The sequence below is a fragment of the Halichoerus grypus genome, chromosome 7 (genome assembly GCF_964656455.1).
Source record: "Halichoerus grypus chromosome 7, mHalGry1.hap1.1, whole genome shotgun sequence".
Lineage (NCBI taxonomy): Eukaryota > Metazoa > Chordata > Mammalia > Carnivora > Phocidae > Halichoerus > Halichoerus grypus.
The window spans coordinates 98,372,823-98,431,409 of NC_135718.1; the positions used below are offsets into that span (position 1 = coordinate 98,372,823).

A 58,587-nucleotide genomic window follows, 5' to 3' on the forward strand; every position below is an offset into this window, starting at 1 on the left:
TAAATAAATCGTAAAATACTTACACAATGGAATACCATGTATGCAGTGATGAGAATGAATGACTTACAATCTCATATGACAGTATAGTACAGGTGAATCTCACAAGCATAGTGAGAAGTTTAAAAAAAGAAAGACCCTATGGATCTATATTATATGATTCCATTTAGAGAAAGTACAAAAGAGGTCAAACTAATCCCTGCTATTAGGAGTCAGGTTGGTGGGTGCAGGGAGGTGGGTAGTGACTGGAGGGAATGTGGCGGGGTGGGGGTGGGTATTGCTGATAACTTCCTGTTTTTTGATCTGGGTATTGGTTGTACAAATATGTTCACTGTGGAAATTTAGTGAGTTGTATATTTGTGGTATATGTGCTTCCTGTATGTATATTATATTCCAATAAATAGTTTTTAGAAATGGCACTAACATACTATTTTTCACCAACCAAATTGACAAAAAAACCAGACTGACACCATGCTTTGTGGGAAGCCTGTAGGAAATACTCCTACACACTGCTGGAGAGGACATGGAAGCTCTGCCCCCCTCGCCCTTACACCTTGCCCTATGCATCTCTGCCATCTGGCTGTTTGTGAGTTTTATCCTCTATAATAAACTGGTAATAGTAAGAATACTCTTTCCTGAGTTGTGTGAGTCATTATAGCAAATTATTGAATGGAGGGAGGCATCCTGGGAACCTGATGGTGGTCATCTGATAGAACTGTGGGTAGACTGGGCATCCCGTTTGTGGTCACCTGATAGAACTGTGGGTAGACTGGGCATCCCATTTGTGACTGGTCTCTGAAGTGGGGGTGGTCTTATGGGACCGAACACTTAACATGTGGGATCTGAGCTGACTCCGGAAGTTAGTGGCAGAGTTGAATTGAATTGTCAGACACCTACTTGGTGTTGGAGAATCAGATAATTGTTGCTGTTGGAAAAGATATCAGCACCATACCATGGTGTTGGGGGAGAAAGACCCCAATTACATACACTTGTACCATTTGATCTATAACAGTAACACTTCCAGGAATCTATCCCAAGTAAAAAAATGTTGCCTTTAAAAGGCAGAATTATTTATAATTACAGAAGATTGAAAATACTAAAATGTCTGTCAATAGGGTATTGATTGAATAACTTATGATTCAGTAGTACACAGGAATGAAGAAAATCTCTGTAAACCATTATGGATTGGACGCCAAGATACATGGTTAAATGAAAAAAGCAAGGTGCAGTAGTATTTATTTACTATATTGTTATCTTTTGCGTGAGAAAGGGAAAGAATATGAATATATAGGTTTTTGCTTATATTTTTTTTAAATTTTGTTCTATGCTTTAATATTTTTAGACAATCAAGCAGTATTTGATTATATTTTTAAAGAATAAAACTTCCAGCTATAAAGTAAATACGTCACAGAGATTAAAAGTACAGCATAGAGTATATGGTCAATAATACTATAATAACATCGTACAGTGACAGATAGTGACCACAATCATCGTGAGGAGCATGGAGGAATGTATAGAACTGCCCAGTCACTATGTTGTAAAACTGAAATGAATATAACATTGTATGTCAACTATACGTCAATAAAAAAAAGTTCTAAAAAATGAAAGAGCAACCCAAAAGATAATAAAAAGGTGATTTCCAATAAGAGAGAGGGAGAAATAGGGGAGAAAACAGAGAAGGAAGCAAGATTTCTGGAAATACTCTTATTGTATGATTTTGACTTTGAAACTAAGTATATACTTTCTAAAACTGAAGAGAATTAACTCAAAAGAAAAAATCAACCCGTAAAAACTGAAGAAAAACAAATATCAACTATCAATATAAATGGGGTTGGCAGGAACCCCTGGGTGGCTCAGTCAGTTAAGGGTCTGCCTTCGGCTTGGGTCATGATCTTGGGGTCCTGGGATCGAGTCCTGCACTGGGCTTCTTGCTCAATGGGGAGCTTGCTTCTTCCTCTCCCACTCCCCCTGCTTGTGCTCTCTCTCTCTCTGACAAATAAATGAATAAAATCTTTTTTAAAAATAAATAAATAAATAAACAAACAAACAAATAAACAAATAAATGGGGTTGGCAGTGGGGTGACTAGGTGACTCATTCAGTTAAGCAACTGTCTCTTAGCTGCTGGGAAGATGGCGGACTAGGAGGACCCCGGTCTCACCTCTTGCCGCATGGCCGCCTAGAGAACACCCACACCAGCAGAGATAACCCAGAAAGCAGCCCGAAAACTGGCAGAACAGACTCTGCAGCCCGACGTAGACAAGAGGCCACAGCGAAGCAGATCCACCCGCTCCGATCACTCTTGGCAAGATCCCATCAAAGCAGTGCCACAAGCCTGACAGTGTGTGCACAGCCCAGTCAAGGGCCAACACCACTCCAAAGTGAAGTCCTGCCCCAGGGAGAGGGGAAGATAACCACACACCAGTCTGACTGTGACCCCAGCAGTGGGCTGGGGGCAGGAAGCTCGTCTGACTTCAGGCCCCACCCCCCAACAAAAGCTTCTCAGGGAACAACACAGGGAGAGTGCCTGCGGTTTGGTGTTATTTCATCTCTGGCAAACACCTGGTCTGACTCAACTCAAGGCCAAGGCGGCCCCGGAGTGGCCCACTAACACCATGGGCACCAGACTCTGCCCACAACAGGCAGAGAGCCATTGCAGGCTGGACTGAAGGCAAACACAGCTCCACCACAATGGAAGTACACCCCTGTAGCGACACACATAGGAGACAGCCCCTGAAGCACCATTTTCTGGTGAAAAGGAGACGTTGCGCTGCAGGACCTCTTCTTCATAAAGCCACTACTTTTAAGTGCAGGAGACATAGCTGACTTTCCTAACACATAGAAACAGACACAGCAACAGACAAAATGAGGAGACAGAGGAATATGTCCCAAATATGACATATTGAAAGAGTAGAACAAAATCATAGCAAGAGATCTAGATGGAGATAAGTAATATGTCTGATAGCAAATTTAAAGTAATGCTCATAAAGATACTCGCTAGAATTGAGAAAAGAGTGCAGGACCTCCACGAGACCCTCCACCAAGAGATAGGAGACCTAAAAAAGAACCAATTAGAGATAATGAACTCACTAAATGAAAATAAAAATAGACCACCTGGAATAAATAGCAAACAAGAGGTAGTAGAACAGATCAGCAACCTGGAGGACAGAGTAATGGAAAGTAATCAAGCAGATGAGAGGGGAAAAAAATACACAAAATGAGAATAGACCAGGGAACTCAGCGACACTGTCAAGCATAACAGTCACATGATAGGGATCCCAGAAGGAGAAGAGCGAGAAAAGGGGGCCCAAGATTTATTTGAAGAAATAATAGCTGAAAACTTCCTGAATCTGGGGAAGGAAAGAGAAATCCAGATCTAGGAGGCACAGAGAGCCCCCAACAAAACCAAACTGAAGAGGTCTGCACCAAGACACAAAGCAAATAAGATGACCAAAAGTAGTGATAGAAAGAATTTTAAAAGCAGCAAGAGAAAGGAAAGCAGTTACACACAAGGGAAACTCCACAAGGCTATCAGTGGATTTTTCAGCAGAAACTTTGCAGGCCAGAAGAGAGTGGCATGATATATTCAAAGTGCTAAAAGGAAAAAAATCTACAGTCAAGAATACTCTATCCAGCAAGGCTTTCATTCAGAATAGAAGGAGAGAGAGAGTTTCCCAGAAAAACAAAAGTTAAAGGAATTCATGACCAGGAGGAAAAACAGCATGTCCCTGTCACACACGATGCCATCGGCCTGTGGGTCCCATCCACAGTCCAGCCGCCCTCCTGCCCGAGTCAGCATGCACGTCCTGCCACTTGCTCAATGCCAAGTCAACACACCTTCACCTCAGATTGCCAAGGGCTCAAACTGACACTCTTCCCCTCAAATTCCAGCCCCTGTGCTCAAGTTTGTGCACAAAAGTGGGCATAATTAGAACAGCAGAATGAAGCAACCCAAACAGTGACACTAATTCTGTGGAATATATAATGGATAAAAAGAGTGTGCAAGGCTGAGAACATCTCCAACAAGCACATCAAAGAACAATACATACAGCATGATTCTGGTTAGTAAAAGAAACAAACCCGGGAAAAATGAAACCAGATGAAAATCAGAGAGGGAGACAAACCGTTAAGAGACTCTTAATCATAGGAAACAAACTGAGGGTTGCTGGAGGGGTTGGGGGTGGGGGGATGGGGTAACTGGGTGATGGACATTAAGGAGGGCATGTGATGTAATGAGCACTGGGTATTATATAAGACTGATGAGTCACTGAACTCTACCTCTGAAACTAATAATACACTATATGTTAATTAACTGAATTTAAATAAAAAAAAGACCCCCCCCCACAAAAGCGGCCGACTCTTAATTTCTGCTCAGGTCATGATCTCAGGGTCATGAGCTTGAGCTCTGCATTGGGCTCTGTGCTCAGCATGGAATCTGCTTGGGATTCTCTCTCTCCCTCTCCCTCCTTCTCTGCCCCTCTCCCCACCCCAACATGCGCATGCAATCTCTCTCTCTCTCAAATAAAACAATAAATAAAATGTTTAAAAAATAAATAAATAAATGGGGTTGGCGGTGTAAGAACTTCATTCATTTTCTAATGCTGCATAACAGGCTACCATGAATTCAGCAACTTAAAATAACACCCATTTATTATCTCACAGTTTAGGGAGAAGTCCAGGTGGGCTCAGCTGGGTTCTCTGTTCATGCGCTCACAAGGCCAAAGTCAAGGTGTCGGCCAGGCTAGGCCCTTACCTGGAAGCTCTGAGGGAGAATCTGCTTCCACGCCAGTCCGGCCATTGGCAGAACTCAGTTCTTTCTGTCTGTAGGACTGAGGTCCCCATTTTCTTGCTGGGTGGCAGCTGGGGGCCACTCTCTGCTCCTAGCGACCGCCTGCATCCTCCTGTGGTGGCCTCTAACACCTCAGAGTCAGCAAGGTGTGTCAAGTCTTTCTCACAGGCTCCATCTCCCTGGCTTCAGGTTTCAGCCAGACAGAGCTCTTTGCTCTTCAGTGCTCCTGTGATTTGGTCAGGCCTACCCAGATAACAGCCCTGTTCTAAAATCAGCTGTGTCCTGGGGCACCTGGGTGGCTCAGATGGCTAAGCGTCTGCCTTCAGCTCAGGTCATGATCCCAGGGTCCTGGGATCGAGCCCCGCATCGGGCTCCCTGCTCAGCGGGGAGTCTGCTTCTCCCCCTCCCTGTGCTTCTCCCCCTGCTCATTCTCTCTCTCTCTCTCTCTCTCTGTCTCTATCTCTGTGTCTCGAATGAATAAATAAAAAAATCTTAAAGAAAAATAAAATCAGCTGTGTCCTATAACATGATCACAGGAGTGACATCTCATCATATTCACAGGTTCAGGGATTAGGACCAGATATCCTTGTGAAGCATCTTCAAATTCTGCCACAACAACGTAGAGAAAAAATTCTCAAGTGAGTTTGGAAGATAGTATTTTAACTGTAGTTCTCCAGTGAGATATTTCTAAAGACAAAAAGAACCTCTGAAAAATCTCATCCAGTCGCTTTATGTCTGTGGTAGTTTGGTATTGTTGTTTGAAACAATTATAGATACTATGTAGGAGAAAGCAAATAAAGAATTGTGTTTATGTTGTGGGACTTGAGATTTTTCGTGATGAAAAAGGGAGATCGAGTATAAAATTGAGGAGGTTAAGCAAAATGCTTGCAAAAAGTAATTTGCATTGGAAACGTCAGTATGATCTCACGATTTTGTTCCTCTTACAAAGTCTGTGTTTCCTAACTCCAGCCACCCAAAAAGCCAGAAAAAAATGAAAAACAACAACCCAGAAGCAATGAGCACCCCTAGCAACCAGATATGGTCTCAAAATACCGCTTCTCTCTTTGCAGAAACGGCTTATGGTGCTGGACTCAAAAATGTATAAAATGGGTCTAGAACATCTTGTATCAGCAAAGAAGAGAGATTTCAAAGATGAATGAAGTCATTTCAAAAAGACACAAGAGCCAAAGTAAAGGGACAATTTGAGCATCAAAAAGAATAATTGCAGGGGCACCTGGGTGGCTCACTTGTTAAGCGTCTGCCTTCGGCTCAGGTCATGATCCCCGGGGTCCTGGGACCGAGCCCCGCGTCGGGCTCCCTGTTCAGCGGGGAGCCTGCTACTCCCTCTCCCACTCCCCCTGCTTGTGTTCCTTCTCTCCCTGTCTCTCTCTGTCAAGTAAATAAAATCTTTAAAAAAAAATAAATTAAAAAAAGAATAATTGCAGTAGATTGGAACAAACCCAATAAATAAAAACCTTTGCTTTTGTAGTTAAGTCCAGTGGTCACCGCTGGTGATTGCTAAGTAACCAACTAATTTCCCTGAAAAATTAATAAATGAAAGGAAGGAATCAGACATTTGTTCCATCTTTTCTATAAGAATTGCATGTCAGTGTAACCTAAAAGTAGGTGAAGAAAACCTTCTTTTTGATAGAAAAATTCCAGAGGCAAATGCAGAAGAAGAAATAGAATTTTAAAATCACTGTTTTGCTACTGTTGATGAAATCATGGTTGTAGGCAACAATCATCAATGGATACTAAAATCATTAGGCGAATGGTTGAAGGACCAATCTTAATATCACACCAAATGGGATGCAATAGGAAATATACAGAGCCACTTAGGAAGTATTCTTGCATAAATCTTATGATGTGGGTGGATGCTAAGCAGGAAAAACAAGTCAAAAAATTGCTGTTAAACTTCAAGCAATAATTACTGATTTAGTTGACTACCAGCTGAGAGAAAGATCCAATGGAATAAGAGACAAAGGCAGAAACACTACCAACACTTACCCTCCTACCTTATGATTTTACACTGAACAGGCTTTCTTTTCACTGTTTATTGTCAGTTTGCTGCCATGCTAATCTCAAGGTGCCTCTTAGCAATTGGCTTTGGCCAGCAATGAAATGCAAATCCAGAGTACATGGAAGGTATCCTGTCAGATTAAAATGGGAGTCCTTGAAAACCAGTACACTGCAGGGTAGAGAAAATCAGTATTGAATTTTCAATGAAATTCTGAACCAAGCAAGAAGATATATATTTTTTCTATACACTTAATTTGTTCAGCTTTACAACTCAAGACCTTTCAGTGTTGCAAACATTTTAAATGCATACCTGTCTATTCTTATTGCCACTGTTACTTTATATATCTATATCTACATCTCCCTTCGAAGGAGGTCTTGTGGTATAAATGGCAGTCCCCAGTTTGGGAATCAAAAGAGCTGGGTTCTGACCCTGACTCAGCCCCAGCCTTGCTGATAGTCCTGACTCCACAGTGAGATGAGGATTAAGAGTCAGATCAGATGCAAGCAAGAGGAGAGGTTGCAGGTAAGACTCCCAAAATCTCAAGTCCCACAGCCATAGAGACCTCTGAGTGGGCCGAAGAAGCACCCACAAGTCCAGTGCAGGATGACCAGGAGATGCTTCCTCCCAGCCAGTGGAGGGGAAGTCAGAATCAGGATGGTTGCAGAGCAAAAACTACCCAGCCAGGAGAGGCAGAAGCTGGGAGAATCCTCCCAAGGTCATGCCAAGAGCAATGATTAAGAACTAAGTGTTGAGAGGCAGTAGGGTTCCTTTCTGCTAACTCTCATATCATGGCCAATTTAATTTATAGTTGCTTTGTGTTCCCTCAGATGGGGAAGAAAAGGAACCAAGGCTGGAGCCAGTTAGCTATATCAATCAAGAGAGCAAAGAGTAGGTTTTGGTCATCTTAAACTCAGAAACTGTCTTTGCTGTTTGGAGCACCTTTTTAAAAAAATTTCTTTTACTTTCCCTTGGTTCGTTTGGGGATATTCTTTTGAAGATACCCATGAGACTTTTTTCTATTAAGAAAGTTGGAAAGGGGCGCCTGGGTAGCTCAGTCGTTAAGCGTCTGCCTTCGGCTTAGGTCCTGATCCCAGGGTCTTGGGATCGAGCCCCCTGTCGGACTCCCAGCTCCCTGCTCTGTGGGAAGCCTGCTTCTCCCTCTCCCACTCCCCCTGCTTGTGTTCCCTCTCTCGCTGTGTCTCTCTCTCTCTGTCAAATAAACAAATAAAAACTTAAAAAAAAAAAAAAAGGAAGTTGGAACAGAGAAAAGACATTTTTCTCTCCCTGCAGGCCAGGGGAGCAAAGGGCCCCTAGTGGCCAATGTTGGAGCTGCAGCAGCCCCAGCGGACCTGGTCTGTGGAGAGGTTGGAGGGGGCAGATAGGGAGGGAGAGACTGGGAGGAAGGGTAGGAGGAAAGAATAGAAAAGAGAAGAAAAGAAAAGAATGAAGAAATGCCAATACAGGATTATAAAACATATGGTATATTCAATAGTTACTTTTAGCAAATACTTACAATAATTTTATTCAATACAATGTCATTTGTTTCTGTACAGAAAAATTAACACATTAGAATATTTTTGATGTAAAGGTTAGGATTTTTATGCAAAATAATATTGCTGAAAGAATTGTTCAATTACTGCTGGAAGGATGGTCCTATGTTATACATAAGCTACAGACTTAATTGAATTTAAAGTGTTCCATCACAGATGGCAATGTTCTACCATATAATTGTCATAACAACAAAAATTTATTAAAAAGTAAATATTACCAGTGGGGTGGACAGATAATGAGACATAAATTTAAGGTTGAATTGTTAATATTTTCTTTTTTCAGTCCCCTGTCAGGGTGTCTCTGTTACTTATAATTTTATTTGGTGATAATATAAAAGTTTTCACTGAAGTCCCTTTGTAAAAGGAAGTCCCCATCAGATGGCTTCCCTGATCTCTGCCCCTTATTCCTCCCTCGTAGTAAATCCTGCAGAGGCAAACCCACGACTCCCAAATCTTCGTACCTATTAAAATTACATGGAGAGCTTTGAAAAAAATTCAGATTCCTGGGCCCCTCCAACGCCTACTAAATGGACATTTCATGAGGTGATCTCAGACTAGCATTTGGAACTATGGCCCTGCACTCTCCCACACTGCTGGTGAAGGGTATTTAGCATAGCCTTTGAAAATCAATCTGGCAATACCTATTAAATTATAATAAATATATGCCATTTGGCCCAGAAATCCTACTCCTGGGAAGCTATCCCACAGAAATAAAAGCACCAGTACAGAAGAATATACATACGCAAGAAAGTTTATTGCAACATTATCTTTTGTGGCAAAGAAAAATATAAGCAAAGTAAATACCCATTCATAGAGGAAAGGTTGAATAAACTAGAATAACCATACTATGGATTATATTATCAACTAATAAAGAGTTAAAGTGACATTGATCTGGAAGGATTTTTACTATTGTTAAGCAAACATAGCAATAAGTGTACACATATATATATATATGAACATAAAAGTGTATGAAACCATAATTGTAAGAGTATATGAAACAAACAATAGCCAACTTCTCAATACCACCAGGGAGAAATGTATGGGAAATACACACCAGGCTGCAATTGTTTCTGTTAGGGGGGGCACAGGGAGAGGGCAAGAGTGGTGTAACAGAAAAAAATAATAAGATTATAGAAATATATGTATGTGTATGTGTAAGATATAAAAATATATAATTTACATAATATATATAGAATATATAAAATATATTAAAACAAAAAAACTGTAGCAGTAGAGTGGCAATTGAGAATGTATACTATAAAATTCTATGTTATTATGGTAAATCCATAAAAGTTAAGTACGCAAATGAAAAGTTCTAGAAGGTGACAAAAACAAATGAAAATTGATAATGAGTTTTTATGAGACCAAGGGTAAGTTTCTTCTTAAATTTGTTACTTAATACAGAATCTGTAATTATGTAGCTTTTTTGGTGTTTTTTTTTTTTTTTTTAAGAGAAAGAGGGGAGGATTGCCTCCCTTATATGGCATAGTGAAGAGAACTTAGCCTTTCTAGCCAGACATTCCTGAACTTGACTTTTGTTTCTATCACTTAGGAGTCTTGTGATCTTAAGTAAGACACTTGACTTCTTTAAGTTCTGGTTTCTTTAATTATAAAGTGGGGATAATAATTGTACCTACCTCATGGGTAAAGGCTTGGTATAGTCCCTGCGACACAGCAAACTGAAAAAAAAAAAAAGATCCTTTGTGGTAGATTAATTTATTGCGATATTAATTGGAATTTTGTTTTTCTTTTTACTGCTGGGGAATTGTCCAAGAGAAAAAGCTATCTACGCTGTGCTCTCAGTATTTCACTCCCCCGTTCCAAAAGGGTTTCTTGTTTCAAGGCAGATTTCCTTGGTTTGGTGGCTTGGGAAGAGGGGAGGGTAGGGGAAGTGGGACATAGGCAAAAACAGAGACACTGAGATTTCTCCAAAGTGAGAAAGATAGAATCAGGGGAACCATGAGTGGCAGAGACCTCCCTCCTCACCCTCCTCCATACATCCTGAGGCCTGGGAGAGGGCAGGATCTCCAAGCAATGGAACTCTCAGGAGGCTGAGCACTGAGAGCAGACCCTCTGCACTTGAGGAAGCCTGCAGGCTGGGGCTGTGGGCATCTCGGGGGTGAGCATGTGGGCCAAGACCAGACAGGCCTCCTCATGCATTTTTCCCTGCATGAGATCTAGAACCCTAAGATCTTTGCATTATCCTAAAGATAGGGGTGGATTCCAGTGGGGTGAGGAGTCCCTATTCTACTTGGCTGAAGAACTGAGTTGAATTTAAAGAAAATACATAGGCTATATCTTGTGTGCTTGCAAATATCTTCCATATTTTTATTCTTTTTCTTATTTGCTTTATTACTATGTGATAGTGGGGAGGTCGGTTATTGAACTCATGCTCAGCTTCCTCATCTGTAGAATGGGCAGTAATAATACATAGCTCACCGAGTTGTGGCATGTGGGGATCCAGTGGGAGTGTGTCTACGACATTGTCTACAACTGTCTGTAACTGACCACTGCTTCTGCCCCTTTGATCCTTCTCTCGGGCATTCTGAGCTCTTGGCCTCTGGATGTGATGCTTTAGCACTTGGAGTCATTTTTCCTCTTCTGCTGTTTGAATCCTACTTCGTCATTAAGTCCTGATGTAAGCACTGTCCAGTTATGCCTTTCCTGACCACTAGGCAACATTCCTTTCTCTGGACTCCTGAGGCATTTATTTATCTCGCTCAATTCTCCTTTCACTCATCTGACACTTTTTAAGCACTCTCTGAGTGGTGGGCACCCGGAGCTGAAGAAGACAAAGTCTTGGCCTGCACCGAGCTCACGTAGGCAGATTGTGTCCATGTCTTTCTTTCCATTCCCAGAGTGGTCAAGATTTTATTTACCACAAAGAAAGTGTGCACATGAGCTATCTATTCACTTCCCACGCCCTGTATCCTGGGATTGAGGGCCAGCTGGGCTGCTCTTTCCACAATGGCTTTGTGGTTCTTGGAGGAAACACTGTGAGCAATCTCAGAACAGTAAGATCTCTTGCAGGACAGGAGGGTTTCCAGCTCCTTGATGTTGTGGACGAGGAACCTCCAGAAGCCTCTGGGCAGCATGTGCTTTGTTTTCCTGTTGCCCCAGAACCATTGTTGGGCATCACCATCTGGCCCTGGAGGGTGGCCATGATGCTGGGTAGGACGGGGCTGGCATGTGTGAGGAAGAGAGCGCATGTCTCTTTTTATGGAGATGTGTCACTTTCCCAAATGCACTGTCTGCTTCCGAAGGTCAGAAGTGATGTCTTTTACCTCAGTATTATCTGGAACAGTGCCTAGAATACAGAAGATACAAAATGGACGCTCTCCTGACCGAGTGTGCCCTTAGTCAAACGATTTCCTCTTCCCCTTAAGTCTTACACACCTAGACTCCCCGCTCTGTCACTCTGTCTGAAGTGCCTCTTTCCGGGCACTGGCCACTTTTCCTGATCCAGCACAAACCAAGCTCATACATGCTGGAATACACAGAATAATACAATCTTTGAAAGACGGCTAACTGAGGATTGGGGTGTGGTCTGTGGCATGGACCTCACAAAGGAGACATGGAGGATTCTGGGAAGAAGCTCCTCCCCAGGCCCCACTCTTTATCTGCTCTGTCACCTGAGTGGCTTCACAATTACTCTTAGATTTCTAGCAGAACAAAGAGCTAAAATCACTGGGATTTCTAGAATTCTGTGTTAGGGTCAAGTACTAGTGCCCTGCAACTTTCCACGTTTGCTTCACAATCAGAGGTGTGTGCTTGAACATTTTAATCATTATAGTAATTGATATTTGCCTAGCAATTAATGGTTTATGGAGGGTCACCACATTTGGGGGGGAAGCTAAGGGAAGTCATTCTATCACCATTATTATTATTACTATTATGTTACAAAAATCCAGATTGAAAACATTATCTAGAGCCATTACGGAACAGCAAGGCAGTAACAGATTTAGGAAACTAGCAGGTCAACTACTCTAAGTCCTGTGTCTCTCTACATCACATCACACAGAGATCTGCAGCACTTTCCCAGAAGTCTACCTCATCTAGCTCTCAAAGATTTTTTTTCATTGTTTAAGGAGGAAAGAGGTTTTTACTTTCGGTCATTTCTTGGCAAACCTAGTTTATAGCCAAGCTGAAGTAACCACCCTTGGTTTCAAACATCCTGTCATTTATTTAGGGAGCAACCACTCTAACTCCCAGGTTTCACATGAGATGTGCTTCACGGGAGAAAAAAAAAGAAAGACATTTCCTGGGGGGGATGTCGGTAATGAGTAAGAGACCGAGAAACAATGTGAAATTGCAATCGAGTTGATCTGTTAATTGTGCCTTTATTAGGAAATATTTGTTAAACTGAATTATGGTTATGAAGAAATCAATTAGCTCTAGCTCTGTTAAGAAAAGATAATTATTCTCTTGTTGAGGTAATAATAAAGCCCAATATGATCTGGGCCTCTTTATTTGCTCTGCATGTTACGTCAGCTAATATATTTCTCTGACAGCCTCTGAGCATTTGCAATGGCTGGCTTTTATTTCTCCTTTATTAATGAGTTAGTGTTATTTCCAAGTCATGGTACAAGTGAGAGTAGGCAACATTTCTTTTTTAAAAATAAATTTGCGGGCGCCTGGGTAGCTCAGGCAGTTAAGTGTCTGCCTTCGGCTCAGGTCATGATCTCAGGGTCCTGGGATCGAGCCCCGCATCTTGCTGCCTGCTCGGCGGGAAGCCTGCTTCTCCCTCTCCCACTCCCCCTACTTGTGTTCCCTCTCTCGCTGTGTCTCTCTCTGTCAAATAAATAAATAAGATCTTTAAAAATAAATAAATAAATAAATAAATAAATAAATAAATAAATAAATAAAATAAAAATAAATTTGGATGCAATCAACTCTGCTCTTCTCTCCGCTCCTCAAATCCTTTGGGTTTTCTACATCCCCTCTCCCTAACCACTTACCTTGCTTTAATATTTATATTCTCATCCTTAGCATGCTACTCCCCTCCTCTTTGAGTTCCTCAAAGTCAGAATTCTCTCATTCTCTCATTCCACTCCCGCCCCTGCACAGAACCTGGCCTCCCTTTCACATTTTATGTGAAAACTTGGGCATGAAGGGCTGTGGATAGGGGGACTCAAGGAGGTGTTGAAAGTAGGTTCTTGTTTCCACTGAGCTCTTTGGTTGTGAGGAATGGAGACTTTTTCAAGTGTTTTCAAGTTCTGAGGGACTTGATCTAATGATACACATGACAAGGAAAGAGTGCTCTCAGCTCAGGGACTACGTTCTTCCCTTGTTTTTCCATGACTGAGCCTCATGATGTGAAGATCCCTCTTTTCTCCCTATGTGTCTCATGCTTTGACACCATTCTTTTTTTGTCACATCACCTTTCTGTGGATGGGGTCCTGCCTTCCTCTCTTACTGCTGTGGAACCTGAGTCCTGCTCTTAGTCCCTCAGATCTGTGACTGGATCTTCAGCCTGGATCGCCCTACCCATGTGTGCTTCCCGGATGAGCAGGAGTTTCTCTCCTTGTCTACTGTTAGATTTCTCCTGAGGGGTTCCCTGTCTCCACGGGCTTCTTCCCACCAACTACCTCTGGAATCCATCCCAATCCCTGCTTTGACCCTGGGAGTCCAGCCAGTCTCCAGCCTTGCCCTTCCTATCAATGCCCAAACCCTGGATCATCTGTCCGTTCCATTGAATGGTTTTTTGAATGACTATTGTGTCATTCACAGTCCCAAACAGGCTCTGAGGACAGAGACATGAGTAAGACAAAAGCCTCTGCCCTTGAAAAGCTCAAAATTGAGGAGTTGTGATAATAGCTTCAACTCAATGGGTAAATCAGTGAGGGATTGGAAGTTATTTTGAATGGGGAGCATGAGGACTAGGAGGGCAATAAATGGACCTGAGGAAGTAGGAAGGAACGTTTGTGACCTGAGGGTGACAAAGACAGCCCAGTAGAGCTATAGTTTGGTTCGGTGTGGCTCATTGGGAAGGTAGAATCACACTGCTAAGATACAAAGCAATTATTTTATTGCTCATTCTTCCTATTGAGACTCACAGGAAATTGAACAAAATGGAATATTTTCAGCGCTGGGTCGTTTTATCTGTGTTTACGTTGACCTAGCCCCAGTCCTCCCATATGTGTGTCACCGGTACTCTTCACCGTGGGGATTCTGAAAGATGAGTTGAGTTTTAAGCGGGCTCTTCCTGACACTTAGGAGATTCCTGGGGCCCATTTCTCCCATCAGAGTTTGCTCAGGGAAAGTGAAACCAAATGTAAAGGACTTCCAAATTATTTTGTTTTATTAGAAATGTGGTTTCACTATTGAGATCTTAGAATAATTGTCAGAAACCTCTCTTTTGAAATATGTTATAAAATTATTTATCCTAATGAGATTAAACTTTTATTGACTGCTAACCTGTAACATGACCAACAAAACAAAAACCCTGATGACTTTCAAATAAGAATAAGATATGTTGATACGGTCTAGCCTCCTCCCAAACTCCCTGTAGTTTACCTAAGATGTCACACTGCTCCTTCTTCCCTTCTCCGTGAGGGATTCATGGCTTCTTTTTTGGTCTGCTTTCACATGAGAATCCTGCAATCATTCCAGTCTGGTCAGTGGCCCCCTTCTCTGCATTTTCATAGTGTTTCACACATGTGTCTATTGGCATTAGGGACACTGCTTATGTGTCTGTCTCCTAGGTATAGAATTAAGTTCTCTAAGGATATGTACCCTGTCTTACTCGTCTTTGATTCCTCAGGAGATAGCAAGAGCCTGCATCATGGTTGACTCTCGATAAATGCTTATGAATCCATGAATAAGTCCAGACACTGGTCTAAACTTAAAAACAAACAAACGAACTACTTTTAAATGCTTTGCACTGTGCTGGATACTTGCATATATTCTCTTGTTTAATTTTCCTGACCATCCCATGCTGTGTGCCATTATTAGGAATAACAATGAGAAAAAACAATGAGCAAAGTGAGGGTTGGCAGAGGCCACACAACTAGCAAGCAAGGAGACAAGGTTGGAGCTCAGGCAGCCTGACTCCAGATCCCTGGTGCTTACCCATTTATGTTCCCCCTCAAAAGCCTGTCTGGACTTTTCCCATTACAAGGTAAATGTTGAAGAGTCCACTTGCCAAAGCTTAATCCTTTTTTCTTCTCTTCTCAGGGTAGTCTGATTGATCACACCCAATGACAGCAATAATCCCTTGAGATTTTTTTTTCTTTTTGTTTTAACATCAACCTTGGAACTCACACTGTAGTGATGGGGCTCTGCTTCTAGGTCCCCGGCCACAACTAGACGTGCAGCCTCCTGTTTGTGCCCACCAAGGGAGATGCCTGATCCGACTGAGAACCCCCTCAGATCTTAGCCCTGTCTTCCCTCATCCCACCTCTACTAGCTCATCCCCTCCTCATACCATCAGAAAGAAAGCCTGTTTTGTCCATTCAAGTTCTCTGCATGTAACTTGCCTCAGTGTCTTTTATCCTTGTTTTGGCCCCAAAATAAGCAGGAAAAAGAAAGAAAAATATTCTGGCCATACAGTATCCCTGAACAAAAAGAGCATGAATTCCTGTAATGATTCCATTTGTTTTGTTTTTAATCCGTGTTTCTTGGGTAGCTGTCTTAAGATCCACGGTTCACTTGCTCATTTCTGTCTCCAGAAATTAGCATGCGGTGGTCCTTTGAGTAAATCTGTGCATCCTCTGGAGTTTTATAGCTTAGCCTTTCTGTGGCCTGAATTAAAGCACACACATACAAAAATCTACCTTTACTAGACTCTACTCTATAAAAACACTTTTGAGAGTATAATATGTCTTCTTGAGGAATTATCCAGTAATTTTTCTCACAATTTTTTAAGATAACATTTGAATCAAGGTCTTTTGTGTGTTTACATTTTCCTGAGTCCCCAAATGAATGCTCATTTATACTAAAGCAACACCAATTCTCAATGAAATGGACCAGTTACTCCAACAGTTAACGTGAGTGATTGTTGCAAAGATATAGTACCACTGATTCCCTTTATAAATGATCCTAAAATAATGTGACTTACTGTTACTCCCTCAGCTTTTTTTGCCATTGTCCCATGCCATACACTTAATCTACACTCACAAAGGATATCATATATATTATACAAAAAGCACTACAATATTTGTGTAATGAAAATTTTAATGCCAGAAATTAACATCAAAGACAAAAAAAAGTAGTACAAACAATGCTACCGATTCCCCACATCACCTCCATTATCAGCCATTAGAGTGCTCTGAGAGAGAGCCTCAACAGAGGTAGGGACCACTATTTGGCAGGCCACACAGTGACTCATGCTTCCTGGGGCTCAGCAGTTCTCCCAGCAGGTGAAAATTCACTTCAGTCCTCCTCATAAATTCAAAGAAATGCCTCAGAAGCCTAAATAGGAGTGTTAATTCTCATAAGTTGGATTTCTCATAAACCAAATGGGTGTATTTTGGGTTATCACGAGCTATGAAAGACCTTGCAGACTGATCTATAAGTAGATATTCCCTTGTTTTGTGTATTTGGTGAGTCTGCATAGTTTTAATTTTGACTTTTGAAATAACCTAATGCTCACCCTTAATCCATCCTTTTGTGGGTCCCCAAACCTTGCCCAGGTGTTGTTTAGACATCTGTGTTTAGTCACAGAAAACTGTAAAGTAGGTAGAGGTTAAATTCTATAACTTCTCTTTCAGGTTCTTTTTTCATATCCCATTCTGCTAATATTTTCTGTCCCCACTGGGTCTTGCCTAAGCTAACAGTACCACACACTTACAAACCCTTCTGTTCCTCCCCTAATCAGCCCAAAGCCCACTGTTACAGACTTTGGGGGCAGGGCATGTGGTATATCTCTATCTCCGAGAACCATGGTCTCCAAAGTCGAAGGCTTGTACCAACATGGCCCCATTTATCATGCTGACTGGGCCATGCCAGACACCTGACTCAAGCTGAGCCACTCAGATTCCCTCTTCTGGAAATTTAAAATGTGAACCCAGAGACAGCTATCAAGAGGTCTACCAGGAAGCTCAGGGGGCCACATACAAAGAGAAGTAGAGTGAGCTGGTCTGCAAAGAGAAGAGAAGGAAGCAGATGCACAGACAGGAGAGCAAAGGGAAAGAGAGAGACTAGGAGCCATAGAGAGAGACTGAGTAGGGCCAACCAGAACCCCAGGCTTTCCGACTCCTCATTCCTCTCTTCCTGAGGCCCGGTTGTTCACGTTCGCAGCACATTCCATGAGGTAACCCCAGATTCTTAAACACATAGAATAGAGTACTTTCCTAAAGCTAGTTTGAAGAGGGTTTCTGTTCTTTTTAACCAAGAGTAACTTGACTAAGATGCTCCTTAGGGAATGTGCGTTTGTGTTCAGTATTTTCTTCATCAATAAGCTGCAGGGTACTGAGGCTTCCTGTAGCCTTTAAGGAGACACTTCTAGGCCTCAGGCTAACCCCCTGTGAACTGTTCTCTCTGCTGCTGGGGCTCCACCAGCCATCTCACACATCTGCGGCTTCTCTCCACCTTTCATAAGAACTTTTCTTCTCCTTGCCTACTTCAGGATGGAACAAAGGGTCCCAACTGCCACCTCCTCTGTTTTGTTTTGATATAAGCACAATTCCTTTTGAGGGTTTTTGAAAAAAAATCAGTTTAGATAGCTAGTGAAAATGGGGAGCCAGAGAATGGATTTTTTTAAAAAGCTCAAGAGGAAAATAACATACGAAATGAGATGGTGGTCGGAATGAAAGCATTCCAAACCCTTATTGTGGGGGAGGGGAGTAGTAATAGAAATGAATAGGCTTTGTTAAGCATGCATGTTGAAAATGTCAGGGAAACCATTGAACAGGAACAGAATATATAACTTAACTCCTTGGCTTAGCTCATTGTAAGTGAGAAAGCTACAGTCGCCTATTATAAGTATCTCTGGCCTCTTATAGCCACTAAGCCAAAAGAGCACAAAATGCGTGGCTGACTTTCAACATAGGTTTAATTTTCAGGCTTGCAGGCCTCTTATGTGACTTTAGAACATTTAGACCAAGAGTGAGGCATTTAGAGTTGAGGCAGTGAGATTTGGGAAAACTTAAGTACCATGATCCCGCAATCTCCAGCCCCCTTCCTCTCTCTAAGATGGTCCTGATTTGCTTCAAGTTTCTAGGATGACCTCATCTGAGGCAGACACTTTGCAAGAGGATGCCAGTTCTCCCTGTGAACCACCTACCACTTCTCATCGCTTCTGGATCCTTAACTACATTCACTGTCAGTGCATCCAGAGGACAAAATGCAAAATCAAATCCAGAACTTGAAAACAGCAAACAAATCGCAGTATTTTGCTAATTTATATTTGCAAATTTTCAGAAAGCAAGTGTGGGAATTTTTTTTAAAGACTTTATTTATTTGAGAGAGAGAGAGCATGAGCCGAGGGGCGGAGTGGGGAGAAAGGAGGGGTAGAGGGGGAGGAAGAAGCAGACTCCCTGCTGGATGCATGGGGCTCGATCCCAGGACCCTGGGATCATGACCTGAGCCAAGGGCAGACAGTTAACTGACTGAGCCACCCAGGCGCCCCAAGTGTGGGGATTTTTATTTCCACACTGAGGATGCTGGCCCAGCAAAAGAGGAATGTAATTTTGGAGAGAGCTGAATGCATTGGTATTTGGATTTGATGTGCTGGTGTGAACAGCTGGGACTTGTTTGTTTAGTAGGCTCACGGAAACCTGATCTCAACCATGACCCTTGATGCCAGAAGTAGAGATACAGATTTTCTTTGGCTTAATGTAGAAGTAATGCAAAGACATAGGGAGATAAGAATGTTGGAATGGATTTCTCTTATGTAACCTGCTCATCCACCCCCTAACTATGTTCCCTGAGAGGACTAGAGTACCTGCCCTTTACCAAGAAATACACTGATGAAAGGGGTACCACCATCCTTGAAAGTTGCTTCATTGGCTGATTTCTGCAATGCAGGGATGGAGATGGGAGACGTTCCATTAGAATCGACTCAGTGATTTCCATGGGGATGTAGTGATGTCCAAGATGCAAAAGCCAAATAGGAGTACTTAACTGACCAGAGGCCATGTGAGTATGATAACTATAATAGGCAGCAAGGACAGAGCGAGCATCAGAATGGGTTGACCCACAGAGATCTTGGGTAGGGGCAACTGATGTTGAGTCCCTAGGCTAGAAATAGATGAACAATACATTAAGGTTCTACTTGATCTGTGCTACCAACACAACCCTGAGTATAACAAAAAAACAAAAATGAAAACAAAACTTGGATTGTATCACCATGAAAGCCATAGCCCCTCCTTAATTCCCAGATCTGAGTCAGTGTACAGATCCTGAACCCCTTGAATGAAGGGAAAGCTGGGTAGCCTTGTGGATGGGCAACTTGGCCAAATTCTTTGCAGTTTTTTTTTTTTAAGTAGTCTCCACGCCCAACATGGAGTCCAACGCAGGGTTTGAACTCGTGACTCAAGATCAAGACCTGAGCTGAGATGGAGAGTCAGACGCTTAACCAGCTAAGCCACCCAGGCACCCCTCTTTGCTGTTCTGTATGCTATTCTGCAGTGCAGAAAGGAATCACTCTGAGATAGAAGAGACAGTTAAACCAAATTACAACTGATGCAGTATACAGATTTGAACAATATTGATTTTCTTTAATGACCACGATCATTCTTTCAGAAATGCCCCCACATTGCATAGATTCTAGCATTCCGTGCCTATGTGCATCATATAGGATTTCACATGTGGAGGAACAAAGGGAGTCAGGCTTTGTTGCCACAGGCTCTTCCTCAGAAAATTATTCTTCTCTCTTTTTATATGACCATGTCTTTTCTCTTGGTGGTCCCTGTCTTTCAACAGGTCAGTTGACAGGTATCCTGATTATGGTGTTGTGATCTCCAGGCCACAGATTGGATGTTTCTCCCCTTACATTCAATCAGTTACCTAGTCCTCTCCCATATCTGTCCTCTTCTCTCTCACCCTCTACTACTGCCTTCAACTAGGCCAATGGTCCACAAAGTCATTTGATCACTTGCCATTAATATCTGTAAAAAATCAAGCATGCATCCCAATATTTGTTTGCAAATAAAGTGCATATGAATATGTGATACACTATGTACATTAGGGAACATGCACAAAAATAGAACTAAAAAAGATGAAATAAATATAAATAGAAGTATTAATATTTTCTTCCTTCCCTCCAGTGCATTTTGCAGTATGGTGATACGGATGTGTATCTCACTTCAAAGACACAAGTTTAGGCCATCATGTTCTCTCACTGAGGCAGTGGCCACTAATTACTCTTTGAAAAAAGTCCCAAGTTCTTTAGCATGACATCATCAAGTTCCTTCTTGATTTGCCCCAAGCCTACATTTCTCGACTGATCTCCTAGACGCTCCCAGTAATGGGCTCTTCTGATCACTCCATCTATACTGGTCTGCTCTCTATCCCCAAACACACACACACACACACACACACACACACACACACACTCACTCACTCAAGCACACATGTAACCCTTTCCACCTAAGTTGCTCAATGTTCTCTGCACAGAATTTATCCCTGTCTAAAGTCATAAATTTTTGTTTTTTACCTGTCTTCATATAGTGTGAGCTCTGAGATGACAGGGATCTTATCTTGCCTGTTTTATTCCCTGTTGTGTCCTTATATCTAAAGCAGATTCTGGCACCACAGTGGGTGCCCCCCAAAACCGGTGTAATGAGAAAATGAGCAAATTTCTTTTTTTAAAAGATTTTATTTATTTATTTGACAGAGAGAGACACAGTGAGAGAGGGAACACAAGCAGGGGGAGTGGGGGAGGGAGAAACAGGCTTTCCCGCAGAGCAGAGAGCCTGATGTGGGGCTCGATCCCAGGACCCTGGGATCATGACCTGAGCCAAAGGCAGACGCTTAACGACTGAGCCACCCAGGTGCCCTGAGCAAACTTCTATAATAACCAGTTGATTGTTCTCAGAATTGAATCTTTTTTAAAAAATTTTTTTAAAAAATATTTATTTATTTATTTGTCAGAGAGAGAGAGAGAGGGTGCATGCACAAGCAGGGGGAGTGGCAGGCAGAGGGAGAAGCAGGCTCCCCGCTGAGCAAGGAGCCCCATGCAAGACTCAGTTCCAGGACCCTGGGATCATGACCTGAGTCCAAGGCAGATGCTTAACCGACTGGGCCACCCAGGCGTCCCTAAAAACTGAATCTTGACAAACTTGTACAGTAGATGGTTTGATTGGGTGGCGCAAACATCCTTTGTCCAATCTGTTGAAAAATCAAGTTCCCACGTATTACTTCTTCTCAAGAACCAGCTTTATAAAGCAGATAGTTGTTGCATGATAGTACTTGAATGGGCACAGACAATACCCAGTTAATGCCTAAATATCTCTCTTTCTAATGTGTGAGTGCTTTAAATTGTACCTTTAAAGATTTATTTCTTTGTACCCTCAAAGAATTTTAGTTTTAAAGTTTCTAATAAGGTGCTGAATTGGAGACCCTAGAGATAAAGGGCTTGTTAGATTTTAAATTTAAGTAAAAATATCCTTCTAATAGGAAGTCTTCATTGTAGCCTGCCTAGGAAAATTTGGGAAGGAGACAAATGTTTTGAAAGGGTAGGTGGGAAAGCACTGACTCAGGTCTGGATAGTGTGGCCTGGTACTTCTCTATCAAGACCAGCTCATAGAAAATGATATAATAAAATCATTTAGACTAAATTGTAAATGATTGATTAAGCAAATCAGTGGCCCATTGCCCTACTTGAAGCAATTGAAATTTTAGATGAAACTGGATAGATAGATAACGTACATTTTGAGCGGAAAGGGGTCTGGCCTTGTATCACTGAAATCATGTCTCAGAACTCCATTGTCAACCTCCATTACAAGATAGGGTGAGAATACTATTTTGTTATAAAACAAATGCTTGGCAAACAGCAGGTGCTCACATTTTGATATTCATTTGGATGAATGAGTGGACACTGAAGTTGACTTAAATCAACGTGTTGGCTCAGAGGAAGAAGTTAAGTAAATCCAGGGTTCAGGAAAAGTCTTTTGAAGATGTATCCGTTCAAGGCATATCGTTCCTTGGCTAGGGTGAGGCAGGGAGGCTGGAGAATCTATATTTTCCAAAAGTGCCAGGTTGGGTCTGAAAAAGGATACGTCTGAATATGCTTATTAGGTTTAAGAGATAGAACAGCAAGGATAAGGGCTTAGAAGTAGGGCTGAGTGCACGTGAATAGGGCTGAGAGGGAGCTTCTGGAAATGAGGCCAGAAAGACAGATTTGGGAGATGTCCTTACCTCAAGCCATCTCATTTTGAGGCAACTGAAGCCAAAATCATTAGTTAAGAGGTTTGCCAAAGGATGCCCAAAACAGCACTGCAAAAGTGGATTTAATACCAGTTTCTCCAGTGTTGCTTCCACTATTCCAGGGGCCTAAATTAGGAAAGTCTTGAACTGTCCGAAGTCTGAAATTTTTGATAGGAGTCTGTCTTAGTCAACAGTAGTTAGATGTCCACTTCTGAATCATGTAACACTCGGTGCTGGACCTCCTAAATTCTAAGGGATTTCTGTTTTTTGGCCTCGACAGAAAAATATAGGACATTTCCTCTCCACACTGATTCGTCAACATGCGACGTAATGACACTGCTTTGCGAGGTCTCTAATGATCCTGCCGAATTCGCCTTCTCCATCACTGGAGTTCTGTAAAACACTCCCAGATGACGTCATCCAAAGAGTCCAGCGGGAGGGGCGGTACGTCCCTGGCCACACCCCCTGCGGCAAAAGCCCCGCCCCTCAGTTGTCTCTCCCCTTTTCTGTTTTCCGGTGCATCGTGACGTAAGACGTAGGTCACGCAACATTAGCAACTGGTCCCGGAAGCAAAAGTCGAAGGGGCGGAGAATGAGGAAAGGAGGGCCCGCGTCCGGGTCGGCCGGCAGGGGGCGGGGCGGGGAGGAGCCGGGCATGGTAACGGCTCGGAAGCCGAGGGGGCTGGGCCGGACGGAGGCGGAGGAACCGGTGTCCGCCGCTGCCGCTGACGCTGCCGCCGCTGCTCCAGCGTGTTCCGTGAGGCCCGCGCCGGTGCCGCCTCGGCCATGATGATCCACGGCTTCCAGAGCAGCCACCAGGACTTCTCCTTCGGGCCCTGGAAGCTGACGGCGTCCAAGACCCACATCATGAAGTCCGCGGATGTGGAGAAGTGAGGCTCCGGGACTCGGGGCGCGGGCCGGGGAGCGGGCCGGGGAGCTGGGCCTGGGCGGGAGGCAGGGCGAGCTGCGCGCAGCCCCAACCCTCGCCAGGGCGGAGGCTCCGTGCGTGAGGACGGGACCCTTGAAATACATCGCCACCTCCTGTCCTTCGGTGGGGGTTCGCCCTGCCCTGCGTCCGTGCAACTGTCACTCCGCCCGGGTTTGAGCAGAGCATGACTGTGCTGGTGGACTTCGCCCTCGCCCTAGGTCTCTACCTGCCCCAGCATGAGACACCTTTAGACCGTTTTTTTTTCCTGGGTGGCTGTGACCTGTTTTCTTGGGGGTTCATGGGGGGATGATACATGGGCTTGGTTTTTAGCATGTCGGGTGCTGTGCCAGGCGCTTGAGATATGGAAGATGAAAGAGCCTCTGTTTCCAGGAATTCAGTCTTATGAGAGAGACAGGCCATGTAATACCGTGTGAATATCTGATAGAGATGTATACGCGGGGTTATCTGAGATCTTTGAGAGGGACAGGGCGTCCGGGAAATTCGGATGCCTGGGTGAATCTTGATAAAGTCGGTTGGATGGAGTGGGGATGGGCGCATGTGTAAAGCCAGGAGGCCAGGCATGGTACGAGCTGTGAGGCGTTTGTGATGCCTGAGCTGAATCTGAACAGAGTTTGGGGGTGTCACGGGACACGTGTAAAGCCGGGAGGCCAGGGAGAGTGCGAGCCTGGATTTGTTTGAAGAACCATTTCTGTGTGATTGCAGCATGATGTACCAAAGGGGGAGTAGTGGGAAATGGGAGGTAGGCCCCAGGGGAATGGAGATAATGAGAGAATTTGTATGACAGGCTAAGGAATTTGTATTTCACGTGACCACCGGTGTAATTTTGTACAAAGGAGTGACATTGTCAGATGTACACTCTGAAAGATTTCTCTGAAGGCGATGTGGAGGATGGATTGGGGGGCTGCAGGACTGGGTAAGGAGACTAGTTAGAAGGGGAGTACCTGGATGTGATGGCCAATTGACAGGAGGAGGGAGGAAGAAGGAGCAGTCTATACTGATGACAAGATTTCTGGCTTGGGCTATTGCATGGGAAGCTTTGTCCCTGAACAAGGTAGAAACAGGAGGAGGAACAGATTGGGGCAGTTGTTGGATAGAGGAACAGCTTAGATTGTTGAAATATGAGTTGTGTGCGGGTCGTAAGTGGAGATGTAATAAGCATTTATCTTGGAACTCAAAAAACATGACTGTCCACGGGTTCAGGTTTGGGAATCATCAGCTTCTGGTTGATACCTGGAGCCTTGGGAGTGAACTAAGATCTTACAGAAGTCATCCAGAAGAAAAGGAAAAGGTTATGGGATAGTACCCTAGGATGCACTGGTATTTTAAGATTTAGGCCGAGGGAAGTGACCAGGGAAGAGAGTCATGAAGGGATGGTTAGCAGTGTAGATTAGTGACTAATTATTTTACATATATAACTGGAATATTTTGTAGGACCACCAGATTTCTCCAGATATATTGGGGTAAATTCGGGGAATCACATCTTATGTGATTTCATATGCATTATTCAGTAAAGTAGTTAAAATTTATTTAATTGGATGGGTTTTTTTACTTATTTGTTTTTTAAAGATTTTATTTATTAATTTGACAGAGAGAGAGAGACACACAGTAAGAGAGGGAACACAAGCCGGGGGAGTGGGAGAGGCAGAAGCAGGACCCCGTGGAGCAGGGAGCCCGATGTGGGGCTCGATCCCAGTACCTGGGATCATGACCTGAGCCAGAGGCAGATGCTTAACGACTGAGCCACCCAGGTGCCCCTAATTGGATGTTTTTTATGGAATATTTATTCCAATACACTTAATCTTCATCTTATTAAATCTTTTAAGTATTTAATATTTTCTTTTTTAAAATTTTGTTTTATTATAGTAGGAACAGTTAACATGAGATCTATGTTCTTAACAATTTGTTTTTTTTATTGGAAGTTTGTACTTTTTTTCTTGGAAGTATGTGTGTATATATATCTATATCTATCTTTATCCATTCATCTTTCAATGGATACCTAGATTGCTTTCATATCTCAGCTATTGTAAATAATGCTGTAGTGAACATAGGGGTATGTATGTTTTTTCAAATTAGTGTTTTTGTTTGGTTCAAATAAATACCCAGAAGTAGAATTGCTGGATTGTATGGTAGTTCTGTTTTTAATTTTGGGGGGAACCTTCTTATTCTTTTCCATAGTGGCTGCACCATTTTGCATTCTCACCAACAGTGTAGGAGGGTACCCTTTTCTCTACATCCTCTCCAACGCTTGTAATTTTTTTGTCTTTTTAGTAATAGCCATTCTCACAGGTGTGAGGTGATATCTCATTGTGGTTTTGATTTGCATTTCCCTGATGATTAGTAATGTTGAGCATCTTTTCATATGTTTCTATGTCTTCTTTGGAGACATGTCTGTTCAGCTGCTCTGCCCATTTCTAATTAGATTGGTTTTTTTATATTGAGTTGTGTGAGTTCTTTATGTATTTTGGACATTAATCCATTATCAGTTATATCATTTGCAAATATCTTCTCCTGTTCAGTAGATTGCCTTTTCACTTTATTGATGGTTTCCTTCACTCTGCAAAAGCTTTTTAGTTTTATATAGTCCCATTTATTTATTTTTGTTTTTGTTACCTTTGCTTGAGGCGACAGATCCACAATATGTTGCCAAGACTGATGTTAGGGAGCTTATTGCCTAATGTTTTCTTCTAGGAGTTTTATAGTTTCTGGTCTTACATTTAGATCTTTAATCTATTTTGAATTTATTTTTGTGTACAGTATAAGAAAATGTTTCAGTTTCCTTTTTTTGCATGTGATTTTCCAGTTTCCCCCAGCACCATTTATTGAAGAGACTTTTTTCCTCATTGTATATTGCCTCCTTTGTTGAAGATTAATGACCATATAAGTGTGGGTTTAAAGATTTCTTTGTGAGAGAGAGAGAGGAAGATCACGCGAGTACACACTTGAGCGGGGGGAGGGGAAGAGGGAGAGAAAGAATCTCAAGCAGATTCCCCGCTGATTGCAGAGCCTCATGTGAGGCTCAGTCTCAAGACCCTGAGATCATGACCTGAGCCAAAATCAAGAGTCGGAAGCTTAACCAACTGAGCCACCCAGGTGCTCCATAAGTGTGGGTTTATTTCTGGACTTTGTATTCTGTTTCATTCATTGATCAATGTGTATGTTTTTGTGTCAGCACCCTACTGTTTGGCTACTATAGCTTTGTAGTATAGATTGAAATCAGGGAGCATGATATTCTAGCTTTGGTCTTCTTTCTCAAGATTGCTTTGGCTATTCAGGATCTTTTATAGTTCCCCTCTTAACAAATTTTTAAGTGTACGATACATTATTATTAACTATAGGTAGAATGTTGTACAGCAGATCTCTAGAGCTTATTCATCTTGCTTGACTGAAAATTTATGTCTGTTGATTAGTAATTTATTTTCCCCTCCCCCCAGCCTCTGGTAACCACCATTCCACTATTTGATTCTATAAATTTGACTATTTTATTTTATTATTATTTTTTAAAAGATTTTATTTATTTACTTATTTATTTATTTTACAGAGAGTGAGTGTGTTTGTGAGAGCATGGGAAGGGGCAGAGGCAGAGGGTGAGAGAGAATCAATCTCAAGCAGACTCTGCGCTGAGTGCAAAGCCCAACTTGGGGCTTGATCTCACAACCCTGAGATCATGACCTGAGTGAAAATCAAGAGTCCGACATTCAACCGACTTAGCCACCCAGATACCCCCAAATTTGACTACTTTAGATGCCTCATATAAGTAGAATCATGTAGTATTTGTCTTTCTGTGACTGGTTTATTTTACTCAGCATAATGCCTGCAAGGTTCATCCATGTTGTTCCATACTGCAGACTTTCTTTCCTTTTTTTTAGGTTGCATTGTATTCCATTGTATATGTAAACCCTATTTTCTTTATCCATGCATCTGTGGATGGACACTTAGGTTGTTTCCACATCTTGGCTATTGTGAGTAGAGTTGCAATGAACATAGGAGTGTTAATTTCTCTAGTACTTGGGGCACCTGGGTGGCTCAGTCGTTAAGCGTCTGCCTTCGGCTCAGGTCATGATCTCAGGGTCCTGGGATCAAGCCCCGCATCGGGCTCCCTGCTTGGCGGGAAGCCTGCTTCTCCCTCTCCCACTCCCCCTGCTTGTGTTCCTGCTCTCGCTGTGTCTCTCCCTGTCAAATAAATAAATAAAATCTTAAAAAAAAAAAAAAAAAAAATTTCTCTAGTACTTAATATTTTCTGTCTCCTAATAACTAAGAATAAATTTTACTTAAAATTGTGATGAAAAAATAACATTATTAGATATCATACTAAAGATGTGCAACTTGGGGCGCCTGGGTGGCCCAGTCATTAAGCGTCTGCCTTCGGCTCAGGTCATGATCACAGGGTCCTGGGATCGAGCCTTCCATCGGGCTCCCCGCTCGGCGGGAAGCCTGCTTCTCCCTCTCTGACTCCCCCTCCTTGTGTTCCCTCTCTTGCTGTCTCTTTCTCTCTCTCTCTCTGTCAAATAAATAAATAAAATCTTAAAAAAAGGGCGCCTGGGTGGCTCAGTTGGTTAAGCGACTGCTGTCGGCTCAGGTCATGATCCTGGAGTCCCTGGATTGAGTCCCGCATCGGGCTCCCTGCTTGGCAGGGAGTCTGCTTCGCCCTCTGACCCTCCCCCCTCTCATGTGGTTTCTCTCTCTCTCAAATAAATAAATAAAATCTTAAAAATAAAATAAAATAAAATCTTTAAAAAAAATAAAGATGTGCAACTTAAAATGTTAGGTCAGTGATATGTGCGTACATATATACACACAGATGTAGTAAGTATATGTGCCCATTTTTTTCTTACTATTGTAATCATAATCATTTTTCCTATATTGTATTTTCTCTAAACATTTTTGATGATTCTATAATATTTCATTGTATGGATAGACTGTAGTATACATGACCATTTATTTCTTTACGATTGGACATTCTGAGTATTTCTTTTTTACTATTATAAATAAGATGGTTATGAGTATTAATATGTATAGCTCTTTTCTGCATTGGAGATTATTTCTTTATTATAGATTTCCCAAAAGTGATATTTTGAGTCAGGATACAAATTTGATTAAATTCCTTGTACTTTTTGCTTAATTGGTGCCCCAGGGGATAGGATGTAAATTAACACAGTCCTTCCAGAAATCCATGTAAGCAAGTGCTGGTTTCCCTCATCAGTGTTGGTGCTTTTGCTTTCTTTATTACCATCTTTTAAAACTTGTGACAAGTTGAGAAATATATTGGAAAGGTTGTTTTCCTACAAGAAACAGACTCTTTAAGTGCTGTCTTTTCTTCATAACTATAATTAATATAATTGTGTAAGAACAAAAAGTCTACCAGAAACATGAAGTTTATGGAAACATGAGACTATGGTACATTAGGTCTTCTCCTAGGATTAGAACCCATATTTATTCTTTTTTTTTTTTTTAAAGATTTAATTTATTTATTTGAGAGCGAGATAGCGAGAGAGAGCATGAGCAGGGGATGGGGGGACAGAGGGAGAGGGAGAAGCAGACTCCCCACCGAGCAGGGAGCCCGACATGGGGCTCGATCCCAGGACCCTGGGACCATGACCTGCGCCGAAGGCAGACGCTCAACGACCGAGCCACCCAGGCGCCCCACCCATATTTATTCTTGATGGTGGTGGGCCTTTTGTGATCCAGGAATGAAATAGATGTTTCTGATAAGAATCAGTATTTTTTCCATTGTTTAGTTTGTTCATGCAGGGTTTTTTCGCTTATTTGCTTTTAATATATATGCAAGATTTGATTGCTATGTCTGATTAGAAATAGATCTAAAGCAATAGGAAGGAAGGTAATTGTGGTCTTAGGATATGCATAGATCCTATGTTGACTTTATGTAACAATATATTTTTTAATATAGTATTATTTTCCCTTACCTAACAATAATAGCTGTGTAGTTGTTCAAAAAATCCAGAAGTCTTAGGAAAGAAAATCGAAAAGAAAGCCTTCTGATCTGCTAAAGTAGCTATCGTAGAGCACTTGCACTAAAGTCCTGTGCTTTCCTTGTGGTCCCTTAGAACTTCACTCAGAGCACATTTAAACTTTTGCCTCTATTGCCCACTTTATAATTATAACCCTATTGGAACTATTACCTGACTTTTGGTTATGCATAGGTTAGCCGATGAATTACATATGCCATCTCTCCCTGAAATGATGTTTGGAGACAACGTTTTAAGAATCCAGCATGGCTCTGGCTTTGGGATTGAGTTCAATGCTACAGATGCATTAAGATGTGTTAACAACTATCAAGGAATGCTTAAAGTAGCCTGTGCTGAAGAGTGGCAGGAAAGCAGGTGAGAATCTGGGCAGTTACAGTTAAATGAAAAAGAAGAGTTGAAAGAAATCTTCAGTCATGATATGTGTATTTTATTTGAGTGAAAGGCAAGTATTATTAAACTTGATAGTTGGATCATTCTCGGATTCATTTTTCTCATCCATAAAATGGAGATTAGTTACTCCACCTCTTGAATTGAATTCAGTTGAATTACAGTTGAGCTGAGCTATGTAAGGTTTACATTTTTGAGCTTTCAGTGTTCTTTAGTGAAGAGGGAGTATACTCTGTACTTTTATTGTTCCTGTTTTTGAAGAAAAATGGTTACTTGTGATTTGCATTGTAAATGTGAGGAGCATTGAAATAGAGAAAAATGTATTTTCTTTGATAATCAAATCAGCAATTATTTACTTTGTGCCTATTATGTACTAGGTACCTTGGAGGAAAGAAAGAAGTACAAGCCTTTAAACCATGTCCTTAGGCGGTATACAGACTAATTGGAAAGACTCTATCAGCATATGACAAGTTTAATAACAATAAATATGCAGAAAAACCAAGAAAGATCTTATATTAGTGAATTATGACGAGTATATGTATTTATTAGGATATTTGTATTATTTGTAGAATGTAATTTGGTGTGATATATGAATACAGATGATCTATATTCTGCATCATTAAATCTGATCCTTCTCATTTTGATATTTGAGGACGGAGGGTGAACACTCCAAAGAAGTTATTAAACCATACGATTGGACCTATACAACAGATTATAAGGGAACATTACTTGGAGAATCACTTAAGTTAAAGGTAAATCTTATTTTTTGCTTTTATGATAAAGTCATTAATGGTCTTGGACAGTCTCAGCATTAGGACTTTCTAATAATGGCTTATTTTTGCTACTACTTTCATCCCACTTACTTTCTATTGAGGGAAGCTTCAGAACCTAATGTGAAGGGATTTTGCTTCTTGATTATAAACAGAAAATAAGAAGGCCATAGGGGAACAATTTTTATTCTCAAAAGTATGTTTAGTAGCAATAGCAAACTGCCTTAATGTTATTATTATCACTCTCAAGAAGCATTAAAATGTGTATCTGCCCTTGGTGTAATGAATTAGGTGATTTAGACAGAACCTGCCAGTTAGTAGCTTACAGTTTTACGGGTGAACAGGCAGGTGGGCAGATAGGACTTTTGGTCAGACAGCTTAGGTTTTTGTCCCGCCTGCTCTGTCTGTGAACCTGGTATGACTCTAGGCAAGTTATTTACTCTGAGTCTCAATTTTATTAGTAAACTGGGGAAACAGAAATAGTGACCTCAGCATCAGAGGTTTGATATGAGCTAATCTGTGGGAAGGCTCTCGATAAATTCTAAAGCTCCATGTTAATAATGCATCTGTGTAAACCATGCTTAAGAAGAGATTCACTTCGTGGTGAATGATGCTGGGAAAGTGGAATTGGTAGGTGTCATATTGGGAACTTAGCTGCATTTTGAGATCCTACAGTTTGAAATGAAGAAAATTTGGCTTAGGTTGCATGTCTCTATCACATTCAATTACAGAGAACAAAATTATTTTAGTGTAAATAAAGTAATTATTGGAGACCCTCTATCATATGTTGGTGCCTAGGCAGAAATGTTAAGGAGATAGAGCTGTGTATGGACTCCTTGTCTCTGCAGAGATTTTTAGAGTCTCGGGAAGACAGAAGTTCATAGCAAGAACTCCATTCTCTTCATTTTCTTCCACTCCTATAATCCAAGCTTTAACTATTTTTCTCCACTGCTTCCAAGACAAATACACATTTTTTGAGAGAACATGTATGCATTCATTCATTCATTCACTCTACTCACTCACACTCATTCATTCTTGAACTCTTCCTCTGAGCTAGGCACTAATTCTAGGAGCTGTGGATACAGCAGAGAACAGACAAAAATCCCTCTGATACAGTCTAATGGGGAGCAAGGTTTTTCAGTCCCTTAATACTTCATAGATTAATGTTCTCCTTTCTTCTCCTGAGTGAAAAACTTTGTAAAGAACATAGTTCATTTGATATTTCATTGCTGGGAGTGAGGAAATGGGAACTCGTTTTAACCCTTTGTAGGAATGATGACTTACAAAAAGCCTCCTATGGGTTATGAAGTAGCATCAGCTGTTACCAATGAGCAAGAAACACAGCAGTAGAAACAGGGCGTTTGAGAGTTGTAGGAGGTGAAAAGCGTGTGTTCAGTACTCTTACTGACACTTTAACCTGTAATGTAATTTGTTCTGAGGTGTTGTTGACAAATGTCAGTGTGATCACCCCTCACTGGCGGTAATGAGCTCAGGCTTTGGCAGGCCTGGGTTCAAATCCCAACACCATCACTTAACTTGGAAAAGCAATCTAATCTTGCTAACCATTGTTTCTCACTTTGGTAAACTGGATAATAGCAGTTGTAAGGTATTAAGAATACATATGTGAAGTGTTTAGCAAGGTGTCTGTTCCACAGCACGATCTCCATAAATGGTAGCTGCTATTATTATTATAATATCATATCTCAAATGTCAGGAAAACTAAGTTAATATTATTGAAATAACAAGACTAAAATATTAGACTAGATATATACCAAGATATTATAGAAAAATATATATTAAGTATTATTGAAATACCAAGACTAAATATATTGTCTAAATATTTATTTTTGCCTTATGGTCTAAACAGAGTTGATGAATATGTTCCTTTATTGCCTTAAAAAATTGAGTAACCATTTTCTAGGCAAAATTGTTAGAACTTTGTTGCTTAATCCTCAAAATAACCTTGTGTCATAGGCATTCTTATCCTCATTTTGTGGATGAAGAAATGGGTTCAAGATCTTAAAGTATGTTTCTCTTAGTAGCATAATACCAATGCTGTAGCTTATTGTTAAGGATGTTTGTTGTATGTGGACGATCACTCCATTGGAACATTTTTTGCATTTGGCTTTCTTGATACCTAAGGATTTTTTTTGCCCTATAATATTACTTGGGACTTTAAGTTATTCAATTCTTCCACCCTTTCTGAAAACAAAAGCTCTGGTGTGTATAGAAGTATATGCCTGTGGAGGAGAATATATTTTATATAAATGGTAAAAATGTCAGAGAATGAGGCATTAGAATGAAGCCTTTTTTTTTTTTTTTTTTTTTTGCCCTTAAATTCTTGCCTTTTAATTGCTGGGGGCTGCTGCTGCTGTGTGTCTAGTGTTTTCTCACTCTTTTTGTGTTGTTTTACCTATTACTCTGTGAGTTGTAGCGTAGTGCAAGAGAAGAGAGCCAGTCATAGAGTTGTACTGGCTGGATTCAAATCCAACTTTGCTGTTTATTAGCTGGGCCACCCTCAGAACACCTCCGAGATTATGGTGTAAGAATGTTATGAGGTCAGGGGCGCCCGGGTGGCTCAGTCGTTAAGCGTCTGCCTTCAGCTCAGGTCATGATCCCTGCTCTGCGGGGAGCCTGCTTCTCCCTCTCCCACACCCCTGCTTGTGTTCCCTCTTTCGCTGTGTCTCTCTCTGTCAAATAAATAAATAAAATCTTAAAAAAAAAAAGAATGTTATGAGGTCAGGTACCTAATATGTACCTGGCAACATGTGGTCATTTTCTTCATTCTTGTTAAATAAATGACTTCGCAGGAGAATAGAAGTGGAAGACTGCCTCTTCAAGTTGTATTGCCTTTTAGGAATAAAACGTGTATAATGTCCATGCATTTAAAAAAGCATTTTTTTTAAAGATGTATTTATTTATTTGAGAGAGAGTGAGAGAAAGAGAGAGTGTGAGCCGGAGGAGGGGTAGGGGGAGAGGGAGAGAGAGAATCCTTAAGCAGACTCCTCGTTGAGTCTGGAGCCTGACACAGGACCCTGAGATCATGACCTGAGCTGAAACCAAGAGTCAGATGCTTAACTGACTGAGCCACCCAGGCGCCCCTAAAAAAAGCATTCTTTTTTAAAGCATGTTGGAACATTTGCCAACTTATTCAGTGTGATTTAATATTTTGAGCTTTCTCTCTCTCTCTCTTTTTTTTTTTTTTTACTGTGGTAAAAAAACATTTAACAAAATTTACCATCTTAACAATTTCTGTATATATTAAGTTAGTGTTAAGTATATTCATGTTGTTGTGCAACCAATTTCCAGAACTTTTTCATCTTGGAAAACTGAAACTCTGTCCCTGTTAAACAATAACTCCCCATTTCCTCCTCCCCCAGTCCCTGGCAACCACCATTCTATTTTCTGTTTCTATGAATTTGACCACTCTAGATACTTCAGATAAGTGGAATCATACAATATTTGTCTTTTTGTGACTGGCTTATTTCACTTAGCATATTGTCCTCAAGGTTCATCAACATAGCGTGTGTCAGACTTTCCATGCTTTTTAAGGCTGAATAATATTTCTGTATATGTATATGCCATATTTTGTTTACCCACTCATTTGTCAGTGAGCATTTGGGTTGCTTGTCCTTGGCTATTGTGAATAGTGCTGCTATGAACAGAGGTGTGCAAATACCTCTTTGAGATTCTGCTTATAGTTTTTTGGATATATACCCAGAAGTGGAATTGCTAGATCACACAGCAATTCTATTTTTAATCTTTTGAAGAACCTCTTCTACAGTAGCTGCCCATTTTACATTCCCATCAGCAACATATGAGGGGTTTTAATTTGCATTTCTCTAATGATTAGTGATGTTGAGCATCTTTTCATATGCTTATTGGTCATTTTTATATCATCTTCAGTATCTTAAGCTTTTCAAAGTACGTTTTTAGGGAGAAATGTGCAGACTTAAACATTGGAAACGAATGGGCTTTGTTAAGTCTAAAGGCAGAAGGAACTGCACATAAGTATTGTACCCTAGTTGATAAAGTTATTTTTCACAGGGGTTGGGTTAACAATTCTAATAATATTTCAGTTTTGCAAGATGAAGAAGTTCTAGAGATCTGTTTCACAACAATGTGAATATAGCTACTGAATTGTATGCTGAATTGTATGCTTAAAATGGTTAAGATGGTAGATTTCATATTACATATTCTTGGCTGCAGAGTTACCATATAAGCCAGCAATTCAACCTCCCCCCCGCTCCCTGGCATGCACTCAGGAGAATTGAAAAACCTATACCCATGCAAAAACCTGTACCCAGCTGTTCAGGGCAGCATTATTCATAATAGCTAAAATGTGGAAAACACTCAAATAATCATCCGTGGATAAGTAGAACTGGTGTATCTAGACAGTGGAATATTATTTGGCCTTGAAAAAGGAGTGAAGTGCTGTTACATGCTGCAACACGGACGAGCCTCAGAAACATGCTAAGTGAAAGAAGTCAGACACAAAACACGTGTGTGTGATTCCAGAATAATTTGCAAAAGAGACAAATCTATAGAAACAGAAATGAGAGTAGTGGTTTCCATGGGCTAGAGGGAGGGGGGAATGGAGAGTTACTGCTAATAGTATGGGGGTTTCTCTTTGGGGTGATGCAGTGTTCTAGAGTTAGTGGTGAGGACTGCACAATCCTGTGAAAATACTAAAAACCACTGAATTGTACACTTTCAAAGGGTGAATTGTATAGTATGGAAGTTCTATCTTCACTTAAAAAAAATCACCATATAACAGTAATTTCACTAATGGTAGGTACCATAGAAACGAAAAGAAAAAATTTTTCTTATATATATTATATATATGTGAAGATAAATATGTATCTTATGTATGTATATACACACACACGTACTACTTTCAATAATTTTTATTTTTTTTAAAGATTTTATTTATGTATTTGACAGAGAGAGACACAGCGAGAGAGGGAACACAAGCAGGGGAGTGGGAGAGGGAGAAGCTGACTCCCAGCAGAGCAGGGAGCCCGACGTGGGGCTCGATCCCAGGACCCTGGGATCATGACCTGAGCCGAAGGCAGACGCTTAACGACTGAGCCACCCAGGCGCCCCTTTTCAGTAATTTTTAAAGAGGAATTTTTTTTTTTTTATTAGAGAAAGAGAGTACAAGCAGGGGTTGCGGCAGGCAGAGGGAGAGGGAGAAGCAGGCTCCCCGCTCAGCAGGGAGCCCGACGCAGGGCTCGATCCCAGGACCCCGGAATCATGACCTGGGCCAAAGGCAGCTGCCCAACCGACTGAGCCACCCAGGCGCTCCTAAAGAGGAAATTTTTTAAAAGGAAATTTAGCATAGGGTTCTTAGCATTTACCATTAATTAACTTTATATAATAAATTTAAAAATATTTATAAGTCAAATAATTTCCTTATCGTAAACCTCAATCTGATGTGAAGGAGTTCTTATTTGAAAGATGTGAATGGGACTCACTTTTCTTGTAAGGTATTAAGAATGTTTATAGTGTTCATATGTTTTTTAAGCCTTTTAAAGATTGTGAAATAACTCTGAAAACATGAAGGTACAGTTTAATGAATTGTGAAAGGTAGCCACCAAGGAAAAGAAAGAAGACGTTGTGAGCACCCTCCAGCAAGACTCTACCTGATCATAATTCTTTTTGTAAAATATTTTCTAGTATAATTTGAAAGTTTTGACCTTAGCTTTTAGTTCCTTAAAACTAGTGTGCATTATTGTTTTACAGCTTGGGCCTCATTTTCAAAATCTGGAGTCCCTAGGGTCTTTTATTGTCTTGTTATTTCTGTTGGTTCTGGTTTATAGTGTCTAGGCTCCTAATATGTCTCCTTATTTTTGTTAAAATCCCAGGATGATGATATTTTTCTCCAGAGAGGATTTTTGTTATATCTGACAGGTACCTGAGGGTATTCATAGTCAAGGACATAGTTCTACAGACGTTCTGGAAAATAGCAAATTTTTTTTTTTTAAAGATTTTATTTATTCATTTGACAGAGAAAGACACAGCGAGAGAGGGAACACAAGCAGGGGTAGTGGGAGAGGGAGAAGCAGGCTTCCCACGGAGCAGGGAGCCCGATGCGGGGCTCGATCCCAGGACCCTGGGATCATGACCTCAGCCAAAGGCAAACGCTTAACGACTGAGCCACCCAGGCGCCCCAAGATAGCTAATGTTTTATTTAGGCTTTGAGGGTTATAGAGTCTACATTGCGGCTGCTCAGCTGTGCTATTATAGTTGAAAGCAGCCATAGACGACAAGTAAATGAATGGTCATGGCTTTGTTTCAGTAAAATTTTACTTAGGGACATGGAAATTTGAGTTTCATATAGTGAAATATATATGAATTCATATATGTGTTCATATAATGAATTTGAATTTCATGTGTCATGAAATATTCTTTTTTTAACTTAACTGCTTTTTCCAATCATTTAAAAAATGTAAAAATGATTCTTAGCTCACAATTCATGCAAAAATAGGTGATGGGCCACATTTGGCCACATCTGGCCTACAGGTCTTAGTTTGCTAACCTCTGGTTTGGGACCAGAGTTTGAGGTTTCTAGGCCTGTAATATAAGAAGTTGTGAAACCAGTGTAGCATTATAGGGTATCATCCCAAAATTGGGAGGGGCGCAGGGAATTCTCCAAGGTCCCTGTCCTTCGTGAGCACTGAGCAGTGATGGAGCCAAAAAACAGCAGAGCCCAGCCTCTCCCCTGGATCAGCCATTCCAGATGCCTCCAGGCCCCAACCAGCCAACTACAGGCTCACTTGCACTTTTTCTGGGCTCCACTCCTTTTTCAGGTCTCAGTCCAGTAATTCTTCTGCATCTTGACCATTTGCTGTTTTTAAGAAGTTTTTGTTTTTTCATTCAGCTTTTAAGTTGTCTTCAGCAAGAGGATTTGTCTGGGTTACTTATTCTGACAATACTAGAAGCCAGAAGTGTTTGATCTGTTTTCAATTGAGCTGTTGGTTTTGGTTTTTTCCCCCCTTTCTTTTCAGATGCCTGAGTTTAGGGAGGACATAAATAGAGTTGAGGAAGAGAAAATATGTTTTAAACATATTTGTCCTTGCAAATGAAGATAGTATAGATAAATTAAATATAATGAACATCCCTAACCCATGTTTTATCTAATTATTTTCTGTCTTTCTCTTTCAAGTATTTTGTAAGAACGAGTAAATGGCAAACAGATTCATTTTTATCAATCCCTTGTGAAGGTATATATGGAACATTAGTGAAGTAGCCATTTACTAATGAGAAAATGGATATAATGATTGGTTAATTTTTTTGAAGTCAGATGTTTTTATAAGGAGGATCTTACAAATGTGTTCCTTTGAACTAAAGCTAAATAAAAAGTAGGGAACTTAGAAGTTGTGTTTATACTGACTGAAGTTTTATGCTCTTGGCAGTCCTAGAAGCACCAGCTTTTGTCTTAAATAGAACACAAACATGCAGGTGACACAAGGCGCTGGGTATGTTGCCCTTTCGCCGCCCCTCACCTCCCTTCCCACTCCCAATTTTCACCTTTGTATGTGGTCTCAGGTCTGCTCCAGACACATTTTGGAAAAAAATTGCAGAGGGCTAAAGCGTTATCTGTGAGCGAACATGGAAGAACTCTGGACATTTTTTTTCACCTCTTGGGACTCCTGTGCACACTGCTACTTGTCATCATAATCTCTTCCCCCTACATCCCATAATACTCCTTTAAACTATTCCCCCGCCCCAATCCATGCAGTCTCTGAACATCCTTTATCATATTCTTCTAATTCTTGTCCAGTTTTCGCAAACTACTCTCCATTTTGTAATTCTGTCCATGAGTCAAATTACCTCATCATGCTACTGAGAAAAGTAAAATAATAGCTGCCATTCACTGAACACCTGTGGTTTGACAGGCATTGTGTGTATTTATGATACAACTATACAACTATGTCAAAGAATAGAAAAGCTGAATATCTTTTAGTGAAATTGGGTGGAGTAAAGAATGCTATCTCAGATCCTACTCTATAGCTGTTAGGAGATGCTTGGACTTAGTAAGCTACTGATATGATTTGCCTTGTTAACATTGTTGATGCTCTTGTTGGGTTGTGAATATGTGTGTCCGTGAGCTACAAAATAATACAGTGAAGAAATAGCCAGCATCTTCTAAAGCCCTTTGGAATGCTAGGAGTTTTTCCCTCAGAATTTCTCTGAAAGTTCTTATTTACCTCCTTATTTAAAACACTATTTTGTTTGTAGGTTTGGGGAAGCGAGGCTGGGAATCTAAAATATATAACAAGATTCTAATGGGAATTTTTTAAGTTCCAAACCAGTGTCTTAAAGGTGGACTTTCACAGCACAAAACTGCTTGGGACATCTATGATAATAGTTCATCACACTAATTTTCAGATGATTAATTTTCTCATAATCACAACAGAACACATGATTTGAATTTGACTTTTATGAAAGATGATGAATTTTTGACTCTCTGTTTTGTGAAGCTACAATATCAGCCAGCTGTAGTACCTGAAGTTTTTCAGGGACAAGGAGCATGTCTCATCTCTTTTTTTTTTTTTTTTTTAAGATTTTTATTTATTTATTTGACAGAGAGAGAGAGAGAGAAGGAACACAGGCAGGGGGGAGTGGGAGAGGGAGAAGCAGGCTTCCCGCTGAGCAAGGAACCCGATGCGGGACTGGATCCCAGGACCCTGGGATCATGACCCAAGCTGAAGGCAGACGCTTAACGACTGAGCCACCCAGGTGCCTCCCTTTTTTTTTTTTTTTTTGCATATCTCATCTTTAATGTCTACTGACGACACCCAAAAGTAGAACTGTGTGCTCTGGCTATGAAGACAAAGCTGGTAGAAAAACTATTTTCCTGTGACTCTAGCTCTTTAAATTCGTATGTGTTCCTTATTGAATTTTTTCTTTCAGGTTGTACCTACAACAGATCATATAGATACCGAGAAATTGAAAGCCAGAGAACAGATTAAATTTTTTGAAGAGGTTCTCCTGTTTGAGGATGAACTTCATGATCATGGAGTTTCAAGCCTGAGTGTGAAAATTGTGAGTACTATGATTTTTGTTTAAAATTAACTTCCTTCTTCCATTCTTACCATTGGTCAGAAATATAAGACTCACTTAGAATCACAGTCTTAACATGGTATCATGTAAAGTATCACTTGGGTCTAGAGTGCATCTTCATATCCATTACAAAGTTCACAAAACCTTAGTATATTCCTAAACTTTAGCTCAGCCAAACATTTTCTTTTAAGAGCTGCCTAGCTACTTTATAGTTTGTCTGCTTACTATTTAATTTGAATGAAAATTATGGCTTAATTTTCACTTTTGAATTAAAGATTCTGTTGAAAGGATCTGCAGGTAGCAGCATGGGTGTTAGAATTTCGGTGTCTCAGAAACTGCACTTCCATCTTGAGCACAGAAGTGGAAAACAGAAATGACACGTGTGAATTCCCTTCTCCTTTTGTATTCTTTTCTGTCTGGAGGACTACTTCCATTTACAATGTTATTGGTGGGACATCTTTAAAAAGAATAATACATAGCTCATTAGCAGTTACTCATATGTGTTTACTGTTAGGTCATAATTGGGTTTCTAACACTTTATAGAAAAATTTCAACTGAAACTTTGTATTACATGCCTTATCCCTTAAGACCCAGCTGAAATGTCATCTCCTCTGTAAGGCACACAACAGCTCCCCTAGGCAGAGTTAAATATTCCTCTGCCAGACCCCTATCAGTACTTTTTTTTTTTAAACCCCTTGATTATAGCACTTATCATAAGGTCTGTCAAAGGCAGGGCCCCAGCATCAGAAATTGTGGTTGGAGCATAATGGCTGTGGGTGTTGTGATTGAAATGATAAGGAATGGAAACAATAGATCAAAACAGCAATATGTTTTAAAGTTAAGTTTTTCTATACAATCACAGAATTTTGGAATTATAATGAATGTGTAGAGAATCCCTTAGTCTAGCTTCTGTGTTTTATAGACAAGGCCCAAAAGTTTGGTTTATCTAAGGTCATGAAACTAATTAATGACAGTTTTCTTTGTACCATCTAATATCTATCATTATTCTGCCATTAGATAATTGTTTTTTTAGCACCTTACTCCCTTGTTCACCTATAACCCTCCCCCAATTCAGCTTTTGTCATTTAGATTTGTTCACTTTCCAACTCATCCAGTCATGTACCTTTCTACTTGCCCACCCACCTACTATGACTAACTGACTGTGTGAAATGTTCCTTGTGGGTTTGCATATCTGAGTATGCATTTGTATCCAAATAGGTGGCTATATGGGGAGCACATGTGTTTTTGTGAGTGAAGGAGTTGGAGAGGATGGGCATAAATGTATTATGTGTGTACCAGTGTAAATAGTAGCTAAGTCTCAGTGAGGAACAACATCATCCTAACATGTTCTTTCATTTTACCTTGTGTAACTTTATTTTTTATTTTTATTTTTTTATTTTTTCAAAGATTTTATGTATTTGTCAGAGAGAGAGTGAGAGACAGAGCACAAGCAGGGGGAACGGCAGGCAGAGGGAGAAGCAGGCTCCCCACTGAGCAGGGAGCCCGATGGGGGGCTCGATCCCAGGACCCTGGAATCATGACCTGAGCTGAAGACAGACGTTTAACCGACTGAGCCACCCAGGCGTTCCTATTTTTATTTTTTTAAAAAGATTTGAGAGAGAGCACATGCACAGGTGGGGGAGGGGCAGAGGGAGAGCGAATCTCAAGAAGACTCCACGCTGAGCTCTCACAGCCCCATGCGGGGGTTGAGCTCACCACCCTGAGATCACTACCTGAGCCAACACCAAGCGTCTGCACGCTGAACTGACTTCACCACCCAGGCACCCCTTACCTTGTTTAACTTTTTATTTTAAAGATTTTATTTATTTATTTGAGAGAGAGAGAGCACACAACAAGTGGGGGGGGGGCAGAGGGAGAGGGAGAAGCGGGCTCCATGCTGAGCGAGGAGCCAGAGGTGGGGCTCCACGCAGGGCTCCATCAGACGACCCGGAGATCACGACCTTAGCGGAAATCAAGAGTCTGATGCCCAACCAGTAAGCCACCAAGGTGCCCCCAGATGAAGTTCCTTCTATAGAAGCAAAGATTAGCCTGGTAGATATAAATGTAGGTGAAAAACCAGGAATGTGGTGCCTGAGAAGCTAAGGAAGCAGAACTTTTCAAGAAGGACATGAAAGTATCATGCTGTAAGGAGATCTTAGAATGGAATCTTAGAATGGGATGGTGTACACTAGACTAAAAACCTTGTTTTTGGTTTTAGCAAGTAAGATATTGTTATTCACTTTGGCAAGCGCAGTTTAAGTTACATGGTGAGGGGGTAAGTGAAAGATGTGGAGTTGGAGACAAGGAGTAGACCAAACTTCCAAAAAACTTCCTGGATGAGAAGAAACAGAGATGTACCTACGAGAGGACATGAGGTTAACAGAAGTGTGTGTGTTTTTTGTTTTTCTAAATATGGGGAAAACTAGGGGCACCTGGGTGGCTCAGTCGGTTAAGCATCTAACTCTTGATTTCGGCTCGGTTCGTGATCTCGGGGTCCTGGGGATTGGGCTCCCTGCTTGGCAGGGAGTCTGCTATTCCCTCTGCCCTTCCCCTCCCTCTCTCTCTAATGAATAAATAAAATCTTTAAAAAAAATATGGGAAGACTAGCAGGTTCAGGTGCTCATGGGGATGAGGAGGAGGGGAGGAAGAGGAAGGCTTTGAGCCTTTACTATCTGTGAGACACTGGGTTGGAAGAACTCCAGTCTTCTCCTCCTAGGTTTCTCCTTTACTCTCACACTCAGAATGCTTCTGACATCAGATGTGTAGGTTTTTTTCCCCGCACCAAGAATTCTGCGACATTAGCTGGATGTCCTGCAATTTAACTCACTATCTACTTGGTGATACTGTCAGATCCCACAGGTTAAGGGGACTGCCCACCCCCCACAAGACTGCCAACCCCCAACCCTACCTCTTCAGTGCCAGCCACAAGTGGTAGGTCCCCAGATTACCCACAGCTTCTGTCCAACTGGGCTACAAATTGGAGGTTCCTATGACCTCTTCCCCTTGGATTTGATTATTTGCTAGAACAGCTCACAGGGTAACACTGACTTATGTTTACCAGTTTATTAAAGGGTTTGGTAACAGAGATATAGATGATCCCTCTTGGGGATTTACCCTCTTGGTGTTGGGGTACTTTTCCTTCCTGGTGTTCACCAACCTGGAAACTCTCTGAACCCCATACTCTTAGGATTTTATGGAGGCTTCCTCATATGGGCGTGGTCAGTTATTAACTCCATTTCCAGCTCCTCTCTTCTCTCTGGAAAGTGAGGGTTGGAACTGAAAATCCAAGCTTCTAATCATGGCCTCGTCTTTCTGGGGACCATCCCCACCCTGGTGCCCACCCAGATTTGCTTCACTAGAACAAAAGATGTTCCTAAGTGCTCTTATCACTTAGGAATTTACAAGGGTTTCAGAAGCCCTCTGTCAGGAACCAGAAACAGAGACCAATATATATCTATTTTCTATTATTTCACAGACACCGTGTTAGATACTTGTCTATATTATCTTCTTATCCTTGGGGAAATTCTACACAGTGAGAGGAAATGGAGGGTCAGAGATACTAAGTCACTTGCCCGAGATCAGTCACACAGTGGATCAGTCTGACTCTGCCTTTGCTCATAATCTTCTAGGATCTAGCTCATGGTAGGAAGGATTAGCCTTAGACAGGAGAGATGCTTCTTCCGTGGTGATAGGAGGAAAGGGGCACAGGATGTAGGTAAGCCTACCGCTAGTCCAGTGATCCCAAACCTGGAGTTTTAGCAGAATTACCTAGGCAGATTAGAGATTTAGTTATCTCTTAACACAATGGGACAGAGAATATTCCTTGTTTGACTATCCATAGTACACTTGCTGTGTGTGTGTTGACTAGAAGGTTGGGTAGACACATGGGAATGGAGAGAATAGGGCAGGAAAGGCTTTTTAGAGGAGGCGGTCCTGATCTGAGTTCTAGGTGTGTAAGTTTGTCCAGCCAGGCCAGAGAGAGGGCTGGTGGTAGAACACAGTGACAGGGAGGTATTTTCTGAGCGGGCTCTTTGTGACATCTGTCCCAGTAGTACAGGCTGTCTCGTCACCAGCCTGTGCCCGAGCGTGAAGGACCACCACTATCCTGGAGCCCCTGCTGGGTCCTTTCCACTTAAGCTCACTTGAGGCCATTTAACTTAGAGCATTTTCTGACTTTACATTTTTCCCAATTGCTTTCAGATAAAATGTGAACCGTCTCAGATTATTTTTAGTTTAACAGAGCCCTCTGAGGAACTTCTAAAAATAAGTATAAAATTTTAAGGACTACCTTATATCTTTCCCAATGGCTAGGACTTTGATTGGGGGTATGGAATAAACAGCTGACTCTTGAACAGTGTAGGAATTAAGGGTACCAATAACCCTCCCTCAGAAGTTGAAAATCCTTGGGGCGCCTTGCGGGGGTGCTCAGTCGGTTAAGCATCTGCCTTCAGCTCAGGTCATGATCCCAGGGTCCTGGGATCAAGCCCCACTTTGGGATCCCTGCTCGGCGGGGAAACTGCTTCTCCCTCTCCCTCTGCCACTCCCCCTACTTGTGTGCACACGTACTCTCTCTCTCTCTCAAATAAATAAAATCTTAAAAAAAAAGTTGAAAATCCTTGTATAACTTTTGACTCCCCCAGAACTTAACTACTAATAGCCTACTGTTGACCAGAAGTCTTACTGATAACATAAACAGTTGATTATACATATTTTGCATTTTATATGTTTTATATACTGTATTCTTAGAATAAAGTAAGCTAGAGAAAAGAAAATGTTATTAAGACCATCAATAGGGAAGAGAAAATAGAGAAGAGAAAATTTGTCGGAAAAAATCAGCATATGTGGACTCGCACAGTTCAAACCCGTGTTGTTCAAGGGACAGCTGTATAGATTTCTTTCACTTTCAAAATGTTCTTGGAATTATCTGGGATAATGGTAGTAATGTTCATTGCCTTTACTTGGTATTTTAATCTTGGCCAGAAAAGTGCTAAAAAGGTCTTGTTTTAGAATTGTAAATCTAGTTGCTTATGAATGTTTGGTTTTTTGGTTTCCATAATAATTATAAAACACTCAAAAGAAATGATACTGTAATGTGGAAGCTGCTTATATAAACAAAGTAACTTACTTTAGATTCCTGATACTGTTAGATAGAGCCTTTTAGGTTGCTTTTAATTTATTTGTTTCAGGTTTTGAAGTGTTTTTACCATCTTAATTTTTAATTCTAAACCTAGACAGTTTTAATTAAAAAAAGAAAATTTCCTATGGCACAGAACCCCAGGGAGAAAGAGTAGATTTAGAGCTCTGTGCACCATGAGGTCTGGGTTGTTTTTGGATTTGCTTCAGTGAGTTTCTTCGGAGTTTTGATAATTTTGTGTGAGTAGCATTACCTATATCTAATTACAGGATATTTCAGGAATGAATTTTTGTTTTGTTTTGTTTTTTAAGATTTTATTTATTTGTCAGAGAGAGAGAGAGAGTACAAGCAGGGGGAGCTGCAGAGGGAGAGGGAGAAGCAGGCTCCCTGCTGAGCAAGGAGCCCGTTGAGGGACTCGATTCCTGGACCCTGGGATCATGACCTGAGCCAACCGCTTAACTGACTGAGCCACCCAGGGATCCCTGATTTGTTTTCTAAATTAGGTTCTTTCAGCAATGTTTGTTTTTAGGTTAGGATTTTGTGTTCTAATATACTGTCCTTGGTAGGGTTTACAGCTGATAGGACTCCTCTGACAAAGATCTAAAGGAAAGCTATTTTCATGCTAATATGTAAGTTTTTAGCTTTCAAAGGAAATAAATTCCCTATCTCCCAAATACTGACAATGCTGTTATGTTCTGTAATGGTTTTTACAGCTAATGGTTAGTTCCATTCTGAGTAGTCAGGAGTGAATGTTGTCTACCTTCTACTTCCATGTTTTACTTAAGAGTCCAAGTATACCAGGTAGGAACATATCTTTCATCTCTGGGGACAAAAAGTCCCACAATGCCTGTGCAGAGGTAGCTTTCGTTGAAATGTAGTCCTATTGAAATGCCGTATTTTACAGAGACAGAGCCTAAGAAATTGTTTCTTCACATCCCCTATTTTTATAGATGAAGAAGGAGACCTTGGGTGGTTTAGTAACTTGCTCTCAATTAGTGGTTCTCAACACTATCTATTCTTATTTAATGAATATACTAGTTGATGTTGGGCTTGTTCATGTTGTTTTATTGTCTGTCTGAGAATTTGAAATGAAATAATGCTTTATATTTTATGGCAGTCCTTCTAGCCTTTAAGTTTGGGTGTTCTACATTCACTGTTGACTGCACAGTTAACGAAACAGGACATCTTTTCTGAAAGTTCTGGTAGCTAAACATTGCACCATTGTTTTTTTGTTTTGTTTTGTTTTGTTTTGTTTTACCAAATACTTTAAGCATCCCCTCCCTTTTACTACCCTGAAATGTAATTCATAGATCATATAACCCATCTTCTTTCCAATAAACCAACATAATGTCCTAATTATAAAATAAAAAAGAAAAGGACATTGATTTAGGATAAAATAGGTATTTCAGTATGTCAGTGCATGATATGACTGCACTACAAGACATAATGAAGGAGTCAGGTACATACATTTGCATACTGACTCACTGTGAAGCCACAGCTGGATCTAGACGTGGGCTGGCGGAGGTGCCGGCTGTCAGGGAAGGACTCAGGTAACACGATCAGGACTGCCATCGGTGATGTAATTTTTCAAAAATGGTGAACAGCCCTTAAGTTCCAAGTGAAGCAAAGTATAATCTTTCCTTCATTTACAAGGTAATTGTGTTCCTAGAAATTGAGTGAATTTTGCATTTATATGTAAAATGGAATTCAGTTCTAAGGTCAGATCAGTATAAATTGTTGTTTTGTTTTGTTTTGTTTTAAGCCATGTGAATGCCAAGTTAAGATATTTGGAAGTTTTCTGGGATGCAGGATTGGACTTTGTTGTGTAGGATTGTCTTGTGCATTACAGAACATCTAACATCTCTGGTCTTCAACTGCTAAATATTGCAGTTGCTCATCATTGTGAGAAAAACACCTTCAGAAATTTCCAAACATCCCCACACAGTTGAATTATGCAATTGGGACTAGAACTTGGGTCTTCTAATTCCTAGTCTCCCCTCTGCCATGCTGAAATGATTGCTGCCTGCGTTGGGCCCAGTGTGTTAATAATTAATTTGGAAATTTGAAAAAATGTTGCCAATCAATCTTTTCAGTAATTACAAGTAGCACTCTGTCAAGTAATGATGTGCTTCCCAGTCAGTTTGTTGTGACACAGCAAGTTGTCCGAGGTCAGGTTCTTCCTCCAAGCTCTTCTTTATTCTAAGTCTTGCTTTTAAGTCTGTTGCTGGTAATCCCATCAGTTTGCAGTGTGACTGCGAGCCTTTTCTCCAGCAAAGAGAGCTCTAGCCTCTCTTTCAGTGAGCACCCACTGTGTGCCAGCTCCTCGTCTAGGCAGTAGGGACAGAGTGATGAACAAAACACTGCTCACTGTTCATTCGCACTCTTATGGAGCCTACAGTCAAGTGGAGGGACGTGGGCTTTAAGCAAGTAAACACATAAATGGATGTAGTTATAGATCTGTTAATTTATAAAGGGAGTGGAGAGAAGATAACAGGAGAAATCTACTGTGATTATGGAATGGTAGGAAAGGCTTCTCTGTAGAAGGAACATTTACACTGAGATCCGAAGACAAGTAAGCATTAGCTCTGGCAATGGGGTGTGTAAAGGTCCTAAGGCAGGGGGCACATGGGTGGCTCAGCCAGTTAAGCATCCGACTCTTGATTTTGGCTCAGGTCACGATCTCAGGGTCCTGGGATCGAGCCCCAAATCGAACTCTGCACTCAGTGGGGAGTCTGCTTGAGATTCTCCCTCCCCCCCTCAAATAAATAAGTAAATCTTAAAAAAAAAAATGGTCCTAAGAAAGGAGAGCTTGGCGGCCCGTAGCTGGTGACCATCTAGGCAGTAAAGCACTGTTATTAATGGGTTATCTTGTTATTTCTTCGCCCTTCATTAATGTTGCTCTGTGCTTGTATGGAATTGCAGGCAGTTCCCTGAATATATCTTGCTATTTCCTGTCTCAGAACTTTTTATACATGCTCTTTCCTCTTTTTGGAATTCTCCTTCCCCACCCCCAGCTCTTCGCATGGTCAGCTTTCCACCGCCTTCTCTTTCTTCAGCAAACGTAGATACTTCTTTCTCTGAGTGCTTAGTGAGCCTGTGCCTACCCCCGTTACTATAGCTACCACATCATGTTTCTCTGTTTCCCTCTTTGATGAACTTCCTGACCATTGGGATTGTGTCTTTTTTTTTTTTTTTTTTAAGATTTTATTCATCTATTTGACAGAGATAATGAGAGAGGGAACACAAGCAGGGGGAGTTGGAGAGGGAGCAGTAGGCTCTCTGCCGAGGGAGAATGTGTAGATAAGACACAGATGAAAGATGTTAAGAACATGTTATAATGATCTGATAAACCAGTCTTTGGCAGTATGAGATAGTACTTAATTCATTGCACTGAATTAGACCATTCCATTTAAGGTCTCTTCTCTTTATTTAAGGTAAAGTGAATAAGAGACAAGTAACAACAAAGAAATAGGTTATTCTTTCATTTTGGTATTACTGATGTTGACATCTACTGTAAGTACTGTCAGTTTTTAAAGTGAACATTGTAATTTTCACCTTACTTAGGTATTTTTTAAGTCTTTTTAACCTCAATATCTTTTGACCTAAAAAATATTTTTCTATTGTAGGAAACCCGAAGCCAGGATGTTTATATTATAATACAATATATTGTGCCTTAGTTGAAGCTATGACAAAGAACCTCTAGTTTATAGAGATTTCAGTATACTGCTAATTCAGCCTTCCTCTGATGCCTTTAAAAAAATTTATTTTCAAAAAAAATTACTTTCTTTTAGCAAAGTAGTATATTTAATTTTCATTAAAATATTGCCTTACTATTTTTTTCAGAGAGTAATGCCTTCTAGCTTTTTCCTGCTGTTGCGATTTTTCTTGAGAATCGATGGGGTGCTTATCAGAATGAATGACACAAGACTTTACCACGAGGTATCTATTCTTATTTAATGAATATACTAGTTGATGTTGGGCTTGTTCATGTTGTTTTATTGTCTGAGAATTTGAAATGAAATAATGCTTTATATTTTATGGCAGTCCTTCTAGCCTTTAAGTTTGGGTGTTCTACATTCACTGTTGACTGCACAGTTAACGAAACAGGACATCTTTTCTGAAAGTTCTGGTAGCTAAAAATGTTTTCTAAAAGATACTCCCCAGTAGGGGATGTCTGATGCTTCTAAAAAAACTTCATGTGTACTTAATCTGTGTTTAGGAAAACTGTCCCTTAACTCTTAGCTTTGTTTATCATATGTATTGTTTATATAATGTCTTAATATTAAACATGCCCATCACATGGCCTCCTGAAGTTTGTATTACATAATCATTTTGACAGTTGTTCTAAAGTTTGAAAGCTCTGTACTCCATCTGAAGGAACTGTTGACATACAAGGTTTTCAAAAAAGTGTTTGGAAAAGGGGGAGACTTAAGTTGAATCATGGAAATTCCTCTAGTAGCTTATAGCAGCCTGTCCTTTTGGAATGGATTTGTAACCTCTGATTTGTGATTGTGTAGAATGGTGAATTAGAGAAGAAACCACCAGTAATCAGTAGGGCAGTGGTAATAACTGAACTCTCACAACCACCCTGTGAAATAAGTGCTGTATAATCTCTGTTTATAGCTGAGGCAATTACAGCAAAGAGATTAGGTCACTTGCCCAAGTTCTACAGTGAATAGTGGTGGAAGTGGGATTTGAACCCAGTAAGATGGAGTTGGTTCCCAAATCCTGCACTTAGGGATGGGTGGATATTTTTCCTGGAAAAACTATGATTTTTTTCTTTTTAAAAGTGGTAGCAAAAGTACTAAAGATAGACTGCATTTTTCTGCCTCAGAAAAGTTGAAATCTAAATTTTAAAAATGCTTATGCTTTAAATCAGCAGTATTTCTTAGGAATTTATCCTAAAAACATTCTCATATACAGTAATCCACAAATATTAATCAGGCAGTTGTACAGAGTTATTTATACATATATATATTTATGTATATATATGGATGTTTGTGGCAATGCTATTGTTTATAATAGCAAAAAAGAGAAGGAAGGAGCTTAATGCTCACTGCAAGGGAACTGATTTGAATTATTTAATTTACATCCATATAGTAGAAAAGTATACATCCATTAAAATTAAAATGAGTGGCAGAGAGTTACGTTTAACTGATGTGTAAAGATATGCATCTCAGTGTTGAATTTTAAAAAGCGAGTATGAACCTATATAAGATTTTGTATAGAGATTTCTTTTTTTTTTTTTTTTTAAGATTTTATTTATTCATTTGACAGGGACACAGCGAGAGAGGGAACACAAGCAGGGGGAGTGGGAGAGAGAGAAGCAGGCTTCCTGCTGAGCAGGGAGCCTGATGTGGGGCTCAATCCCAGGGCCCTGGGATCATGACCTGAGCTGAAGGCAGACGCTTGACGACTGAGCCACCCAGGCACTCCTGTATAGAGATTTCTAAATGTTAAGGATAGTGATATCTATAGAAGCAGTGGTTGCTCTGTACTTCTATATTACCTGATTTTTTTTTCAGTGAGCATTAATCTGTTTTTATTGATTTAAGATTAAAATTTGTATTTATTAATAGAAAAGATTAAACTTCTTAAGGGAGTTTAATCTTGTGTGATTTTTCTTTTATTGAATAATGTTTCACCAAAAACCAAATTGTAATAAATTGTTTTCTAAAACCTAACTTTAAAAAGTTGGAAATGGGAGAAGTTAAAGTACTAAAAGTGTGATTTATTAGATAAGCAATTTGACAAGAATTTTATGGAAATGGGAGAGAATAAAATTTAAGCTTTTTTTTTTAAACATGAGAGTAGCCATGGTTATGTAGGTAGATGATAACATAGCTTAAGGAAAAGATGTAGTTCCAAACATGAAGTAATATTAAAATCTCTTGCACATATCATTTGCAGATATACATGTTTTTTTCAAAGTAAAACTTTTGCTTGTATTTCTCTTATGTGGTAATTATTAAATCTGTTTACATGTGATATCACTGTGATTTATAGAGATTGGCATTAATAATTAAGAATTCTTGGTGAGAATTCGTTATCTCGTTGCAGAATAAGATATTCTTGTCAGACTTCATGCTACTTTTATAAACTGTTCTGTTGTCATAGGCTGTGCTGTTTAACAGAAAGGATTTTGTAACAATAGAAACAGATTTATTGCAACCTTTTTTTATTTTTCAACGTAGGCCGACAAGACCTACATGTTACGAGAATATACATCACGAGAGAGCAAAATTGCTAATTTAATGGTACAGTATTTTAATATCAGTTTTTAGAAGTTGACTTTTAATGTTCATTTGGTATGTTTCCACCCAAATCCGCATCCCTAAATCTATCGATTCACCTAATAAGCCTCTAAAAGATAAATCCTACAGGAGCATAACTTTTCTGAGCTCACCTCAAATACAAAACCAGTTAAAGTTGTTGTAGGTACCAAAGCCATCATCTAATCTAATTTCCACTTTTTATTCTGGAAAAACAGACCCAGAGGTGTGTATTACACAGCTATTTGGTGGTGGGTCTGCAACTGTTCTTTTCACTTAGCACCTGGTCACCCTGTGATTTCTTTCTACCCAGTCTACTTTTTTCTTCTTAAAATGTGGTAATTTTGTACCATACCTTGTTTTGGCCTAATTTTCTTTCTTTTTTGCTCCCCTGGGACTTGTAAAGGGCTTCTGCAAATCTGTAGGATTCTATAATAGGTTGCTTCAAAAGTAATACCTTTTTGCAAATATCACTGTGATTTAGAGTGATTGGCACCCCTAGTGCTTATTTCTATGTGGGTGTAGAGTATATGTGGGTTAGAAACATTACTTAGAGTCCATTGTAGACCACAGCCTGGCTCTATCTGGAGGCTAGTGCTTTCAAGGTACAAAAGGGGATTAGATTAAGATGCAGTAATTTTTTTTTTTTTTTAAGTATGGAGCCCAACACGGGGTTTGAACTCATGACCTTGAGATCAAGACCTGAGCTGAGATCAAGAGTTGGATGCTTAACCGACTGAACCACCCAGGCACCCCAAGATGTATTAAATTCTTAATACATCTGTGGTAGCATTATAAATAACATATCCCTGTGAGCTTTGAGGAAATCAGTAAGAGGGCTGCATAATTCGGTAACAAGAGATACCTGTTACCATTAGAAACACCTTATGATGCTCCTCACATACATGTATTACAGCTTATTTTAAAATTGGTGTGTTGAGGGGGGTGGGAAGATGGGTTAGCCTGGTGATGGGTATTGAGGAGGGCACGTTCTGCACGGAGCACTGGGTGTTATGCACAAACAATGAATCATGGAACACTATATCTAAAACTAATCATGTAATGTATGGGGATTAACATAACTAAAAAAATTAAAATAAAATAAAATAAAATAAAATTGGTGTGTTGGGACGCCTGGATGACACAGTTGGTTAAGCGTCTGACTCTTGGATTCGGCTCAGGTCATGATCTCAGATCCTGAGGTCGAGCCCCACGTCGGGCTCTGTGCTTGGCACGGAGTCTGCTTGAGATTCTCCCTCTCTGCCCCTCCCCCCCAGAAATAAATAAATAATTCTTTAAAAAAAATAGAATAAAATTGTCTAGAGGGGAGGGGGGTAGGAGGATGGGTTAGCCTGGTGATGGGTATTGAGGAGGGCATGTTCTGCATGGAGCACTGGGTGTTATGCACAAACAATGAATCATGGAACACTATATCTGAAACTAATGATGTAATGTATGGGGATTAACATAACAATAGAAAAATTTTAAAAAAATAAAAAAAATAGAATAAAATTGGTGTGCTGTATGAATACTTGAACCAAAGCATTTTGAAAAGGTACCAATGAGATAACTGAATATGTGCTAATATGATTTATGTGTTTCCCAGCATGTTTCACCTTCCCTCTTCACGGAACCTAATGAAATATCACAGTATTTACCGATAAAGGAGGCAGTTTGCGAGAAGCTACTATTTCCAGAAAGAATTGATCTTAACCCTGCAGACTCACGAGAAAGTACACCTGTGGAATAGAATGTGATACAACATATACTGACCATGGAATCTGACTGGAGACCTTAGCTATTTGGAGGGGGTATTTTTATTATGAGAATTAATTGCCTTGTTTATGTGCAGATTTTCTGTAGCCTTAAAGGAAAAAAAATAAAGGATTGTTGCAGGCAGGTTCCACTCAGCTGCTGTTTGTACTGTCTGTCTTCAAATTCATATTCCAGATTTATATTTTCTGGAGTTAAATTTGGATTTCTAAATTGTTACAAAGTGGGATCTCACTAGTAGTGATGTGTGTATGTCTCATGAGCAGTGGGCATAATCTGCATCCATCATGAAACACTGTCTTCTACCATGAGGAGGCTAATGTAAATCACAGAATCACAGCACCTTGTGACTTTCACGGGATTCCTGATTGTGCATGTTGATGTACTAGCTCTTTACTTTGGGCTTTTTGATGTTTATTCGTACTTCTGGAGAGTCATGAGTTGCCTTTTAGGAAATTGGTGTTGTACTTTAATGATCTTTACCCACAAATTAAAAAATATATATTTCCCCTCTAAATTTAAATTGGCTTTTGAAGGCTTTGAGAAAATTTCAGACACAGAACCGAATAACCTAGGGTTTTAGGAAACTGAAGGTGTTCTATCCGTGGACACACCTGAACATGGTTTGCCAGCCACAGGTAGGATGTCAGAGCTGTCCTTCCTCCATCTTTAGGTGCTTTTTCTTATGTGTGGTTCTACTTGTACTGATGTTTTTTACTTCATTTTCCATGCAACCTTGGAATGAATAAATCCATTGAATATTGAATTTGTATTGTTGTCTAGCTAATTTTATTAGCTAAATTTTGTCACAAGTGATTTTGGTATTTGTTTGCCTTCTGCTACATCACCTGCAAGGTATAGGAAATCAGGATTTTGTTGGCTTTAAGAAAATACATGGCATGTTCACTGTATATTAAATATACCTGTATTTAATGTTTTCTCTTAGGACAGAAAAGTGTATATATTGTGCTTGGCCTTCTGTTGTATTTTATTTGCCATGCGGATTTGAACAGAATAGACTCTTTATTCATACAAGATATAAGAAATGAAAAACTTGTAAGAATATTCATTAGTTGAAGTTTCTGGGCAACATCATTATATATATTCTTAACTTGAATCAGTTGTCTTAGTCTCTGAGTCAGGTTTAGATGACTTATTTTCAGAATCTATTGCTAAAAATTGTGGGAAATTAAAAGAATTGACCTTTTTTTATAGAGGGTGGCAAGTTGATAGGATGAGTGTACTTCCGGAAGCTCCTTTAGTTTATTCCTGTGGAGAATACCCAGAAAACCTGTATTTGCCCATTGCTAAATAAGACATATGCCATTTTATATTTATTTGTTCCAAGTGTCTTTTTGTAAGAAAAGAATAAACAATAAGGAATTACTGATCTATGTTTTGCTGTTTCATTTATTTCCGTTTTTCCTGAAGCTTAATTTAAAAAATGGTTTGGTATACTTTTTTCATTTGTGCTCTATTTTGAACTTGGTCAGCATTATAGCCAGATTCTGCTGGCAGATTATCATGAAAATCTAAAGATAGTCCAGAACATAATCCCCCAGTTTGGCTTTTGGGCTCTTGTTCCTCCTCTTTCTCAGCCCTCCCCTCCCACTACTTCTGTGGATGTTTTAATCAGCCAGTGTTTGCTGTATGATGAGTTAATGTTTTTGAAAATAGAGATACCTGCCATTAATATCATTCCATTTAGTTTTAAGTGCTATGTGTCCAATATGGCACTAGGCAGAAGGGATTACAATAACGAAGAGCCATAGTATAGGTCTTCACAGAGTTAAAGTTTAATGGAGGAGACAAAGTAAAAATAATTACAAATTTTAATAAGTATAATTGATGGCAATAATAGCGATTTCAGAAAATAACAAAATCACCTTTAGTAGAGGTAGTCAGAGTTCTGCTTCTGAACAGGGTGTAGAAAGCTGCAAGAGACTGTCACTCCTAACTTCACAAGGAAAAAAGCTGGAGAATCTATAAAGTTACAGCTTTTGTTGAGCATGTCAGAGAACTGAGGTTGGGGGACAAAGCAAACGGAATCCCAAAGGGTGATAAGTCCTCCAACAGGAGGTGGTGTAAATACACGTTACATTTTAGAAAGAACACTTAAGTCACAAGTGGCCACTATACAAGCAACTAAACATAATCTAGAATGTGGAATTCCTAAAGGAATTTAAGAATTTGGAATAGCTGAGAGTTTCAAATAAGGGGACTTAACACACGCAGCTGAGAGTTTCAAATAAGGGGACTTAACACACGCAGCTGAGAGTTTCAAATAAGGGGACATAACACACACACACACACACACACACACACACACACACACCCCTTTAAGAATTTGGAAGAGCCGAGAGTTTCAAATAAGGGGACCCCCCCACACACACACGCACGCGCGCGCCCTCGTCTCTCCCAGTGGCCTACACCAAGTGCTCATAAGAAACCCTGGGGGCAGGGCAGGGGACCAGAAAGTTCCTGTCAGTGGTTCAGGCATGCAGGAGGTAATTGGGTTCTGCTGAGGTATAGGTAGATAGGAAACCCTGCCCACTTCCCCAGACCCTTTTCTTGAAGGATGTAAAAACTTTAGGCTGCTGAGGGAGGTGCACCAAATCATATCACCCCTACCAGGGCACAGGCAAAAATCTATTATTTCTAGGGGAGGAATAAAGACAAAATCCATTTGCCCCTGGGGAGTAGGAAATGTTCTGCCTTTGGACACAGGCAAAGAACCATTACTGTTGGAGAAGAAGTACAAATAGCCTCCAACCTTGGAGGAGGGACAGAAAAACCTGGGCCCAGGATCCCACATGGATAACAAAAAGATCTGCTCCCATGGTGGGATGGGCATGAAATTCACACAACAGTATAATGCACACTGTCTTCAAGTGAATACAGAACATTCACCAAGGGAGAGAATATTCTAGGCCATAAAACACTTGAAGTCATATGAAGTTTGTCCTCTGACCCTAACAATTAAGCTAGTAAAACCCAGTAACAAAGATATCTGGGAAATCCCAAATAACTTACCATGAGAGAAATTAAGGAAGTAAATGGAGACAAATACCATGTTTGTAGAATGAAAGACTCAAGATGTTAATATGCCAGTTCTCCCTGGATTGATCTATAGTCAGTGTAATCCCATTCGAAATCCTAGCAGGCTTTTCATTAGAAACATATAAGATGATTCTAAAATGTATATGGAAATCCAAAGAATCTAGATAGCCAAAACAATTTTGTAAAAGAGAAAAGTTAGAGGATTCAAATTACCTGATTTCAAGACTTAGCCTAGAGCTACAGTAATCAAGACTGTGGCAACTGTTAGGATTGACATAAGGATCACTTGAACAGAATAGTGAATCAAATTGACCTACACTGGGACTCCTGGCTGGCTCAGTCTGAAGAGCATGCAGCTCTTAATCTTGGGGTTGTGAATTCAAGTCCCACGTTGGGTATAGAGATTATTAAAAATAAATAAATAAACTTAAAAAAATTGATTTACACATATATGTTCGATTGATTTTGAACAAGACACAAAGATAATTCAATGGAGAAAGGACAGTCTTTTCAACAAATAGTACTGAAACATTTAGACATTCACATGCAAAAAAGTGAATCTTGAACCTTACCTCACACCATGTACAAAAATTACCTCAAAATGAATCAGAGACCTCAACGTAAAACTTAAAATTAAAAAGGTTGTGGAAGTAAACCAGAAAATCCTAGGCCCTTGGGGAAGGCAAAGATTTCTTCAATAAAACACAAAAAGCCCTAAGCATAAGAAAAAATCGATAAAGTGGCCTTCATTAAAATAAAAAAACTCCTACTTTTTGAAAGACACTCTTAAAGAATATCAACAGATAAGCTACAAACTGGGAGAAAGTATTTCCAAGACACATATGTGAGAGTACTTGTATCTAGAATACATAAAGAACTCTTATACACAATACTAAAACATAACCCAATTTAAAAATGGGTAAAAGTTGTGAATGGTAAATAAACATATGAAAAGGTGCTCAAAATCATCAGCTATTAGGCAAATGCAGATGAAAACAGCAATGAGATACCCCTACACCCATTATAATAGCTAAAATTTAAAACTGGACAAGATCAATGTCAGGGTGTAAAACAACTGAAATCTCATACATTGGTAGTGAGAATGTGAAATCATTCAACCACTTTGGAAAACAGTTTGACAGTTTATTTTTTAAAGATTTTATTTATTTATTTGAGAGAGCGCACACACGCAAGAGAGCACGAGCAGGGGGAGGGGTAGAAAGAGAGGGAGAACAAGACTCCCTGCTGAGCAGGGAGCCCGTTGTGGGACTCGATCCCAGGGTTCCCGGATCATGACCTGAGCCGAAGGCAGACACTTAGCTGACTGAGCCGCCCAGGCGCCCCAGTTTGGCAGTTTCTTATAAAGGTAAACTTTCACTTACCTTTCAACTCAGCAATCCTACTCCTAGGTAAAACATATGTCCACACAAAGGCCTGTATACAAATGTTTATAACAACTATAGTGATTCATAATTGCTGAAAACTGGAAACAATGTAAATGTCCAGAGAAATAAACTGTGGTACATTTTTATCACTCAGCCATAAAATGGAACTAACTGCTAATAGTGGATGAGTCTCAAAACCATTACGCTAAGTGAAAGGTGAGACAGGAAAGAATAGATACTGTATGATTTCATTTATACAGTTGTGTTAGGCTTCTTCAGAGAAACAGAACCAATGTATGTATCTCCTCCCTAGACGTATGTATATGTATGTATATGTCCCAATCTGCAGTCAGCAAGCTGGAGACCCAGAAGAGCCAATGATGTGACTTCCAGTCGGAAAGCTGGCAGGCTCGAGATCCAAGAAGAGCGAGTGTTTCAGTTTAAGGACAGAGGTAGGAAAAGACCCTTGTTGCAGCTCAACAAGCAAGAAGAGTTGACTCCCACTCAGACTTTTTGTTCTATGTAGGTCTTCAATTGGCTGGGTGAGACCCACCCACGGGAGGGAGGGCAATCTGCTTTACTGGGCAGACAGGTTCAAATGTTAATCTCTTTCAGAAACACCCCCACAGACACACCCAGGATAATGTCTGACCACGTGCCTGGGCAACCTGCATCCCAGTCAAGCTGACAAAAAATTAACCATCACAACAGCCTTCTGGAGAAGGCAACACTATTGGGCAGAATTCAGATCAGTGGTGGCAAGAGGAGGGGAGGTTACTGAGCACTAAGGGATAGGAGGGAAATTTGGGAAAGGTGATGGAATATGCTATATTTTTATCTGGTGGTGGTTATACAACCATATATATTTGTCAGAACGTGTCAGTGAAGTTGCAACCTGAAGGATGAAAATAATCTAACCATGGGATTAGTTCAGGGTAGGAAAGGCTTTCAAAGAGAGGAGCAGTATGAGCAAGGCCCTCAAGGCAGGACAGATGGCCATTTTCACAGAAGTGGATGGAGCACAAGATGAGACCAAAGGAACCAGCCGAGGCCAATTGAGACCCACTGAGGGGCTTATGGTCCTCTTTTAAGGAAGACAGAGTTTGATGCAATGAGGAACAAGGAGAAGGTAAGCATGGGG

The 58,587-nt window shown here is 40.4% G+C and overlaps 1 protein-coding gene across 1 annotated transcript; it reads left to right on the forward strand.

Moving 5' to 3' along the window:
• The first annotated feature begins 23,304 nt into the window (after positions 1–23,304).
• Positions 23,305–54,391, forward strand: TIPRL (TOR signaling pathway regulator). The gene is made up of 7 exons (XM_036076781.2): positions 23,305–23,553; positions 29,771–29,950; positions 30,636–30,735; positions 39,673–39,804; positions 48,800–48,895; positions 51,151–51,213; positions 52,835–54,391. Exons 1-7 carry the CDS (start codon positions 23,450–23,452, stop codon positions 52,976–52,978), a joined length of 819 nt encoding a protein of 272 aa, XP_035932674.1. The 5' UTR covers positions 23,305–23,449; the 3' UTR covers positions 52,979–54,391.
• Positions 54,392–58,587: the final 4,196 nt, after the last annotated feature.

Coding starts and splice junctions, on each gene's coding strand:
- TIPRL (XM_036076781.2), top strand. CDS start 23,450: ATGATGATCCACGGCTTCCAGAGCAGCCACCAGGACTTCTCCTTCGGG. Junction 23,554..29,770: donor AAGTCCGCGGATGTGGAGAA/GTGAGGCTCCGG, acceptor GGTTATGCATAG/GTTAGCCGATGAATTACATA. Junction 48,896..51,150: donor ACACAAGACTTTACCACGAG/GTATCTATTCTT, acceptor TTTTCAACGTAG/GCCGACAAGACCTACATGTT.